At 35.8% G+C, this 72,089-nt stretch overlaps 1 protein-coding gene and 1 pseudogene across 1 annotated transcript; one reads left to right on the top strand and one right to left on the bottom strand.

Annotated features, from left to right (window-relative positions):
* The first annotated feature begins 11,425 nt into the window (after positions 1–11,425).
* LOC149198149 (plasma membrane ATPase 1-like) lies at positions 11,426–29,933 on the top strand. The gene is made up of 8 exons (XM_089408936.1): positions 11,426–11,528; positions 27,216–27,285; positions 27,843–27,969; positions 28,121–28,300; positions 28,486–28,605; positions 28,718–28,840; positions 29,634–29,684; positions 29,913–29,933. The coding sequence occupies exons 1-8, from the start codon at positions 11,426–11,428 to the stop codon at positions 29,931–29,933; spliced, it is 795 nt and encodes a 264-aa protein (XP_089265062.1).
* Positions 29,934–44,367: 14,434 nt separating this feature from the next.
* On the bottom strand, positions 44,368–59,387 carry LOC149198148 (equilibrative nucleotide transporter 3-like; annotated as a pseudogene).
* Between the last annotated feature and the right edge of the window lie 12,702 nt (positions 59,388–72,089).

The following is a 72,089-nucleotide window of genomic DNA, read 5'->3' as shown; positions in this document are numbered from 1 at the left end:
TTTTTATAGTATTTGTTGTTGATTTATTCTTCATTAAAGTTTATTTTCTTGATCCTTCGTGGTTTTTATGTATTTTATCATCCTATTAGTTCTTAACTCCTTTTAGTATTTTTGTTATTCGTTTAATGGGCCTGAGCCCCATATTTTATTGTTGACCCCGTTTTATTTATTGATTATTTTTCCTTTGGATATATATATATATATATATATATATATATATATATATATATATATATATATATATATATATATATATTTGTTTTTCTTTTTGTTTTTGTTTATATTTATATTTATTATATATATATATATATATATATATATATATATATATATATATATATATATATATATATATATATATATATATATATTATATATATATATATATATATATATATTGACTTGTGTGTATTATATATTTATTTATTTTGACTTGTGTGTATTTTTGTTTTATTTTATTTATTTTTCCATTAATTATTTTTAATTTATTTTATTTTATTTCCATTAGTTATTTTATTTATCAAATGATCTTGTCTCGATTAGGGTCTTCACACGTTTTTATTATTTTTGACTCCCCTTCTTTAAAGTTTGACTTTGATTATTTATTTATTTATTTTAAAAACTAGCTGTTTAATATAGCTGTTAAACACACATGGGAGCAAGAATAATATGAAAGATAAATCATGCAGTACAATTTTTATTGACAAGTGATATATATTTATAGTACATTATGTGACGGTTGGGTTTCACATCCCAAGGTCTCTTGGACTCTTTTTGTCCATTCGGCTTCCACACTAACCCATTGAGGATTAGGTGTCCAACATTCCCCCCCTTAATCCGAAGGGTTATGTATGAGTCCAAGAAGAGAGCTGTAATACAAAATGTGCAAAAATGCATGGCAGCACTAGGTTGAATGTGCTCTCTGAAATGTTGGTATAAAGGGCGGTGGTTTAAGGATGACCACCAACACTGGAACGCTTAGTGAAATTCCCGGAACTCTTCCAAAACTGGCAAGAAGCTGAAGTCTTCTGCTAGAGGAAGTGATCCTATTGTTTTAAAGAGGGAAACCTTCAACCATGAAAGGGAGGCCTCACCTCGCATAAAAGGGAGAACTTCAACCTGAAAAGGGAAGTCTCAGCCTGTGATGGTTTAAGGATAACCAACAACTCTGGAATGCTTAATGCAATTCCTGGAACTCTTTCAAAACTGGCAAGAAGCTAGAGTCTTCTGCTAGAGGAAGTGTCCCAGATTTCCAACTGAAGGCATGTTCACGGGCATCTTTGTTTCTGGCTACAACCCTAAAACTGGTGTGGCAGGTTGTGGCTCAGGCTCGCTTGATGTGGCTTTGAAGCTTGTAGATGACCATCATTTCCCCCCTGTCAGATACAAGGTGAGAAGATGGAGAAGACTCAACTGCAAGACTGTTCAATACTCTAGAACAAGTTCTGACATGTGCTTGGAATATCTTCTTGGCTGTTGATGCCCATTGCCAAGAAGCGATCCATCCAAGATGAATCTTTGTTCTTGCAGGGTGATTGTTGCTGAAGCATCTGTGTGAAGAATGGCTAGTTTTATGACAGTGCTTACATGGATGAAGATCAAAACAATGATCTTTTAGATGGCCAACTCGGTCACAGTGTTGGAATTTCACGATCTGTTGTTTTTGTTGTTGTTGTTGTTGCTGTGGAAGAGGGGCAGAATCTGGAACAGCTGGAAGTGAACTGTCATGAAGAGCAGGTGAACTGTCATGAATGAATCCAGCACTCTGAAACTGAATGGACTTGGAGTAGTTTGGAATATGAAAGGACAAGTCCTTGTCATATCCAAGACCAGTTCTGTGCTTGTTGTGGACAAGTTGTTCCCAAGGTCTGATGATGGGCTTGGGAAGTGTAGATTGAGTTTCTGCATCTGTATGTACAATTGCTGCTTTATTGGGCACTAGATCTGAATGAAGTTCAACAATATTGTCTCGCTGTTTATGGGAGTCTGTTTCATTGTTCTGAACAGAAACAGGTTTAGAATGATGACTCCACTGCTGTAATTCTTCCTGCTGTAGCTTTGTTTCCAGCTGCAAAAACTCAATATTATCCTGTGCATTTTGTAGACATATTTTAATATTGAATAGAGAGGTTTTTTTGATCTTAACCATCTCATCAACAGTGGAATGTATTAGAGTATTTAACAACTCTAATGCATTATCAAGTCTGGTCATTTTCTTCATTATCTTATACGTTAAAGAACTAATCACAACTTTCAACCAATGAAGAAGAAGCAAAAATCACTCACAATTCAATGTCACTGCAATATCCTTTATAAATGTCAGTAAATGATCAGTGTGCAACAAAAAAGATTACAATCATCCCACCAAACTCTTTATGCAGTAGTTGAAGCAAGGAATTAATGCACTATAATGAATTTTAAATACAAAGCCACACTGGGGCAGCAGCAACTGCAAACTTGCTTGAATCCTTCAAATAATCATGTCCAAATACTTAGTAAACTGTATAGTTCTGGTCATATATACCATAGCATTTTACCATGACCTTTCAAGAGCCTTCCAACTATGCACAGTTTCAGGAAAACCTCCAGGAGATTAGAGAATACTCGCCCCTGCTTCAGATGTATATGCAGCCAATTATTAAGGAGATTTGACTCTTTGACAGTGATAAAATCTACCCACAAAGGACAACTCGAAAACAAACTGATAGAACTTGAATTGAAGATGCTTTGATTTTAATAATATATCAGCCTGCAGTTTCCAACTTTTGTACTTTGATAACAGCGACTATCATGTACCTTTTCCATCGTTCAAGCATGCCTGCCCACTGAAGACACCCAATTTTTTATCTTTACCATGTGGCTGAAAGAGATCCCAGATGATAGGATGAACTGACTCAATGCCACAACTTCAAGTACAATATTGTTGGGCAGTTCTAAAAGAATATTAGCTATTATTATCAAGTTGTCCTAAAAGAATATGCCTACTTCCACAATTGCTCGTGTGCTGAGAAAAATCTGCAGATTTGTTGAAATTTGTTTTTCGTCAAAACCTCCACAGATTAGAAAAGAATGTAGGCGGCAAATAATAGTATGCTTTGAGAAGAGTATTTATCACCCGTGAGAAACCACAAGAGAAAAGAATTTATCACCGACAGTAAGATCTTTTACAGGATTGTCAAAGTCATTACGTGCAGTAGGGAGAACAATTTGCACTCCTTTTCAAATTTATATCATCGACATTACTGTTTCACAAACTTATACGTACAAAGTGAAACCAAATCAATCCAGAAGGGTTTTAGCATCACATGGTCTATATTCGACCTTGAACAAAACCTTAATAACAGGGAAAGTAGATAGAATAAGAAGGAATTCCCCTCACGTGCAACATTACCATTCCAGAAACTCTAAAGCTTAATGGAAACCAAACCTCGGACAAATCCGCCTACCAAGAAATACCAATATTTGAACTGCACGACACTAAAAATCCACGAACTGTAGTAAAGGAATTCCTTATCCAAACAAGAACACCCTCAATAATCAAAATCCATGACCAAAATGAACAAATCATAGCTAAATCAAATCCTTTTCTCATGAAGATACCGCATTTAGCCACAGGAACTGTTACATAAGCAGGTCGCGGGAGTCCAAGAGTTTTTAAACGGATGCTATGATCTAGAATGTCCAATACCACTCAACAATTCAAACGCTGCGTTAAAATGGGACAGCGTTACCATTTAATACCATTCAATAAAATGTTGATTCACATTCAACATATACCGTGTTCAATACTATTCAATATATACGCTGGACCATTCTATAAAACAGTGTGCATTCAACAGCGTTAAATACCATCATTCAACAGTGTTAAATACCATCATTCAACGCATTCAACGCATTCAAATTTGGACGGGTATATGTATAAACCCACAGCGCATAGCGTTAACTCCACAGCGTTACCAAACGTTATCAGGGCATTCAACATATACCATATCATATGTATTCTTTGGTCTTTCAACGAACGTTTTCTTCAGTTATACGTTACATAACCATTACATTGATCATTAAAGATCTCAACTATACAGCGTTGAGATTTCGAGCAATCAGAATGCATCGATATAATGTCTCTTCGGGTCAGAGAGACTAAAGTATACCCTTGATGTCGTTTGACAGTTAAATAAGTGAGCTGAGATAACTTTAACAAATATATTTGATACTTATAGAATGTCATGCACTGATGAAACAGACGTTTTAGAGAATTTCAAAGATGAAAACGGGCAATTCTTCTGAGAATCGATTGGCAATTGCATCAGAAAACTAATATGCACCATACACAATAAATCAAGAAGTGGGAACAGCTTCTGGAGTATCGACCTCTTTATTTATCAGCGTTTTGCGCTGGAATAAAATAATTAAACAACAGAAATCCGACCTTTGAGTGGAGGTTGTCTTTTACTTTGCCTCTGCTACCATTAGCATTCAACATATACCGATGGAACAACATTAACGGGCAGCGTAACGTACCATTCCATTCAAACGCACAGGCATATGGAATGAACGCATATACAGATTTGGAATGAACTTCTTTGAATGCTTATGGTTCGAAGTTGGTTTCAACGCATATACCATTCAGCGTTAATATGATTCAATAACGCATACCAGGAGCTGGACCTTCATAGATGGTGGCATATCTCTGCAGTGGCACCGTCAGGCCTCAGCGCTAAAACAGGAAATGACAATATGAACAGATGTGCAGTGCTGGTAGAGGTAGGTTATTTCAGGTCTGAGGGGAATAACGCAGAGTCGGAGGTCAGGTAATGTAGAACTGACATATATATAGAGACCACAAAACAAGTGGCTCAAATTGGAGCAGGACCAACAATCGCCCGCTCTGATACCATGTTAAACACACATGGGAGCAAGAACAATATGAAAGATAAATCATGCAGTACAATTTTTATTGACAAATGATATATATTTATAGTACATTATGTGACCATTGGGTTTCACATCCCAAGGTCTCTTGGACTCTTTTTGTCCATTCGGCTTCCACACTAACCCATTTAGGATTAGGTGTCCAACAATAGCGATTACTTATTAATATTTATTTTTAATAAATTAATAAACTAATATCACACTTTAAATATTATTTTTCAAAAACTCGCTGTTTAATATAGCCATTACGTATTAATATTTTAATAAATTAATAAACTAATATCATGATTTAAAAATTAATTTTCAAGAACTAGTAATATTTGGTTTTAATAAATTAATTTAAATATTATTTTTCAAAAACTAGTTGTTTAATATAGTCGTTACCTATTAATATTTTTAATAAATTAATGAAATAATATCATTATTTAAATGTTTTTTCAAAAAACTAGCCGTTTAATGATGATGATGATGATGATGATGATGGTTAACGTCCACTGAGACCAAACTTTGGTCTATCAGACCTAAAGAAACGAATTATTTAGTTTTATTTAAGATTTTATTCCTATGCTCAAAAAACTTGGAGAGAAGCCTCCCGAGCTCACTGTAATTTTGACAACATAAAAGGCTAGGAAGGTCAGTATTGAAACAAAGATTTTGAAACTGAGATCTAATGTGGTTGTACACGGGGAACTCTAAGAGGAAGTGATTGTCATCCTCGATGTTCGTATTCTCACAGAGATGGAAGAACCTTTCCATCCATGGTCTTTTAGGAACTGCCCAATGACCCATTTCACTATGGAGCTCATGAAAGTTTGTTCTAATCTTGCCTATATTAATTTTCTTCTTTGAGCTAGATAAAACAGAGAGATACTTTTGATCTTCTAGGGTGGGGTTGATGACCTCCTTATAATATCTTAATTTTCTTTTAACTGCTAAATCTTTCTCACACCACCTTTTTTCTTTGAACTTAGAAGTAACAATATTTTTAATGTTATTAATGTTTTGCAATGCAACATTTTCGTCGATCTCCCTATGGTTTAACCAGGCCCGGGTGTCTTTATACCAACCTCATTTGAGCCTTAGGTGGTTTTGGCAAGAATTTAAAGCTAGCTTAGGAAGTCTATGGTCTCCTATGTTATTGAGTTTGTGCTTGTACAACAGAAGCCTAGTCATAGCTAGGCTCTCGATAGGGGAAAGACCCACTTCTATAAGGAGAATAGGATAGGGTGTGTTGCTTTTAATTTTGAGGTTATACATTATAAAACACTTTTGGATTTGCTCAATCTTTCTCCAGGATTCTCTAGAGATGCTACAACCCCAAACCTCACATCCATATAAGATAACCGGAGTGACTAAAGTTTCAAAGAGGAACTTCTTTCTATCCCACATTACGAGGTTTTCCATTTTACAATTATTTTCAAGACCAAAATAAGCTTTCCATCCCCCATTAATCCTTTTCTCAATGCTATAGTTCCAGTTGAGCTTGTGATAAATATCAATTCCTAGGTACTTGTAGGAAGACACTTCCTCCAAGTTACTATTGTCATACATAAAATTAGCGTAAGTGTCCTTCTTGGATTTGATAATCATAACTTTTGTTTTGTGAGTGTTGACAATCATACCCATGGTAGAGCAGAAATCCTTAAGAAGTATAAGTTGCTTATCAAGATCAGATGGGAACCTCGCAAGAAGAACAATATCGTCAATGTAGAGAAGAAGGATGCTGACTATCCTAGCTAAGATCGTGCTAACACATCCTACTTCCTATAAAAAACCTTCTAGCTTGTCGATGTAAATGCCAAATAGGGTAGGGCGGAGGGGGCAACCTTGTTTAACTCTAATATTACACTTAATATCTCTTGACCACCCCTCATTTCTCTTTAACTTGGCAATTACATTCTCATATAACCTTATAACGGTAGCTCTCAACTCAAAAGGAACCTTTAGCTCTTCTAATCTGTTCCAAAGGGTGTTTCTAGGAACTGTATCGAAAGCCTTTCTAAAGTCCACAAAGCAACAGAAGAGATTGGATTTATCATTGTGGCATTCCTCCACAATGATCCTAAGCCTAATGAGGTGGTATGTTGTTGAGTGCCGCTTTCTAAAACCCACTTGGCCTTTAGCCTGCTTACCTTCACTTTCAAGCCATATGCTCAACTTCCTTTCCAAAATAATACCATATAACTTGGCTAGGAGAGGGTTGATCATAATTGTCCGATAATTAGAGGAGTTATTTTTATCCCCACTTTTAAAAATAGGGATAATGAGGCTTTGAGTCCATGGTTTAGGGAACCCTTTCTTGACCGCTTGATTGAAAATATTGTGAATGTGGGGGATGAGGACAAGACCTCCAACTTTTAAGATTTCCACTTGGTAACCTTCAACGTGCTTAGCTTTCTTATTAGCCAAGCGATTAACCCCAAAATCAATGTCTTCTAATGAGAAAACTTCTTTCGTTGTGAGCATGGTTTCAAAGTTATCCATGACATTTGGAGATTCATAAACTTTTTAAGAAAGGAATTCTAGTCGTGTAAAGCAATTTTATTATTATCTTTAGTTTTCCTAGTTAGAATCTGCCTCCAAAATTTCTTAGGAGATACCTTAGAGAGGTGTAAGAGATTCTCTTGTCTTTTACGAATATACTGCCTTTTTTTCCTTTTAGTTAGAGCTTTGTATATTTTTATCTTGCAAATTTTAAGAGATTCATCAACAACTTCCTTAATTTCTCTCCTTGCACTTTTACAATCTTTGTCATACCATGGGTTGGTTTGGTATTTCTTTTATTACTTGAAACTTCAATTGAGAACTTGTTAATAGAATATGAGAGGGTTGTAGTAAAATTATGATAGAGATCCTCTATGTTTTCTATACTAGATAAAGGAAGAAAATTAGTTTTTAATTCATTTAGGAAGAGAATTTTTTTATTTCTATCAAAGATTAACTTCTTTTGGCTATAAGGATTATCTTCTATGGGATCTATATGCATGACAAAATTGAGAGTCATAAGTAAAGGCCTATGATCATAGTCAAGCTTGTGGTCATTTAAGATTTCAAAATTTGTTATTTCGTTGTATAGAGGGAGATCAAAGATAACATAGTCTACCACGCTGCTACTAAGCCCATGGATGCAGGTCATCTAGCTAGAATTGGGCAACTTCATTAGACCGTTGCAAATTATGAGATCCTGAGCACTACAGAGCTTGACTAGGTCTGACCCAAACAAATTCTCCCCAAGGTCTTCAGAGCTCCTTTTGTACCAGCTAGCTAAAGGAAGGTCTTCGTCTAACCAAAGAGGATTGGGGTTTGAATGATTGCTTAGAATAATAGCTTGGTTGCTTGAAGTTCGAGCATTAAAGTCACCCATTAAAAGGATATTGCTTTCATTCCTTAGGCTAGAAATATCATTCTCTAAAACATTGTAAGGACTATTTTAATCTAGATTATTTTTCTTATAGAAGTTAGAATTAATGGGGGGAAATAACAGATTTCTATGTAGGTCTTTTTATCATAAATGTCAGTAATTTCTATACAACTATATTGGTGGTAAGGGTTGTTTTTATAAATCCTAGCATGGGGAGAGATGTTCTTCTTAATGTAACAAGCTATACCCCCAATGCGTCTACATGAGGATCGCTTATTCCAAGTAGACCATAATGTAAAGCCATCTATGTTAGGGATTTTAGATTTTTCGTGCTCCCAAGTTTCAACAAGCAAAATAATATCAACATCATTCGAGATCCAACTTAGCTTGGGGCCTTTGTTCCATGGAAAGCCCCGATAGTTCCAAGAAAGAATCTGGAGCATGTTGAATTGTTATTTATTATTATCTTTTTGGTTTCTATCTCGAATAACGACTTTTCTATTTCTGATTATTACCCATTTTCCTTCCTTCCTAGCTTCCTTTACCTTTTAAGCCTCCTTTCTCAATTCTGCTTGATCTTCTAGAATGAGATCTTCATTTATAAATATTCTCGTTCATTTTAGACTTGAGGTGTTACTAAGTATGTCATACTTATGGTCAGTAGAGCTCAGCCTTCCTTTATTCTCAGTTAGTTTCCCCAACCTTGTTGCTTATGTGAGACACGTTGTTTCAATTTGTAGTCTGTTATATAATTCTGTCTGGGCTATGGATAAAGTATCCTCATCCACCTCCTCTTTCAAACCGAAGATTATACAGTTCAAGGCCCTTTTGTTACGCTCATGGTCTAATTCTATCAATTTTTTCATTTCATCTTTAATTGGTTTGATATCTAATTTACCTACCACACTATTTAGGGTGAGGCGGCTATTAACTTTTTCTTCTAGCTCTTTAATCATGTCCTTCATTTTAAGACTCTCTAAAGTATCAACATCTACTTGCTGGGATGTTTGGTTCATATCTTGGTTTTGTTTTTCTATAACCTGTAACCTAGTCTCCATTGCCTCCATCTTATTCTCCAATAGTTCTATTTTATTTTCTATTTTTTTTTGGATCTTGTCTTCAAGAGATGTGAATTTATTTTCCAGCATGGCTGCTAACTCTGTTTGTAGCTTGACTTCTCTTTCTTCTCTATGTTTCTCTAAAGACTCTATATACTCATAGAGGCTCTGTAGAGTAACTGTGCTAGGTCTACCTTTGGTAATCTTTGGTAATTGTGGTGAATTATTCATACTTGAAAATATATGAGCAGATATGTATTAGAAAAATATAAGGAATGTGTGCACCTGATATCAGCAAGTCGGACCGTAGACGCACGTGCCCCAGATTGTTTTTCTATTACCGCAGAGAGATCGTGAATTATTACCGTAGAGAGATCGTAAATTATGACCGCAGAGATCATAAATTATTACCGTAGAGAGATCGTAAATTATTACTGCAGAGAGATCATAAATACATCACCCTAAATTATTACCGCAGAGAGATCGTAAATACATCACCCTAAATTATTACCGCAGAGAGATCGTAAATACATCAACCTAAATTATTACCACAGATAAATCGTAAATACATCACCGTAAATTATTACCGCAGAGAGATCGTAAATTATTACCACAGAGAGATCGTAAATACATCACCCTAAATTATTACCACAGAGAGATCGTAAATACATCACCCTAAATTATTACCGCAGAGAGATGGTAAATACATCACCCTAAATTATTACCACAGAGATATCATAAATACATCACCCTAAATTACATATTTTTTTTTTGAATAAGTTTAATCTATTAGTATACAAAAAGATTACATGGAGGCCTGGGCCTCAGAAGTTCTGGCCCGTGGTATGGGCATTCTAAAACAGCAGACATGATCAACATGTATCAGGCGATTCAACAAGAGAGTGTCGCCCTCATAGGGGAAACCGGCCATGAAGCTCCAACAGTTTATCAACCCACAGTAACTAAGAGAAGTTATGCATACAAAATTGTTCCCAGTCAAAAAACACAGCCGCCCGCAAAGGGGAAACCGACGACTTGACAAGCTGTAAATCTGAAGGTAACCAAGCTATGGCAGCGAGCGAGTAACAGTGACTAACCTAGACTATCGTCCATCCAAAAACATGCAAAAATGGAGATTAGCCATTTAAGTACCTTGAGAGGAGGGGGGAGATTCGACCACGCGACATGCATAGGCGTAAGGGTTGTCCTCGTCCTGCATATCATCTTTAGCACTAGAACAGCCTCGCTTGGTGTCATCCTCATCCTGCTTATCATCTATAGCACTAGAACAGCCTCGCTTGGTGTCGCCCGAACCGGCTTCAAATCTGAGATCCTACGAGGTGTTGCACTCGACTGCTTTCCTTTTCTGACCACCTCTGGAGGGAGAGCTAGTCCTTTCAACCTCCTTTTATGCAAAATTAGTTCTCGGAAGCTCAGTACTCATTTCAAGGGGCTCCTCTTTAAAATCGATGGTAATGGTGGCTGTTATAATCGGCATGTTGAGAAAACAGGGGAAACGGAACTGGGCAGTATGCTACTGACCGAGGATGAGACTGGAGATGCCACTTGCAGGTTGGGAAATCCTGCGACTAGCAAAGAAGCCACGACCACTTCTTGTCTCAGGGTAATGACCCGACGGGGAGTCCGAGGGAGGAGATGAGGAGCTCGGAGAGGTGGAGGGAGAGTGGCGGGGAGGACAACCATGGCTCGAGCCGCGACAACAGTGCATCCTCTAGCGCAGATGATGCATTGGATACAATTGAGAATGACTGAGCGAGACAAAGCAAGAAGCAGAGGACGGGGAATGAACGGGAAAACTAGTGCAAAGCTCAGAAGGCAAGGAAAGGGCGCACGGATTAGGGAAAGAGTCAGAGTGAAACCAGAATCCCCGAGAGCAATGGGATCTCTACGTAACATGAAAGCCTGGAATGAGGTCAATACAATAGAAAATTGAACATCTGCGCCCAGTGTTGGTTCTGGAGCTATGCTCTGAGACAGCCGAGGAGTAGAAAAAGCGCAGAGGCAACAAAGCAGGTGTGAAGCTTCCGGAAGAAGCCATATTGCTGAAGAACAAATGCGAGCATGGGCAACTGTGCTACATAAATGCAGTGGGGTGGTTGGCAGGCTCGTCGTTAATGCAGTTAATGAGGACGAGGACAAGAGGAAGGGTGGCGGTGGTAGAATCCCACGCACATGCCCAAATCCTTTGCCACATATCATTCCCTCTGATCACCCGCATCCGTGGACCCTAAATTACATATTAATATAACCGTTACATATTAATATTTTAATAAATTAATAAACTAATATCATTATTTAAATATTATTTTCAAGAACCAGTAATATTTGGTTTTAATAAATTAATTTAAATATTATTTTTCAAAAACTAGATGTTTAATATAGTCATTACCTATTAATATTTTTAATAAATTAATGAAATAATATCATTATTTAAATATTTTTTCAAAAACTAGCCGTTTAATATAGTCGTTACTTAATAATATTTATTTTTAATATATTAATAAATTAATATTATAGTTTAAACATTATTGTTCAAATATAGCCATTACTTGAAATTATGTCTCTACATTGCTCTCTATTTAAGCCTTTGCCATGGTTTGCCTCTTCATCTAGCCTTGATGATGAACCACACTTGTTGGTTTGAAACGCATCGGCCAAAAAAAAAAAAAATCTCTCATGTGATTTCTACTGAAAGACTTTGTTTAATTCATTATGGATCACAGAAGCTTGAATACAAAAGTAATATTATATTTTATTCTTAAATTTATTTTATGGTAAGTAAATTTTATAATAATTTTAATGTTTATATGAAAATAATGATATCATTATCATCATCTTCATTACATTAAATATTATTAGTCCCTGCCGGGGACTATATGCGATCGATCGATCGCTGACCCTTCGTTGACCGAGGTGATTTTCGATATATTAACAATATAACCTAAGTCGAACTAAGGTTTTGGGGGTGGAGAGGTTTTGGGGTCTTATTGCGGGCTTCACATCGTTCGAGGTGAAGGGCACGTGGTCCCGCGACTCCCATGCAGATGGCATGTACTGTGGTGGTCTTATCGGCGGACAACTGTCCCTCCTCGAGATCCTGGAAAGTTACTCGGCTTGGGTTTTACCCTGTTCACGCCCTTTGGGTTATTATTGTTACTTGGTTGTTTAGCTCTACAGTCTCTGCGATTTTTCCTTTGTATTTGTTGTATTGTCTGCGGTGAAAATAGAATGCGGTTCCTGCCTGCTCGGTTAACTGTATAGCAAACGTTTGGTTACGGTTCTGTTGTTCCAGGTCCGGCTTGTATGCCTCGACTGTCTGATGTCACTTTGGTAAGTTCGGCTACTGTATTTTTTAGATGTTTGTTCCTCTATCGTTTGGCGTTTTCCAGTGGCGTTGATGTTTGTCACAGTATTGGCATTCTAGTTAAATACTGAGGGTTTCTCTTACCTGCATGGGCTTTATGGAAATTTCCGTAAATGTCGGTTTCGACCACCATGTGAGTTCCTTATCATTTGGGCCGAGACGACTTGGGTGAGGCTGTGATTCTTGGTACAGATTGAGCGGCACGTGGTCCCGCGACTCCCAAGCGGACGACATGTACTGTGGTGGTCTCCCTGCTCGAGATCCTGGAAAGTTAGTCGGCTTGGGTTTTACCCTGTTCGCGCCCTTGCTTGGTTGTTTAGCTCTGCAGTCTCTGCGATTTTTCCTTTGTATTTGTTGTATTGTTTGCGGTGAAAACACAATGCGGTTCCTGCCTTCTCGGTTAGCTGTATAGCAAAGTTTGGTTGCGGTTCTGTTGTTCCAGGTCCGGCTTGTATGCCTCGGCTGTCTGGTGTCGCTTTGGTAAGTTCGGCTACTATATTTTTTAGATGTTTGTTCCTCTGTCGTTTGGCGTTTTCCAGTGGTGTTGATGTTTGTGACAGTATACAATTGATTTGGTAATAAATTCAGATTGATTTACAATCAACTTGGGTTACGGCGTGTACTGTGGTGGTCTTATCGGCGGACAACTGTCCCTCCTCGAGATCTTGGAAAGTTACTCGGCTTGGGTTTTACCCTGTTCGCGCCCTTTGGGTTATTATTGTTACTTGGTTGTTTAGCTCTGCAGTGTCTGCGATTTTTCCTTTGTATTTGTTGTATTGTCTGCAAAAAAACAATGCGGTTCCTGCCTGCTCGGTTAACTGTATAGCAAACGTTTGGTTGCGGTTCTGTTGTTCTAGGTCCGGCTTGTATGCCTCGACTGTTCTGTATAGGTGGTGCGCTCTAGGTGCTTGTAAGTTCGCGGCTACTGTATTGTTTATATGTTTGTTGCTCTGTCGTTTGGTGTTTTCCACTGGCGTTGATGTTTGTCACAGTATTGTCTGTTCGTTTCCCTCAAGAGTCCATGGTTATTTGAGCATTATAAGTTAACAGCATTCTGGTTAACAGGGCGGAGATAGGAAGAACGTTGGCATGGTTTCTGAGAAGGACAGAGAACGAGAGCTTACCAATTGAATTAGCTTAGTTTGTTGTTGTTTATATATTGGATGAAATGTTTCCTTTGCGAAAATTATAAGTTTTTCCGTGATACTCAGGGTTTCTCTTACCTGCATGGGTTTTATGGAAATTTCTGTAAATGTCGGTTTCGACCACCATGTGACTTCATTATCATTTGGGCCGAGACGACCTGGGTGAAGTTGTGATTCTTGGTACAGATTGAGCAGCAGTCTTTTGTAGTTTGAACTGTTTTTGCACATGAAGATCTAAATAAATTGGGGTTTTTGAATTGTTTGAACTATTTGTGCCGCATATTGGGTTTTTAATGGAATGTATTGTGGTTTGGAGAAAGAAATAAAGACCTGCAAGTATTTATGTATGTATGTGCCACATATTGCCTTTTTTTTTATTAATGGAATGTATTGTTATTAATGGAATGTGTTATGGTTTGGAGAAAGGAGCATTGTTTGCCTGGTACTCCTTTGTTAAATTCAAGGGTCTGGTTTCACGAGTTGTCAAGCTTGAGCAGACTGCTCTTCATGTCACTAGGTTTTGCTGTTCTGCTTGCCCGAAATGTTAAAATAGTTAAGATTGCAGTCTGTTTTGTAATTGCACGGTTTCCTATCTTAGGCGTGTATTCAAGGCTTTTCGCTTGTATAACTTATCTGTATGCTTACTTTGGTGCATAATGTTTTTTTAAGTTTGTAATTCTGTTATGGATGTATGAATATTCGACTCTGACATTACTCCTAGAGCGGAAGGTTGCTTTGTTAAGAACTCTGTTAAGTTCATTTAGTTACTGTTAAGTTCATTTGCTTTGTTAAGAACTGCTGAATTGAAGGTTTGCTATACTGGTACTAGATGTTCTTCGTTTGTTGTTGTTTATATATTGGATGAAATGTTTCCTTTGCGAAAATTATAAGGTTTTTCGTGATACTGAGGGTTTCTCTTAGCTGCATGGGTTTTATGGAAATTTCCGTAAATGTCAGTTTTGACCACCATGTGACTTCCTTGTCATTTGGGCCGAGACGACCTGGGTGAAGCTATGATTCTTGGTACAGATTGAGCGACAGTCTTTTGTAGTTTGAAGTGTTTTTGCACATGAAGATCTAAATAAACTGGGGTTTTTGAACTGTTTGAACTGTTTGTGGCGCATATTGGGTTTTTAATGGAATGTATTGTGGTTTGGAGAAAGAAATAAAGACCTGCAAGTATTTATGTATGTGCCGCATATTGCCTTTTTATTAATGGAATGTATTATGGTTTGGAAAGAGGAATAAAGACCTACAAGTATTTTTCCAGGGGCTTCTGGAGACTTCGTTAACCAATTTCGTCATTTGCATATTTTCTCATGGTACTCGTACAAGCTGTGTTGTGCATGAATATGGTTTAGACGAGAAGGAATTTGAACCCTTGGCTTCGTTGCAGGTACAGCGTTATTCTACTAATTGCTTTTTGTCAATTTTTCTATTAATTGCTTTTTGTCAATTTGCTAGGCTTTTAATTTTTGCATTGTGTAGGTTTATGGTGCAATTACTCTAGGTTTATAGTCGAGTTACTCCATGATTGTTTTAAAAAATATAGATATTTAAGCTGTATTGGCTCATTTATATTTTTTCTCTCATTCAATTATATTGCAATTCAAATCTGGAATCGTCTTTGTTTATTCTGTGTTTACATTAATATTAATATTAATATTATTAATTATTATAATCATAACAATAATATTATTTTAGATGATCCCAACAAGTAGAAGTTGGGTAATGCATCCAACTAGCTCCGTATAATGATGTATCAAGACATTTTGTCTATTTAAACCTTAGATTAAAATCTCATGTTAGCTAGTTATAACCAGATTGGTTCTGATATGATGTTCAACTACCTTATTCTCCTCAGAGAGAAAAAATAATTTTATTATGAAAACAAAATTACATTTATTATATATGTTTCTGCATTTCACAGATATCCTTAAGCATAGGTAGTGATAAAAGTATTGCTGACAACAAATCTTGCTTCATAAACAGTTTTCAAAAATGTCAATATGACAACCCTATCATAATCATTCTAACATATATCAGAGCTTTGAAGCCAGTTTTGTCTCATAAGAAATTAGCTCCTAGATATGTCCATAAACAGTCCCATAAAAAAATATACATATAGAGATATCCTTAAGCATAGGAAGTGATAAAAGTATGGCTGAGAAGATATCTTGCTTCATAAACAGTTTTCAAAAATGTCAATATGACAGCCCTATCATGGTCATTCTGACATATATTGCAGGTTTGAAACCAGTTTTGTCTCATAAAAAATTAGCTCCTAGATATGTTCATAAACAGTGCCATAAAAAAATATACATATAGATATTCACATTTAAACAGTCCCATGATTATATCAAAAGTGTGTCAAGACATTCCATGAGCTACCCTTCCACTTTCCCTTGAATGATCCAAGCTCGTGCTACCAAGTGTAATCTAGCTTTTGACAGTCCATCAGTTTCCATGTTCCTGTCTTTGTAGACATGTTGAAAGATAATGTGTTAAATACTCTGTTCAAGCAAGTTGAATCTGCTGAAATATAGGCTGAAATTTATAATTATCCAATGAATTTGTTCCATTCATCCAATTCACCACAATTTGTGAATCATCAAAGATCTGTAATTTTTGGGCATCTTTTTTCACGTGCCACAATTGGCAACAGTCTTGGGACAATTTGCTGAGGCAGACTGTTGCTGTGTTTGCCAAAGTTGTCCTTTGAACATATTACATGTTCATCATTTATATGAATCATACCTCCAGCATCACATAATGATGGATCTTCTTGATAAGCCTTATGGAAGTACGCTTATGCACTACTCGTATCTGGTTCTCAATGGCTTGTTTGGGTTCCTTGATCCTTGAATTCTGTTTAGATCCATATAGTATAACCATACTCTGATACCGAATAGCAGGAAACTTTTTACCTTGAAATATATTGGAGTTGCAACCTAGCACAAATTGGAGACAATACTTTTTATATTTTGACAGTTGAATTGGTGCACCACTTATGTAAAACTCATAAATAGCCTCACATTTATTTTATTTCACAAATGCAATTGACAATGATGTTAAATTTCAGAAATATTCTTAAAGTTATGCTGCATTTCTTCATTTTGTCTTTCCATTGCTTCCTTTTGTTAACTTCATTTTGTCTTTCCATTGCTTGCTTTTGTTAACTTGCACAAATATTCTTAAAATTATGCTCCTTTTTTTCATTATGTCTTTGCATTGTTTCCATTTCCAACTTCTTTGTTATTTATAAATATGGCTTCTTGCTAGAAATTTGATATTTGCTTAGCAACATAATGCAATAGCCTATTTTTTTAATATACATACATTTTGTTCAAAACAATCATGTTCAGTTTTTGCTAACTTCATCAATATTTTTTGCAAAGCTGTACAAGACAATTGCAAAAGGAAACTCTGGTAAGCAATTGCAAATGATGGAAGAAATAATAGATTTTGACAATTACAAATTCAGATTGCAATGCATTTTTCCTGAGAACATTGATATTGTATTAAAAAGAAATGGTCTTTTTAGACTAAATGCATTCTCATATACTGTAGGAGATTGTCTATTTGACTCATTCGAAATGCTTCTACATTTTCGTTATACTTCAAATGAATTGCGAAATGGGTTAATAGACCACTTTCTTTTTTGCTTAAAGAACAATGATGTTGAAGCAATACAGTCATATCAGTATGAACTAGCACCTGACTTCCTATATGAGTTACATGGTGTTAATGATATTGGTACATATCTTCATAAAATGCGTTATTCTGCATCTACAACTATAAAGGAGTCTGACCGATGTTTATGGGGTGATACCTTTTGCATACGTTGGTTAGCTAAATGGCTAGATATATCAATTGTAGTTTGGTCATTGACAAGAAAAACGAGATATTTGCTCTTTAATCAACATGAAAATGCAATTCCATATTGCATTCTCTTTCATGATGCAAATCCTGTTAGTGGTCATTATGAACCATTGGTTTACCAAAAGTTTCCAATTTGCATTTGCAACCAGTCTAATATCTACCTGTCACCTATTTGCAAAGATATTGAAAGCCATTGGATGCACATTGCAAATAATATGCTTTTAAATGGACTAACAATTGCAAAGCAAGTGACATCTCATTGTGGTGACAGTCTCTTTAATGCAATTTGCTATTTAGTAGCAACAGAATTCAATGCAGAGTGTTTGCGACTTTACATTGTGCAATCTTTTTGCAATGCACTTATGCATAAGAATCAAGAGGCATTGCATTGTTTAGAGCAATACCTAGTAGTTGATGCGATACACTATACAATGAATAGCAACTGGCAACAATATCTGATAAATATGGCAATGCCATATGAAAAAGGACAAGTGGAAGGCGGACCATTTTGTCTACAATGGATATCTGTGATATTCAAAGTCAATATCCAAGTATGGTCCTCTGTTGCTAATAACTTTGTCAATTACAGTTCCGCTTATTCGAGATGCAATGATATTGTTAACATCTTGTCATTCATGACAAATACATCACATATTCACTACCACGCAATGATACAAGAATATGTTTACAATTCTCAAGAACTACACATGGAAGCAAATGACGTTTGTAATCAATTGCGTCATAAGCATATAGTAGAAAAAGAGCAATGTATATCTCAAGTACATTTTAGCAATAATATTGCATTTGAGATAGCATGTCATTTAGATCAAATGCAACCAACTAAGGATTGTAGGCTGAATTATCACAAGCTAAAGCAATTCATACGTACAAAACGCAAATGCAATGACAAATACAAAAAACCATTTTCTAATAAGAACTCAAGAATTACAAGCAAGAAAAATTCAATACAAATTTATATGGAAAAAGTCGAAGACACGCCTAGGAATACATGTGCAGTTTGCAACAAATTGCATTTTGCAAAAAATATTAGATTCTTCACTATAGATTTGCAAGAAAAGCATACGAATTTGACGTTGAACAATAGGACCTTTAGCAATGAAAACATATGTGTTTCTTGCAAGAAAGCGCTCGAGAATGGAAAGCTACCACAATTTGCAACACTTGAACAAATAAGACGTAACATTTCATTGCCAACTGTAAATATACTTTCAAACCTAGAAGAAAGACTTGTGTCATTGAGAATTGCATTTGCACAAATCAGACAATGGGGACATAGACGATCACAAATTGGCTTAACAAGATCAATTATCAATGTACCAGTTCATATGGACATTGTGCAAAAAGCATTGCCACAATATCTAAATGATATAATGACAATTGCAGTTGCATTGAAAAGACGATTGCAATACAAAAATGCATACCAAACAGGTAAAGTACGTCCAATTATTGTCATGAAAGCATTGAACGAACTATGTTCTAGAAGTCTTTATAAAGCTAGCAACATTTGTATAAATGAGAATTGGGCCCATGTTTTACAAGAGAATAATGAATACATTGTACAAAATTCAAACAGTGACAATGAAAGTGATACAGATAGTGATGCAAATAATGAAACACCTACTGAAACATTGGTGCATGGATTAATAGAATCACAACGCAACTACGATTTGTAAGACACGATTATTGAATTGGCACCTGCTGAAGGACAATGACCATTAGGCATTTTCAAGGACAAATATGTAGAAGAAATGAACTTTCCAACATTATTTTATGGCAATGCACGTGATCATGACATCACAAATAGGTTTAGTTACCAAAAAATTGTGCAATGGGAATTGTTACAAGCAAGTGGTGACTTCCAATATCATACAACAAAAAAAATTTTCAAGACAATGCAAATAATAATTGATAAAGTGCTTTCTTGCATATGGGTACGAATAAGAAAAGGACAACTAAAAGGCAGGAAAATATTAGAAAAAGATGTCAAGTATCGAGCAAATTTGGAAAATTTATTGAAGTCTGACATTGGATACATAGATTTCGAAAACATTCACATATCTTCTGGCCATTTGGAACAAATTAGGAAAAACATATTTGCAATGATACGACAACTGGGGCCTCCAACTTTCTTCGTGACATTCACAAGTGCAGAACATCGATGGAAACCATTAGTAGATACACTCGTCACATTGTTTAGAAATAAAGCAAATAAAAATGCTATTGATATATTAGAAGATGATGACATTGACTACCTTATAAGAAAATATCCAGTCACATGTAGCCAATACTATAGACATAGAATTAATGCTATAAAGCAATTGATATCTCAAGATACTACATTCTTTGGAAAAATATCTGATTACTATTTCGTAACAGAATTCCAAAATAGAGGAACTGAACATGAACATGGACTGTTATGGATAGAGAATGCTCCAATATATGGAAAAGAAAGCAATTCAGAAATTGAGAAGTTTCTTGACAATTACATCACTTGTAATACAGATCATTTGGAGCCAGATGTTGCTAAATTGCATAAACATCGCCATACAAAAAGTTGTAAGAAGCGAAAAAATTCAAATTGCAGATACAACTTCCCCATGCCACCAATGAAATCAACAATGATAATTGAACCAACCAATGCAGAAAATAAAAAAATCGTAGAGAAATCAATATCTTTTTTTGCATTCTTGGAGCAAACAAACTACAATGATTCAATAACACATGACAATTTCCTCCTAAAAATAGGGCTACTAGAAAATGGGTACATATAACTATTACAACATACAATAAAGCAACCAACAATTTTCCTGAGACGAAAACCTTCTCACATTTGGAATAACAGTTTTGCAAAGGCTATACCTACTTTATGGAATGCAAATACAGATGCACAATTTGTGCTAAATGCATATGCTGCAGCGTCATATTGTAGTTCATATATGACCAAAATTGACAAGTCTATGACAAATGCATTTAGAAGAATACGCAAAGAGCATTAGAAAGATGAAATTGATGCTATGCAAATGATTTGTAAACTTGGAAATACATTACTCAATCTACAGCAAATGTCAGCTCAACAAGCAGTGCATATAGCACTTTCATTTCCATTGAGTTGTAGTTCAAGGGAATGTATATTTGTAAACACGTCTCCAGTTGATGAACGCACATTTATGCTTAAACCGCCTATTCTTTTGAAACAAGAACCTGATGATTCAGAAGATGTTATGTGCCATTCGATTGTTGACTACTACATTGGACGACCAAGTTCCATTAGCAAAATCTGCCTTGCAGAATTTGTATCAAATTACAAGAAAGATGGCAAACCCATATCTAGAAGGAAAAAACCAAATGTTATACGATTTGTCAAATATAACAAACACAATGATATTGAAAACTTTTGTCGAGAGAAATTATTGTTATATATGCCATTTGAAAATTGTGAAGATACATTGAAACAAGAATTGCCTACATGGCTCTCTGCATATACATTACATGAAAAAACAATTCAAGTCAATGAAGCCAAATTTACATATAACATCAATCCAACATGGGGTGATTTAGAGACTGCAACAAATGAGCAAATTAGTTCTTTGAATAGTAATCAAATGAATATGCAAAACCAAGAGAACAATTCCCATTATGAGGAATATGATTTGCAATCGGACTTGCAATTTCCAAAACAATTTGAAATGAAGAAAAAAATCAATCTTGGATTTCAAATTACTGCCCATCCATTTTTAATGGAGAACAATGAATATTACAAACTTAGAAGAATCTTGAACAAAGAGCAACAAGCAATTGTAAAAGACATTGCAATTAAAAAAAAAAAAAAACCCAAGGAACCAATTTACCTTTTTATTACAGGTGGAGCAGGTGTAGGTAAAACGCTCACAGCAAAAGCGATTTTCCAAATGCTTATACGAATTTATGATTCACAAAACACAACTGATCCTATGAAACCAAAAGGTCTAATATTAGCATACACAGGAAAAGTTGCATATAATGCAGGTGGAACAACAATCCATTCTGCATTGCTAATTCCTTTTAACAAGTCTCAACTGTTCTCACTGAGCAAAGAAGTATTGGACAACTTATCAAAGCTATATCAAGAATTGCAAGTAGCTTTCATAGATGAGATCTCGATGATTGGAAGTCGGTTCTTATATTCTATTGACAATAGACTCAGAAACATAAAACATGTCCAAACAAAATACTTTGGGAACATTGACATCATATTTTGTGGTGATTTCTATCAAGCACAACCTATTCAAGACTCTCTTATTTTTGAACAACCAACAATCAACAATCAAACAATAACACATGATTTCTGGAAGGATAATGTCAAGTGCTTTCAATTGCATATGACGACGCGACAAACAAATAAGAGATTCATATCAGTGTTAAATAGAATGCGAACAAATTGTCAAACATCTGACGATATAACATACATGAATACAAGTTGCATGCACCCTGTACCAAATGATCCAACATTTCCCTATTTATTTTACAAAAACAAAGATGTTGCAATGCATAACAAGAAAATGTTGATGCTGATGCCTGGCAAAGAAATTTTAATTAATGCAATTGACGAAAATGAGAAGAATAACGACAATTTCCCAACTCATCAACATACGGCTATTTTGCCTCCGCACCTTTTGATAAAGTTGAACATGTTAGTTGAAATGTATGCTTGCAATTATGATGCACCAGATGGGCTAGTGAATGGTGCAGATGGAATAGTTAAAGCATATACCCATACAGATAAGGTTGATTTTCTATGGATTAAGTTCCATGACCCTAATATTGGTCATTGACAATCTAGAAAACTAGCTCATTTGTATACTTCAGAGATAGCACATGATTGGACACCAATATTGCGAATATCAAAAGCAATGCCTATGACATCAAAGATGGCGCCATTGAAAATACGAAAACAATTTCCAATTCAACTTGCATGTGCACGCACAATACATAGATCACAAGGCTTAACCTTGGATAGGCTTGCATTCGACCCTACTGGAGTACAAGTGCATGGCCTAGTATACACAGCACTATCACGTGTCAGAAACATAGAATCATTGTATTTGCTTAATCCTCTTAAACATAATAATTTCAAGGTCAAGCAAAAAGTAAATTGTGAAATGCAACGTTTGCAAACCACTGCAAAATGGCAATTAGAATATGACTCTTCATCAATACAATCATTGCGATCCATCTTTATTCTTTCAATGAACACTCTCAATCTTCATGTGCATATTGCTAACATATGCAATGACTATGACACAATGCAATCTGATATCTTGTGCTTACAAGAAACACATATGTTGTTGTGTATGGAAAATGAATACTTCAAAATTTTCAATTGCATCTCAAGTTGCATTAAGCATGGAGTAATGATATTGATAAAGAAAAATATCATTATCCTTGAACATACCCATTTTGAAGACTGCTTTGTAGAAGCATTGCTCGCAAAAATAAAAGTTCACACATTACAAATTGCAATATTCAATATATATGCATCGCCACATGCAAACCTAAACAATATCCTCAATGTCATTGCAAAATCTTTATACAACTTAGATCTAGACAATATCATAGTTATATTAGGGGACTTCAATATTGATATGGTACATTGCAATCAAAAAACAAAGCAGCTAGAAACCTACATGCAAAACTACAATCTTCATTTCCTAGTTGACAAAACTAATAACATGCACAAATCATTGATTGACCATGTTTGGGAAAATCTAGCTAATATAAAATATAGAATTTTCGTATTGGATACATATTGGTCTGACCATTATACAATATCTCTTGTCCTTCAGCTATGATATACACATGAAACAGTTTACAAAACTCCAAATTTTGACATTTTTGCAATACCTCATTGGTTTTACCATATCTATTTTACTAAAGCATACTACAATATCCTTTTTGTACTAAACGAAGTGATAACAACATACATACTATGCATTCTATTGTACATTTACATATATGGCGTTCTGTATTGATCAATGCAAGTTATGCCAAAGACAGCCTTTTCAATTAACCAACACAAGTATCCTATCATAAATTTGCAGATATGACCTCATCTATTTATGGATGCAGATTCTTCTAGTAAAACCCTTTTCAATTGAACAGAACGACCAAGAAAAAAGAACAACAACATGCAACATAAACAAACAGAGTATATTCTTTTTGCCTTTCCTTTCCTATGGATCTTCTGTTCTTGTTCAAGTTTTACTTTTATATGTTCTTTTGACTTGCACTAAATATGTCTTACTATTCTATAACATAGCATAAATCTTGAAAAAGGAAATGAAACAATTGAAGAAATAGAATGCATAAGCCAATTAGAAAGCGCAACCCAACCACTTGTTTTGCAAAGGTATGTCTATGAGAACTACACAAATATGCTAATTTGTATTTAGAATATTAATGTTTACTATATATGCATTCTATTTTTATTTTTACATATGTATGGTTCTATGGTTTTAATGTTCTTGTTCACTTTTTACTTCTAATTTGCACTAAATATATGTCACTATTCTATAACATAGCCTAAATCTTCAAAGAAGAAAAGAAACAATTGAAGAAATAGAATGCATAACCCAATTAGAAAGGGCAAGCCAACCACTTGTTTTGCAAAGGTATGTCTATGACAACTATACAAATATGCTAATTTGTATTTAGAATAATAATGTTCACTAAGGTATGTCTATGACAACTATACAAATATGCCAATTTGTATTTAGAATATTAATGTTTACTATATATGCATTCTATCTTTACATATGTATGGTTCTATGGTTTTAATGTTCATTGTTAACTGTTTACTTCTATATGCTCTTTCAAATTGAACTAAATATATGTTGCTATTCTATAACATAGCATAAATCCTGAAAAAGGAAAACAAAAAACTGAAGAAATAGAGCGCATAACTCAATTAGAAAAGGCAAACCAACCACTTGCTTTGAAAAGGTATGTATGACAACTATACAAATATGCAATTTTCTATTTAAAATATTAATGTTTACTATATATATCTTCTCTTTTTACATATCTATATTTAAATGTATATATATCAGATTAATGTTTACTATATATATCTTCTCTTTTTACATATCTATATTTAAATGTATATAAATTAGAAAATCTTGGACGAGTGAAGAAAGCACTAGTAGTAAGTCCCCCCAAACAATGCAGCAAGAAGACATGTACAGGTTACATATCAAAATTTCTTTATTGATTGCTTATCACAAAATACACGTGATAATATCCACATCATATTGAACCATGCCTTTGCCTGTGTTAGTCCAACTGAAACAATCGCAGCCAAACTTCATTCAACAAATGTACAAAATGATACATCAAAAAGGTATGCATATGAAACACAACACTCTAATCTATTTCTACTTATTCAGTCTTTAGGAGAAACATACTATTCTACAAATGTTTATAGCAATTTCTAACTAAGCAATTTTAATAGGCAAAAACAGACACTGCCAATTAAAGTATCAATTGAAGATCTCAATAGTCGTAAAATTGGGCAGCTATTTGTTGGAGACATAATGGTTGTCTATACTGCATTCCTTGATAAAGCAAACAAATCACGTCAAGTGTTGCGAGCTGATTTGACAGATGCTCAAGGAATGATGACTATAACGTTGAGTGTACCTGCACATTTGGTGGAGCGACATGAACACAAAATTTTGCAAGGCAACAGCATCTCAATTACAAATTTCAGGATATTGCCTAAAACTGTTTATGATCGCGGTGACTGTGACAAAATAATATTGCTTAATGAATCAAGTATCATAGAAACTGTACCTGAAGTTTGCAAAGAATATTGCTTCATTCCCAATACAACCATTAGGCAATTTGCAAACAAAAAAGAAATGTACCCAATTGGCACAATCGTTGCCGCCGTTACACTTGCCAAACGAGTTGGATTGCATTACATACTTCATATCAAAGATGGAGATTCTGAAAACGACAATGCAACTGTATGTATTGAGATGTTACTTATTCCTAATTTTCAGTAGATAACATGCATCACTTCAATACATAGTTGTTGTAATTTGTCTATAGTTTTTGTAATTTGTCTAGTGAAATTGCAATTTTTCAATGCATACGAACAATGTATTTGCATATTACTTTTTGTATTTTTCAATACATAACAATTTCTGTTTTGCAGTTGCAACTCTTTGACACATATGAACAATTTTTCCTTTCAATGGAAAAACAATTGCAAAAAGGACACTTTCCGCTCATCCTTTTCAAAAATTTAACAAAAAAGGTAAACACAAAAGAAACAATATTCAGAGCATCGAAGTCAACGTTCATGACTGAACTTAACACAGATGCACTCAACAATCTCGAAAAACTAACTACATCTACCTATGTTGTAAGTATAGCAATAATAATGTTTTTGCTGCCTTTGCATTTGCCATGTAATAATGTAAATTAACGCTTGAATGTTTTATAAACAGGTCGAAGGTATTCTGATCGCAACAAATCCATATTCAACTCCTTTCGAACCTGTTTGTGCAATTTGTAACTCCCCGGTGAATTCATCCATAGCAATAGCCAATGCAACAATTTTTTGTTCACAATGCAATGATAATTTCCCTTTCCTCTACAAGCATTGTATAAATGCTGTAATAGAATCCATTATAAATAACTTTGTCCAGTGCATTATCAGGGAGCCCTTATTACATGACTTGCTTCCTGATTTAAAATCAATGTCATATGAAACATATTTGCAACAGAAAGCTACCACTGTTTACATCTTACGTGACTTCAAAATTCAGAGCAAGTTCACACTCAATGAAGATAGTGAGCTATTACATGTCAACTAACAAATGGAAGGTACATGAACATATGCCTTAACATGTTTTCTCTCAAATATGTCCTCTCTTCAATTTACAATGTTATCATTTTGCTCTAACTAACCATTTGTTATACAGATTACAAAATCCAGGAACATGGCAGCCTTCACATCCACAACAAATGCAAAAGTAATATGAATATGTTTCTTCATATTATGCTCTTACTATAATACAAGTATTTGACTTGCAATTTTGACTCATTTACAAAGAATATGTAACGCAACGGTTGATGAAAAAAGGCTAGAAAGTCTTTATGCATTTGTGTTTGTATTGTTTCTGTTTCTGTTCTCTATCTCGAATGGAACGCATTCTGCATCATGCTTTATATCATTGAATACAGCAAATGCAACATCAGATCAGCAATAATTTTGTATCTACAGCTGCTGAATGCAAACACCAAAGATTCCATAGATTGATTAAACATGGCACTTATTATCTACTCAAGTTAAATGACAAATTGTATATTGAATCGGCTAGTCATTTCTGTCTCTTCCTATGTTATGGCTGAATGCTACGTTAGTTTTTGTTTCTTGCATACTGTAGGTAACGATTCAGGAAACAAGGCTAGAAAGTCTTTATACATGTCTGTTTGTATTGTTTCTGTTTCTGTCCTGTATTTGAGATCGAATGCATTCTACAACATGCTTGAAGCTAGACTTTATAAATAGCACCAAACTATATGGACTTTAAAATGAATATATGTTGTTTGAAAATGGAATTATGGCATAATGCATTTGGTATTATTAGTCCTTCCCTGGGACTATATGCAATTGATCAATTGCTGACCGTTGGTTGACCGACATGATTTTTCATTATAATAGCATTATAACCTAAGTCGAACAAAAGTTTTGGGCTCGAAAGTTTTTGTTTTATTTTACCTATGTTTCTGTTTCCTGTACAAGGAATGAAAATCTCATCTAAACATAAGTTTCATAGAGGAAAACAAAGCTGGCAATGTTGCTGCAGCACTGATGACCTGGCTGGCTCCAAAGAGCAAGGTCTGTTCACTATCTTTTTTATGAGTGGCAGCCCCAATATTTTCAGTTTTCTATCCTGGTTTTTTAGGGGAAGCATGCAATTGGATGTTCAGAATCCTCTTAAGATCATGGGTGCTGCAGTTTTGAATTCCTTGGTCAATGACTTAAGACTTTGAACTTAACAAGTTCTTAGAGATGGACAATGGAATCAAGAAGATGCAGCAATGCTTGTTCTTGGTGACATAATCAGCATCAAACTTAGAGATATTGTTCCTGCGGATGCACGTCTTCTTGAAGAAGATCCTTTAAAGATTGATCAGGTCTTAATCCAATCCTTTTCTTTACTTCTTATTTCTGATTACAAGTGCTCGAATTTTCGGTATGCTTTTATATCGTTTCTGGGATTAACTTCGACTATTTTGGTACTTTTCCTGAGCCACGCTTTATGACAATATTTTTGAATGTGTGTAGTCTGCCCTCAGTGGTCAGTCATTACCAGTAACAAAGCGTCCTGGCAATGGGATTTACTTTGGCTCTACTTGCAAACAGGGTGAACTTGAATGTGTTGTCATTGCTACTGGGATCCATACCTTTTTTGGTAAACCAGCACATATTGTCAACAGTACAAACCAAGTTGGCCACTTCCAAAAGGTTGGTATTTATTCTGGACTTCTGATTCTTTTTTTTGTGCTTTCTCTTATTTCATAAATACATAATTTTTGGTGATACTGCAGTTGTACCAAATTGGCTAGTTAGGGTTCGTGGTAATATTGGATGATCCAGTACTGTTAGCTTCCTTCAAACAAGTATCAATTACTAATTGTTGTCATGAATAGGTTTTCACGAAAGGATATGACAAGGATGTTGTTGTCTTGATGGTTGCAAGAGCATCCAGAACAGAGAATCAAGATGCCATTGATGCAGCAATTGTTGTGATGCTTACAGATCCTAAGGAGGCAAGTATTTTTTTTATGTCATCATATTAAATTTTAGTTGATAAGCAGGCCTATGCTTATTTTACTGATTTGTATCTTTTGTTGTGGCTTTTAACATCCATGCATCTAAAAGGCACGGGCAACCATTCAAGAGGTCCATTTTCTTCCTTTTAATCCAATTGACAAAAGGACAGCTCTCACTTATATTGACAATGAAGGGAAAATGCATCAAGTTACTAAACATGCTCCAGAGCAGGTATTGTTCTTTGGAAGTTTGACCTTCTTCATTAGACCTCTTACATATATGGATCATTTTCTGGATCTTTAAATGAATCAAAAGAATAAACAACAAAAGGTCAACAACATCTCAAGTACAACGTATTGATATTTTCCAATATACACATATTTTCCAATTTTAAAATGATAGAATTGATATTTTATGCCCTAATATAGATGTCCTTTACCAGATATCCTTTATCAAGTATAGAAGCGTTCATTTAACATTATCTTTCAATGATTGTTACCCAGAAATGCTTAAATTCTCTCAGTTATTATTATACACAAATACTTACGAAACTTCAGCCATTATTATACATAAATACTTAGATAACAGCGCTGCTAATTTGAAATTTTGTTATCTAATTAGCAGCGCTGTTGCAGTGACTTATGAAATTATGCACACAACAGCTGCCAATATTAGAATATTACCAAGAGAAGACCTTCCTCGTTGTGCTTTCGAAACTGATCAGTTGGTTGAGGTATATACAATACTCAGTTTCTAATAAATTGTTTTTGCAAATTAAAAGAGATCTCGTCAAGATTGGAAAGTTGCAACAAGCCATGTTAGAGATCTGTTTTACTCTTATACAGCTTTAGTCAATCAAATACTCTTTTTAATGTTAAACAAGCCTTTGACACATTGTACATGATATAAGGATTGCACAAGAAGCTTTAGTTCACATAACTCCTTAAGATGTTTTGTCTCAAATATGTCCTCTCTTCAATTTACAATGTTATCATTTTATTCTAACTAACTATTTGTTATACAGATTACAAAATGCAGGAACATGCTGGCCTTCACATCCAGACCAAATGCAAAAGTAATATGAATATGTTTCTTCATATTATGCTCTTACTGCAATACAAGTATTATGACTTTGTAGCCTCACGGTTTTGATCTCTCCTTCTGCATTGTCATGTTCAGCTAGTTAGCGTGAATCTGAAGTTTGATGACAGATACAGTTCTGTAACCAGTAATAGGATTGCATATGATAAAGTACCTTTCAGCAACTTGATCTTATTTTGAAATTGTGTCGTCTAATTGGCAGGGCTGCTGCAGTGACTTCTGATATGAGGCACACAACAGCTGCCAATATTAGAATATTACAAAGAGAAGACCTTCCTCGGTGTGCTTTCGAAACTGATCAGTTGGTTGACGTATATACAATACTCACTTTCTAATAAATTGTTTTTGCAAATCAAAAGAGATCTCGTCAACATTGCAAAGCAATGCGAAACCCGCAATAAGACCCCAAAACCTTTCCACCCCAAAACTTTGGTTCGACTTAGGTTATAATCGCTTGGTTCAATGTATCATGTTTCAATTTCAGAATTTTAGCAAATCACAGTTTCTGTCATTTTCAGAATTTTGCAGTGGATCAATTTTTGACAAGACCTGTTTTGTATATTTAAAACTGTTGCCACATACTGGCTCCTGTATACCTTATGAGTTTTCTATTTTGAATATTCTTTTGCCCCAATGAAATAACATGGCAGCAGTATCGGATTAGCGATAAATTTGGCTTCAATGCTAGAGCAAATAACAATGTGTTAAATGGCTAGTGATTGAAGCTCGATTGTTGATACCTTGCTATGAAGATCCTTTATTGATCAATCCCATTCATCATCAAGCTATCCAACTATGCAGTCTTCACCAGCCCCATGGTCATCAAAGGTCAGCTTTGTTTAAACATTTTTATTTATTTTCATCCACTGTTAATTAAAACAAGGTTTTTTGTCTTTGACGACTCTTATCAACTATTCGAAATTATTTCTGCTCTGGTATTTGTATTGGATCAATTTTTGACGGGACCTGTTCTGTATATTTAAAATTGTTGCCACATTTCGCCGCAATGAGATAACATGGCACCAGTATGAGATTAACCATAAATTTAGCTTCAATGCTAGAAGAAATAACAATGTGTTAAATCGCTAGTGATTCAAGCTCAATTGTTCATACCTTGCTATGCAGACCCTTTATTTACTGATCATGTTTTCTTTGTATGGTCAGATTTCTCATGCCAAAGTTAATCTTCTTGAAGTTACACCAGGAACATCTGAAGCACTGGTTGAAATTTCAGGCACTCCACAGCAAACAAGTGCACCCATTTTGTATGCAGTTCTTGATTTCCCTCCGACATTTTCCAGCATTTGCCAACAATTCCTCTACTGTCCCTCTGTTACTACTTTTTGATTTTGATTTCTTAGAATAAAAGCAGATTCCTTGGTGCAATTAAATTTCTATTTAAGATAATTAAGCATAAATCTGTCTGCAAACACCAACCCCTGTAGTACTAACTATATGCTTTGTTTCAAAATTCATTCAAATCGCGATATAAACAGTATTGGCAATTTCTCTGAGTTTGAGGAGCCAATTCTTCGTCAAGGGAGTTCTGCCAGATTTGGAAGGTGCACAAGATTTACAAAACTTTGTCAATTGCTGCTATCATGGGGGTTTTGTTGATCACCATTTCTGTACTAATGTCCCTGGCATTGTATATCACCTTTGGCAGTGTCACAGCAGCTGGTGAGCTTATCACAAAAACTACAGTTGAAGTTGTAATATCTGAACGCACAGTTGCAGCCATTCTAGGAATGTCTGGAAATGATGTTGTTAAAATTCAGCAGCTAAGCTTGTATAAAGAAGCATAAATTTTTGCAAATTCCATGGGATCCCCTTCAACTGAAATTTTTGAAACATGGAGACTTGGAATGAAGTGCTGTCATTGCTGACAAAATGACATTGTACTGACAGAATGACAAAATGTTACAGCACAAAATTTGACATTGTACTGACACAATACTTCTTTATCCAGCCTATAAAGTGCCATTTCTTTGACTTGACATAAATGTATTTTGCAACAAAAATGACAGAACGATTTTGATAAACATGAACTGCATTATATTTTGAATTTGGATTCTACTGCCACTGCTTACGCTCCAAAACCAATGTTCTCTATGTAAAAAATATATATTTTTATATATATTCAATATATTATTACACAATGTATTAGCTTATCAGTTTAAATTATAAATTATATTTTTTAATTCGAATACTATGATATTGCAGAAAGCAAGAGTATAGAACACCAAAAGATAATAGATTTTTTCTTGGAGATCATGATCAATTTACATTTCAACTCGTCAAGTTTAAATGTTTTTTTAATTTTAATTTGTTTATTTTAATTTTTAATTTATAAAATAAACTTATCAAAATTATTTTATTATTGTACTTAGATGCTATATTTACTAACCCAAAACTATAAAAAAGGCCAAAAGTCATGTCCTTTTGCATCACAACAAATTATTAATTAAATGCAACAAATTACTAATTAGAAATTAGATGCAGGGTTTATTTTCTTTGCTAATTAGTAATTGGACAAATTTAAAGTTCACACTAAAGTTATGATAAACAATATTTTTAAATAAATATATCTTTTGTTCTTTTGACCATGGAATAATTCCTCAATCATTGAGATTAACCTGAATGGTATCATTTATCTCCAAACATGTTACTAGATATGTAATCTTTCAATCATGGGTTCAAGACTCCATAACTATAATTTTTAAATGCTTAAGTTCTTCTTTGACCTTCGAGAATGATCTATGTAAATATTGAACACTCTCCACCACGAATTTAATTAACAAATTTATATTCATAATAATGTTTATTTGGTCATTATCATTTTATGAATATTTCCATAATATTCAAATGTAAAAAAATAAGAAAATTCTATGTTTTGTGCACCATGCTTATTAAAATACATAACTTACTTTAACACCTTCCTATTATTTTAATATGTTTTGTGCACCATGGTTATTACAATACATAACTCACTTTAACACTTTCCAATTCTTCGTACATTATAATTCATTATTATGCATTTCAACATATTTTATACCCCGTGCTTATTAAAATACATAACTTACTTTAACACTCTCTAATTATTCATACATTATAATGCATTATTATTACCTTTTATAGTTTTTTTCCCTCAAGTTTTCTATGATTAACTGTTAAATTTTATTATATTTTAATTATTAATCTAAGCAATTTTTAAATCATGAGACATTGGAAAATTATATCTAAAACTAATCTTATTTTATGAAATACAAACTCAACATTATAAGAAGATATATGACAAGTGTCTTTTGAAAATTATTTTTAATCATAATAAGAAAATATAGGACCAATGTCTTTTAAAAATTACTTTATAATTGAAAATAATAAGACAAGTGATAAGGTAATTTTACTTTATACTTTTAAAAGATATTTTAAATATATATGTTAATGTATTAAGATACAAATTAAATTATTATTTTAAATAGATGGATAGATTTGTAATATGAAACAAAAAATTTGAGATATAGTAAAATTGTAACAAGCATTTATCATTCAATGACATTTATGACAATTCTTACTTAACAAAGGCAAAGTTCATTATATTTCACTCTTCGCATAAAGTCAAAAAGTTCTTACAACAATTGGCCATCCAATTCATTAAATCTTAATACAAGTAAGCATGCCTACAACACACTACTAATGGAAACCAGCTCTCGTGATAATGTAAATTAAATCTCATAATAATAACTCACCAAACTGTTCTGTTAACCGGCAGGGACTAGCGCCACAACAGTGGCTCCTTGTTAATATTAATATTAATTTTTATATAACATTATTAGAAATATTTTTCAAAAAATTTATGAGTAATATTTAATCATTTTAATAATAATGATAGGTTTTATAATAATATTATATTTTATTCATAAATATAATTATGATAAGTAAGTTTTATAATAAATTTAATGTTTATATGAAAATAATGGTTAATAACAACAACAAAAAAAAACAACATTATTATTATTATTATTTAACACTAATATTATTTAATAATAATAATAATAATCTATGTTACAATTTATCTTTATATTAATATTAATCTTATTAATAACATTATTAGTAAAATTTAATAATATTAACATATATCATTATTAATAATGATGATGATGATGGTTACCATCCACTAAGACCAATATGGTCTATCAGACCTTAAGAAATTAAGTAATTAACTGAGACTCTTTATTATTTTATTTTTATGATCAAAAGAGTGAGAGAAAAACATTTCAAGGGCACTATAGTTTTGCTAACTTAACAAGTAAAGAAGGTTGGTAGTGTGGAAAATATTTTAAAGATAAGAATGAATGTGAATAAGGGCTAGACAATCCCAAAGAAAGTAATTTTCATATTCAATTCTCTTAGTATCACAAAAGGGGAAAATTCTTTTGTCCCAAGGTATTTTGGGAATAGACCAATGTCAGGTTTCAGTATGAAGCTCATGAGAATCAGTTCTTATCTTTGCAATGTTTATTTTTTTCTCACCACTGATCAAGGAAGAAAGGTAATTTTGGTTAGCAAGTGTGGGGTTGATTACTTCCTTATAATACCTTAGCTACATTTTTCCCTCTAACTCCTTATCATCCCATAACTTATCCTTAAATTTTGAAGCAAAAATATTCTTAATATTATCCTTATTCTCTAATATGATCTCCTCCTTTATCCCCCAATGGTCGAGCCAAGACTAGGCATCCTTATGCTAACATCGTTTAAGCTAGAGGTGGGAGTTTTGGCTAGAGTTAAAAGCAACTTTTGGGAGCCTATTGGTTTCCATGTTGTACAATTGATTCTTGTACATTAGATACCTAAATGTCATGCTTTTAATGGGATAAATGTTAGATTCAATCAAGAGAATGGGGTAGGGGTTATTTCCTTTAATATCGAGGTTCTGAGTTATACATTTATTTTGGATCATCTCAATATTTCTCCATAATTCTCTAGATATACTCAAGCCCCAAACCTCACATCCATATAAAATAGGGCGAGGAGAGTCTCAAAGAGGAACCTTTTTTTTACTCCAAACCCAACGATTTCTAAACTTACAATTGTTTTCAAGCTCATAATAAGCTTTCCAACCTCATATAATTATTTTTCAATGTTATAGTTCCAATTGAGCTACTAGTGAATTCAATACCTAAATATTTGTATGAGGAAACCTTCTCAAGTAATTGTTATCATACATAAAATTATCATAGTTGATCCATTTGGATTTAATTATCATGACTTTAGTCTTGTCAGTATTAACGGTTATACCCATCTTGGAGCAATAATCATGGAGGATTATATGATGTTTTTTTATATCATTAGGGATTTTTGCAAGAATAAATATATGTTCCACATAAAGGAGAAGAGGAATGACTATGCGAGCGACATTGGATCCATCACATTCTGCAACTTCTAAACATTCTTCGAGCTTATGAATGTCAATTCCAAAAAGGGTAGGGGATACCGGGTTGTTTATGGGTTGGAATATACCAACAATAGCTAGGGGGTCTCCACATTATGAAGTACTAATTAGACTTCACACCGTTTGGGATAGGTACCCCATCCAGTATGTAGGCCTGATCGCAATCATGTTGGTTTCGCTCGTGGTTTTCAAATGAGGAGATGTTAGAGAAAGAACAAGAATGAAATGCCAGATAATGGGAACAAGTTCAACCCAAGATTGATAAATTGAATAACGAAATATAGGAAAGTAACAACAACAACAACAAGAAGCACGACATGATAAGAATCAATAAGCTAAAATCATCTTAGACATACTTGAAAAGGAACATACCATAGGTTAATTTCAAATCAGTTCACAACAAGTTACCAGTATGGCGTGGAATAAGTAAGCAAACGTTAAAAATAGACATGAAAGCCATAAGCTAAGAATGAGTTCATTAAAATGTGCTCACATAAAAGCACACATACAAATGTGATGGAAACAAAATAAAAGCAATAAAACCATCGTAAAGATGCACGAGAATCCATACTAAAATTAGATGACTTATTATTATTGTCGCTATAAATACATGTACATGTCTTGCAATCCATCATAGCCCAACATTGGAAAATGGGTTGTGTAGACCATTATCCAATGCAAAACCCTTTCCTCACCACAACGCATCCTACTAGTTTCCAAGATTTGAGTGCCTCTATCTCTTCAAACATAGATCAACTGTGTATTTCTAGTCCTACCTCAAGTGCTAAAAGTCCTCTACAAATTAGGCATGAGGGTACACTTATAGAGGTGAGGAGGGTGACCTTTGGCCTTCTCGTGTGACCTTTAATCTACTCTCATGACCCTTGATCTTCCTCACTATTATCTTATGTTCAATGACTATTACATGCCCAATTAATCTCTTCATAATTGTGGGAATTATGATGAGAGATATGTACATTTTTATAGAAGAGAATTTACGAGGAGAATAAAGAAGGTTCTTGGATACCCCACACTACTTGTTCCAATGCAGTTTCTAGGTTATGAAACAAGATTGTGTTGTTCACTTGCAGAATTGAATGGCCATTTTCTTGCTACTGCTTCTGCCATCAAGGTTGATACAGTGCTTTCGGTCATTGCGAGCCAATTCACCTATTTGTCCAAAACACTATTTTTGTAACCTTTGTAGGAAACCCTAGCTTCCTCCACATAGGTTAAAATTCTCCTTCCCCTTTCCTACCTACAAACAAACCACAATAGGTCACATATTTTACATACAAGGAATATTATTAGAGACTTAACAAATTGATTGAAAGCGAGATATTAATTTAAACCATTATATAGTCATTTTCTATATTGCAATATCATGAAGGTATTATGTCCTCCTTTCGATGAAACACCAACTAGGTCCTTGAGACAATTCTCATGATATTTTTTAGCGCTTTGCGGTTTGTATTTTTCACTAGCATCCCATACCAATGCAAATTGCTTCAACATATTCTTGTGGAATCGATCATGAAAAACAAATTCAACAACTTATGGTTTAGATGGAGCAACAAGGCCTTTGTTAGGTCCCTATAATACTAGTGATTCCTCCATTACTATTATCATTGTAGCCTCGTATTTTTATTGTTGTGCCCCTGTTGTCCCCACATTTTTATTATTGTGCCCCATTTTTATTGTTGTGCCCTTATATTATTATTGTTATCTCGGCTTTGATTATATTATGACCCCTTAGACTCCTATATATAGAAAGGAGGTTTTTTCATTTGAATCATCCAAGAATTGTTCATTTGTATAATGTAAAGGAGATTTCCCCCTTGAAGAGGCTTATTTTGAAGTCGTTGATCTATCTGTTCTTCTAATTTGTGAGGTGGTTGCATAACATTTGGTATCAAAGGTTTGGATTCTAGGGTTTCACTGCTCCAAATAGGTCATCATGGAATGTTCACTCTAACGTTTTCTCTATGTAGTGTCAGACGCTAAAAAACAAACCCATTTGAGCGGAAATCATTCTGAACCTTGGGTCCGAATTTCAGAGCTTGTCTCGCTATATGTTTGGAGATATGATCTGAGGAAGTTAGGGTTTTTGCAAGCTCCCGAATTGAATCTCAAACATGTCATCGTGGAATTTTCACTATAATTAGTTTTCTACGAAGATTCAAACTATGAAATTAACACCCATTTGATATAAAATCTTTGTGAAGCTTGGGCCCGAATTTCAGATCTTGCTTTCCTATAGTGTCCAAGATACAGTCCAAGAAATTTAGGGTTTTTGCAGGCTCTCGAATTACATCCCAAACAGGTGACCTGAGGAAAATCGTCATAACGTTCTCTCTGAGCATCTGATTGAAATTTCGTAAACCATTTCCAAAAGAGGATGGCCTTTAGTTTTTTGTGTATTAGTTTTGGGTCCTAAGTTTGCAACAGTGACATGTGGATCTTCATACAAGTTCACTCTATTGAAAAAGTGAATAATTAGGTCATATTTGGAGATTCGTCATAACTCTTTCTTGGAGAAATTTTGATCAGATTAGTGGTGTTGGAAAGAGTACTCATAGTGCTACCACAGTTTTCAATTTTAGACCTTGGAGGTCTGACATTTCATACATACATCAAATTCAATATCAAGCTCCTACAAATAAAGAAAATGTGTGTAGTATTTTTCAAAATTAGCATAAGTTTTGTTTAAAATATTACTTTGAAGTGATTAAAAGGGAATAGTGAATAAAATTATCATTAGTTGATGCCCCAAATAAAGAGAATGGAAACAACTAGTAAAAAACTGGAAATATCTACTATGACACATGAAGAAGAGGAAGAAATGCAACATGATATATCAAAATTACGAGACCAAGTGCAACAAATTTCTCTCTCAAAAAAAGCAACAGAAACTAAGATGGATGGTTTGAAGAATGGCATCAATTGTATGAAAGACAACATTGAAGATTGGAAGAAAGACATGGAAGGGTGGAAGGAAGGTTTGACAAAGTTGCTACAAGAAAGGTTTCCTAATGGCGAAAAGGTAGTAGAGAAAACTCATAATGAGAACAAAAGAAATGTTAATCATGATCTGAAGAATGGAAACATTGAAGATTTGAAGAAATACATGGAAGGTTTGAAGGAAGGTTTGACAAAGTTTCTACAAGAAAGGCTTCCTAATGATGAAAATGTAGTAGAGAAAACTCATAATGAGAAAAAAAGAAATGCTAATCATGATTCGAAGAATGAAAACATTGAAGACTTGAAGAAATACGTGGAAGGTTTGAAGGGAGGTTTGACAAAGTTGCTATAAGAAAGGCTTCCTAATGGCGAAAAGGTAGTAGAGGAAACTCGTGATGAGAACAAAAAAAATGTTAGTCATGATTTCATAGACTCTAACATTGGAATAAAGACCCACCACGTTCTGAATATCGATATGAGGAATTTTGATGGAAAGGATCCTATAACATGGATACTACAGATGGAACAATATTTCGATCTCCATAATGTGAAAACACACAAAAGGTACACATTACAACTTTATATTTGGAACCTAGTCAATTTGTATGGTATCGATTCCTTTGCTCTCATAAACAAATTGTCACTTGGTCAATTTTTGTGGATGAAATGATAGCACATTATGATGATACAAAGAGAAACACCTTCTTTAGCGAATTGATAAATCTCAAACAAAAGGGTTCAATGGTGGAGCACATTGAGGACTTCCAAAAGTTGAATATAAGGATAAATGATATTCCAGAGGATCATAGCATTGATGTTTTCATACAGACTTTAAAGGATAACATCCAACATGAGATTCGCCTTTGGGAACCTAATTCATTGGAGAAGGCATTCAAGTCGGCACGAAAAATTGAAAGAAAAATTATGGAAAAAAGGAGGCCTACCACTCACAACTATAAAGATGGAAGAATTGTTGCCCCTAGCTTTCCACAACCTAGAATGTTGACACCAAAACAAGTCGAAGAAAAAAGAGCAAAGGGGCTTTGTTACAGTTGTGATAAAATTACACTCAAGGTCATAGGTGTGCTGAAAAGAAATTATTTTACATAGATTGTGAAGAGGAGGAAGAAAAGGAACAAGAAACATCAAGAGGTTATACATTAGGAATCAACCCTAGAGAAAGAAGAAATGAATCCAACCATATCTTGTAATGCATTGGCAAGAATTACTACTCAAACTCTCAAGATGGAAGGACATATCAAGAAGAAAAAGGTAATAGTGTTGATTGATTCAGGTAGTTCCCATCATTTTATTCATTGTAAGATAGCCAAGGAATTGCATTGATTCTTATATCCAACACCAGAGTGTCAAGTGATGGCTGCAAATGGAGGAACCATAAATTTCTCTGGAAAGTGCCATAATATCAAGCTATCCATGGGAGAATATGTATTGAATAGTCCTATTCTTTCTATTCCAATGGGTGGTGCTGATATTGTACTAGGAGTCCAATGGCTAAAATCTTTGGGTATGATAGCTTTTAATTTTCAAGAACTTTTCATGAAATTTTGTTGGGAAGGAAAGGAAGTTGAATTAAGGGGTATCACAGGGAAACCGGGAAAGATAATCAGCTCAAATGGCATGACAAAGGTTCTGAAGAAAGAACAACGAGGGGTAATATCACAATTATGTTCAATAGAAGTTCCCACAATGAAATCATCTATTTCTCTAGATCTCCAAAAAGTCTTGGATGATCATTCCAAGGTGTTTGAGACTCCCAAAGGCCTCCCACCTATTCGTGGTCATGATCGTGATACTCATTTGATTCCAGGAAGTGTTTCTCCAAACATTAAGCCTTATAGATATCCATATGCCCAAAAGAGTGAAATTGAACGTATGGTTGTAGAAATGCTAGAGGATGGGATAATTCAACCTAGTCAAAGTTCTTTATCCACTCCAGTAATATTGGTTCATAAGAAGGATGGATCATGGCACATGTGTCTGTATTATAAGGAGCTGAACAAGCTCACTATTAAATATAAATTTCCCATTCCTGTCATTGATGAATTATTGGATGAATTACATGGAGCAATTTACTTCACCAAGTCGGATCTTCGTTTAGGATATCATCAAATCAGAATGAAGACTGAAGACATTCTAAAAACAACGTTTAGAACTCATGAGGGTCATTATGAATTTTTGGTCATGCCTTTTGGCCTTACGAATGCACCTTCTACATTTCAAGGTTTGATGAATTCCATTTTCAAACCCTTCCTTAGAAAATTTGTGTTAGTATTTTTTGATGATATACTAATCTACAACAAGTCTTGGAAGGATCATGTTCAACATGTTGACAGGGTGCTCAAACTGTTGGAGGAGAAACAATTATATGCAAAAATCTCCAAATGTTTCTTTGGAGTATAGGAGGTGAAATATCTAGGTCATATTATATTTCATGAAGGTGTTAAGGTAGACCCTAGAAAAATTAAAGCTATTAAGGAATGGAAAATCCCCACATCCATAAAGCACCTGCGAGGATTTCTCAGGTTGAAAGGGTATTATCGCGAATTCGTTAAGAATTATGGGAAAATAGCAGCACTTCTAACAACATTACTGAAGAAAGATGAATTTTCTTGGACTCCAGAAGCAACGAAGGCCTTTGAATATCTTAAAGATTCAATGTGCCAAGCACTGGTCTTAGCTACGCCAGACTTCAAAAAAACATTTATTGTGGAATGTGATGCCTCACGAAATGGAATTAGCGTTGTATAAATGCAAGAAGGAAGACCCGTTTCTTTTGAAATTCGTCCAATCAAAGGAAAGTATTTACACAAAGCTATTTATGAGAAGGAAATGTTGGCAATACTACATGCACTTAAGAAATGGCAACCTTACCTAATGGGAACACACTTCAAGGTAAAACCAGATCATGATAGTCTTAAATACCTTTTAGAACAAAGATTATCTTCAGAAGAGCAGCAAAATTGGGTCACAAAGAGGTTGGGTTATGACTTTGAAATCATCTAAAAAAAAGGGAAGCAAAATATTGCTCTAGATGCACTCTCAAGAAAGGATGAGGATGCCAAAGCATTGCTTTGTGCCATCTCTATCATCCAACCAGATTGGATAAATGAAGAAAGGGATGAATGGAAGAAAGACGAAGAAGTGTGAGCACTCATTCAAAAGTTGCAGCAAGATCCCAGTACATCATATACATTTAGCTGGAAATATGATTCGTTATGGTACAAATATCACTTATATCTTTGTAATAATTCCCTACTCAAACAAAAGATTCTTCTGGAATTGCATACCTCTCCCTCAGGAGGGCACTCAAGATTTTTCAAAACTTACCATGGGGTTAAGAAGGATTTTTTTGGGATGGCCTTAAATCTGATATTCAAAGGTTTGTGGCAGAATGTTTGGTTTTCCAAAAAAATAAAGTTGAGACAATTAAGACCTCGTGTGTGTTACAACCTTTATCCATTGCAAGTCAACATTGGGAGGAGGTTTCAATGGAGTTTATCACAAGTTTACCCAAATCCATAGGAAAGAGTGTCATCATGCTGGTAATTGACAGACTTAACAAGTATGCACACTTTTTTGCATTATCTCATCCATTTAAAGCCCGTACAATTTCTACTGCATTTATGGAAACAATTCAAAAGCTACATGGAAACCCAAAGATTATTGTAAGTGACAAAGATCCCATTTTCACTGGAAATTTTTGGACTGAATTATTTTCTTGTCTGGGTACTCAGTTAGCTCATCGTTCATCTTATCATCCTCAATCTGATGGGAAAACTAACATAGTGAACAAATGTTTGGAAGGATATCTTCGTTGCTTTACATCTGATGAACAAACACAATGAGTCAAGTGGTTGGCTCTGGCTGAATGGTGGTATAACACTTTCTTCCATACTACAGCAAAAATGACCCCATTTATGGCACTTTATGGATATCATCCATCGTCCATCACAACATATTTAAGAGAAAAATATAAGGTTGAAGCAGTGGAAGATCACATCGAGCATCAACAATAGGTTCTCCAACTCTTAAAGGATAACCTCACTTTGGCACAGAATAGAATGAAACAATAGGCATATCAACATCACAGTGAAAGAAGTTTTGATGTAGGTGACTGGGTATTTCTACGGCTACAACCATACAAACAAATGTCCCTCAAGCAATCTAAGAAGGATAATAAATTATCACCAAATTATTATGGTCCATACAAGGTGTTGCAAAAGATTGGTTCTATGGCGTACAAATTGGAGCTTCCTACACCTTCCTGAGTGCACCCAGTTTTCCATGTTTCATGCTTAAATAAGGTTATAGGTGACAAGCTCCCAGTTCAAACAATATTGCCAGAACTTGATGACGAAGAAAAAATCATATTGGAACCTAAAGTAGTCACAGAAACAAGAACTTGGAAGCTACGAAATCGATCAGTTTCAGAGTATTTCATCAAGTGGAAGAACTTACCTGCTGAAGATTCCACATGGGAGGATGAAAATTTTATACAGAAGCATGCAGAACTACTCAAGCATTGAGGACAACACCTTTTTGAATGAGAGGGGAATGTTAGGTCCCTATAATACTAGTGATTCCCCCATTACTATTGTCATTGTATCCCCTTATTGTTATTGTTGTGCCCTTTTTGTCCCCACATTATTATTATTGTGTCCCATAGAAGCCCACTATTGTTATTGTTGTGCCCTTATATTATTATTGTTATGTCATCTTTGATTATATTGTGACCCCTTAGAATCTTATGTATAGAAAGGAGGTTTTGTCATTTGAATCATCCAAGAATTGTTCATTTGTGTAATGTAAAGGAGGTTGCCCCCTCGAAGAGGTTCATTTTGAAGCCGTTGATCTATCTGTTCTTCTATTTTGTGAGTTGGTTGCATAACAACCTTTATAGTCCATATTCACTCCCTTTTCCATCATTCATACCTATGATGATTCCATGTGGGGTTTGTAACTATAGCTTTTCACCTCCACAACCAATAACACAAATAATGAATGTTACAACGGTGAATTCATGTAATATACCCTTCTTGATAGAATATCATCATGAAAGTGTTGAATCATGATGACCATATATCAATAAATCTACAACTTCCTCGGAATACATTTTTTAACTAAAATATTTGTCCCACAAGTTTTATAGGCGGTTCTTAAAATTTATATGACAGTGTGGAGGTCCCCTCATAAAGGTCTAGAATCATTTTTCACCACCAAGATAAGGATTTAATTCTATATCATTTGTGACATGCCAAATAATGGCAGCCTCTTTACCCATCACTAATGACTGAACTCTTCTCAAAGGAAAATGTTGATAGCCACATTTTGAATCACACTTGTTGGTTCGAAACAAGTCGACCAAAAATTTCTATTATGTGATTTCTACCGAAATACTTTTATTAACCCACATTTTGTATTTGGCTGGTATGATTTATACGAGATCCTTTAATGCCACCTTACTAATATTCCATCAAACATGGATTTCACTTCAAGGATGGTCAGTGTTGTGATTGAACGCAATTATTCTACTAGGCATGGGAATTTATCCATTTAACAAAATAATTAAGGATCTTGAGAACAACAATAATCAAGAGTGTCCCTTCGAGCCTCTTAACTCCAATCCTTATTAGCATAATGGTATGACATGAAGCAAACAAGGTAAGGAGATCTTTATCACTAATGACAATTGCAATTCAAAAAAGTTGTGTGGCCTCCAGGTGGTACCATCATATGCCCCTTTTGAGATGCAATGAATGTAACACACCATCGAAATTACAATTTCCACCATTTTTTATAGATTTCTTTATCACACTCTTTGATATACAAACCATTTCCTTTGACGCAGCCTTGGTCATGGAGTGCATCGATTGCAATTTCAAGTTGCATTTTTTAATTTTGGATCGCATTTCAAGTTCCAATTGAAGGTAGCATGGAGTATCCTGGTCACAATGAAACAGTTCACATAGCGCAAATATAAAGAATGAATGGTAGAGAGTGGATGTCCAAAAGTGTGACATGCAATTTGAGGATTGTCGCATAGTCACATTGTAGCATAGGTCACATCCTCTGGATGCATGGCTGAGACTCTAAAATGTGATTTTTCGAGTTGGAGATAAGTCGAATGTCACATCTTGAGGTTGCCATGACTTGACCCTACAATATGGGGCTATGACTTACAACTAGTCTCATTCCATAGTGCAATTTTCCAGTTTCATTTTCACATTGCAACCTGGAGACTGGTCACATTTCCATATTGCGACTTAAAAACTGGTCGTAATTTTTCTTGATAGTGTTGATCACATTTTAAAAGGGTAGGAAACGTCACAATTTTCAATTCAGAGAATGGATATGCAAATTGCAACATTGTCCAAGTCGCATTCTATTCATGTCCCTTATATCCCTTCGGTGGAACAGTGAACACTCAAACTGTTAGGTCTCCATTGGACACACCAACCATAATACATAGGGACAACATCCAACCTTTGGTACCATATTTTGCAGTAAAATAGAAATAAGGAATCACTCCTAATTGAGAAACTATTGCAATGGTTAACCACGACCTGCGTTCCAACATTATAGTGTCAATTAAGGGAAGGTATTCCCCAATAAGCTCTCCAACATTAAACATTACTATCAAAACAATAGAATACCATGAACCAGACTAATGTTTTCCTGTATCTTGCAATAGGAAACCTAGGAAGATGGATAATGTATGCACATGAATAATGAATATATGGAACACACAGTCCAAGTTTGGCCTTGACAACTCCTTATTATTTGTGGATATCCTATGTCTGCAATTTATTGATAATGTGATGCCTCCTGCTGCCAAGTCTGTGGTAACAGTGTTTGATCCCTTAGCTAATGCCTTATAAGGTACAATTTAGTACATAGAAAACAACATCTAGTGCATAGAAAACAAAAAATAGAAGAACATAGATGATTTATTTTAAATAATAACAAAGCTCCTTTGCAAAGTCCATCTTTTGAGCTTTCAAATACTAGTTTTATGATAAGTCTCAATCATGGGGCTTTACTCAGTGAACTTCTTATGTATCACGTGTTAGTGACATATAAAACAATATCCTTAATTTGGCTACATATTGGAAAATACCCCTAAAAATCACATTATTTAACCCCCAACTAATAAGAACTCAATACATTTTTCCAATTTAAAAAATCCCTACTTCCACCAGATATTGTGGGTATCCATTTTTCATTAACATTCCCCCCTGTTGTGCTCTACAACAACCCCCCATTTCATACATATTTTTATTTTTCAAAACTATAATATGAAATGGGTCCCTTTTCATTTAAATTGGTATCAACTTATCATTATTCAAAAAGGTCCGAAAAGAAATAAAACATTATAAAACCTTTTTGATAAATCACTTAATCGGTCTTATAATAAAGAATGAGTAATCTTTTATTATTGTGATAAAGCGATCGCAAGATCGCATATCGCAATGACAAAGGATGCATGGCTTAAAAGACCTATTGATTTTCCCCGACACGACAATGCACAAATGGCTATCGGATATCGGGAAGGCAAGCGATCATAACAAAAGGCCCCTCCTCGCTCCGATGCGATATCGCTATCTGTGATCGGGGATGTACCATGCATACATCTAAAGCCTTTGTTTAAAACTCCTGATGCGAATTGGCGATATCGCTATCAGCAATCGGGGATTCTGAAAGGACACCAATATAACAACTTAAGTTTTCCCCTGATCACCGATTGCGATAAAGCTAAAGCGCAGATTTCAAAAAAGATTGATAAAGCCAGGGTATATTATGGTTATTTAGTATTAAAGGCCTTTCTCTTCTCGATAGCGATTCACTTACGCTCAACCGCCAAAACATCAAAGCCACGCTTAAATGAATCATTCGGCCAATAAACGATATGATGAGCATTTAAAGGATTGACATGTTTAAACGGCCATTTAATGAAACAGTAAGGCTAAAATCCCTTCAGAGATTGTATCCACGGCCACCTTAAGTTAAATCCTCCATTATTCATTGATTAATATATCTCGTTCATATTTGGTTTGCGCTACCAATTCTACGCATTACGTTCATTTTCTCTCCTGTGCAGAGCTCTTTCGAAGCAGCAAATTCAAGCCAAATGGGGAAGAAATCTAAGAAAACTGCAACAGCTTCCGCTTCGCCAGTTACAGGACAACGCATTGCTGATCCAGGATCAAGCAAAAAGGGACTGATATCCGACACCACATGTCTAGGACTCAGTAAAACTACTTGGCTGAGCATCTACAATCTAATTGAGGCCGAAGAGCCTGAGGTGACAACGGTGCAAGCCACAGTAGACACGACTCAGAAGTCTGATGCTACTCTAAAGGATTTAGCCGACTCTTACCTTCATCAGATAGCAGCCCGAGAACAAATTCTCCCATATATAGATGTGGTGAGATGGGTAATTGAAGAAATCCCAATCACAAACACGACATTTTGCACCATGGACGGGAGAGTCTTCGGCTCGTTTCAACCTGATGATTTGAGGCAAATGTACCATTTGTCTGCACCGGAGAAGAAGTACAACAAGGCATTCTTGGAGAAATTCAGAAATGAAAATGACATTGAATCAGAACCCATACGGGATTGGAGGCAAAACCCAGCAAAACACAAGCATGAGCCTTCGGGTTAGTACTCTATCGATTCCTTGTGTTCTCCTTATTGTTATGTCGGAGTAATGATGAGTAGATTGTGGGGGGTTACATGATTCTGCAAATTTCACTATAGAGATGGTGCCTTTGATGGAGGTAGCATGCAATAGTGAAATAATGGATTGGGGAATATACTGTCTGATAAGTTAGCAACCACAGTTCTTGAATTTAGAAACAAATCCCGCATTACTGAAAGGTTCATTCCCCCATTTTACTATAGTGCCTACATCTTGGACACCCTGTGTTTTAATTCTGAATTTCCTGCGTTGGGGTGGAGATGGACTCCACAAGACCCCATGCCCATTCATATATATCACCAGAAGTTATGGAAAGCCCACTATAAACACCATTTATATCAAGTTTGCAATGGTTTTATGTTACCCATTCACTATGCCATTTTTGACAAACCTGCTCCTAAGATTTCCCACCAAGCGAAGATTGACTTGACAGCCATAGGGAGATGGTTCGGAGAAGAAAATTCACCTATGTAAGAGTTTTCGGTAGCCAGGCCAAGCCTCATGTCCTCCCTTTGTATATACCCGATAAACTGTTAGCCCGAGAGGTAGCATATCAGATTACATCCGAAGGAGTTACACAGACTCTAAGGAATAAAAAGAAGCAGGTTTGGCCTTCTTTTCCTCTAAGATGTGGTGTCTACGCTCTGCATGACTTTAAACATGTAGAGAAAGAAGCAGATAAGATTAAGGCACTGAATCTCGCCACTCTTCCTAATAGGCGATTTGATCCAAAAAAAGTCGCCTACAATGCACTTGAATAGGAAAAATTAACTAAATTTGACCATAAAGATGATGATTTTGATGACCTGTTCTCCTCAGCCGAGTCGCTATTCCAGGTTAAATCACTAGCTAGAATGAAATATCAGGATGACGGGTTAGTTGAATTTAACAGACTTAGAGAACAGAGGTTGCAAACTCTGTCTCTAGATCTGTTAGCAATGACCCTGATGACACAATCAAGCGAGCCTGAGCAGCGACTCACTAATGAACCTCCTGCTACATCAGAAATTGCTGGAGAAATCCAAACAAAAGAGCAGGAGGAAGTGTAGAGAAGAGAGCAGGAGGAAGTGCAGAGAAGAGAGCAAGAGGAAACACAGAGGAAAGAGCAGGAGAAGAGCAGCACAGACGTGAATGCAGATGCCCAGATTGACACGAAATTGCTCTAGGAATGGCAGCAATTTGACTCAATCATAAGCAATCTTGAGAGCTCAAAGGAAGCCGATACATCAAAAGTGGCTGACACACAGGATACAACATCTAAAGAGGTTCCAAGTGGAACCAGCGGCCTACCCCTTTCTACAGGAATAGAGATAATTCCCAAGGATCCTTCCGATCAGATCGTTTTACAAGTGGAGGAGATACCTCCATTGGATGTCTTTTACAGCCCAAAGCACAGGGTTGTAGTAAAACGACAGCGGAAAAGGAGAAGGACTGATCAACCTTCCCTATTCCCTGAACAAACAGTGACAGCCAATGTGGTCTGGAAAGAGGAGTTTGATCCTTCTGATGACCTCACTAAATTGTCCCAATATGCTGGAGCCTATTCGGCGGCCACCATGGACAAAGCATCAGAAGTGACTAATTTGTTAAGATAAAAGGACCAAGCAATCGCCTCGCTACAATTACAGTTATCGGAGGCACAACAGAAGGCAGAGCAACTTAAACAGCAATTGTCTACACAGCAACAAATAAACAATCAACTGAATAAACAATTGCAGGAAGAAAAACAAAGAATTGATTCAAGTGCCATTCAAAAGCAGAAGGAGCTGTCGGAAGTGCTGGCAAAATTGAAAGCAGTGCATGAACAGATGGGGAAATCTAAAGATGAGCAAATTGCTCAATTATCAGCCCAAATAGAAAAGTCCAAGAATATTCCACAGCCTGCTGAGTTCAGAGCTGAAGCATTACAGATTAACAAAGCATTGGTAACACAAATAAGGCTATTATGTCAACAAATCGCTCAAGCAGAACCCTTATGTGACTTAACAACATCAATAAGTGATAAATCGATTGATGCTAGAACAGACTTGGAGCAAGCCGATGAGACCTTGACCAATTTTCTTGAGTGGCAAGACATTGATGAGGGACAGGCAGCTAATTTGCCAAAAATCTTAGAATCCCATAAAGAGATCCTATTTATGGAATGGAATTCCCATTTAATGAAGGCAGAGAGAGCAGTTTCCAGATGCAAGTTAACCACAAGTAATTTGGTTGAATTGATTAATGATACTCTCTATTTATCTAACATGATCTCTCAATGTACCCTAGGTAAATTGCTATCGGCTAAAACATTGGAGCAATCATGTTATCAAGAGCTGGAGAAGAATGGGAGATTGATCGCAGGTATTAACAGTTTGACTTGGGACACCTATTGGTTGTTCCTAGTCAAACCATATAGCCAGAGAGCCACCCTCAAGTGCCTGACAGATGCAATCTGGTGTATCATTCCCGATATACAAGATGCCACCTATGATACCCAACTCAATTCTTGTCTCAACCGACCACCAGAAGTGGAACCAATGCTTGCAATATGCCAACTCAGGTCGAAAGGCAAACAGCCTAAGTGATGAATCATGCTGCCCACTGCCAGATTGCTATAAGGAAGATACTCCAAATCAAGTTGTACCAATTAAGTAGGATTTTAATTTCATAGTTAGTTAGTTTTAGTCAAGTATTTATAGACCCTTTCAATGCATTGGAAAGGGTCGTAAGTTTTTGTTTATGACTTAAACCTAGAGTTGCACTACTGTACTTTAGGCATATTTTTTTATAAAGACTGGGCCAATTATTCCAATTTTGATAACGAAGCTTTTATGTGGATGTGCACTATTGCCTTTGTTTAAAAGTATTTCTGCGTCGGAAGAAGGAATTTAAATAGCGATTGATGTTGGGAATGATTTGCAGCTCATATGGTACTACTATCTATGTCTGAGTTCATTTTGTTTATGTGAATTGTTGTTCGATCGCTCTTGCTATTATCGGATATATGTGTGTGTTTTTAACAGTATTTTTTACAATTTCTACTATTGGATGTTTACAGCATGCTTTTCTTTTATCATACATGTATCGGTAATATAAAAGGATAAGTGTAACAATGTTTTGTTAATCACTTTGTTCAACTACTTGAACAAAGCAATCATTAAGTAAATGAATGTCTATGTTTATTGTGTAGAGTCATCTATATGCCTATCAATGAACAGAGATCATCAAGCGTTGCACTTAAAAGAATAGAAACCTCCCGGGATAGAATAGTCATTTATGTTTTTGCTGTTAGATTAAGTCATCCATTCATTATCATTTATTAGGAACCAATCACTCATCCATCCCCTTTTATTCATTACTAGGAAACTGGTCCCATTATATTCAGTCGGAGCCACCTTCCCAAACGGAAAAGGAGCTATATTAAGGTCCAGACCGGGTGGTTATCCCCCAATGTTGATACAACGATTTTCGGTGCATCAACATTTTTGGCACTAGGAGGGCCTTAACTATGAATGGCGAGCAAATCCAAATCTACAGACCATTCTAAGAGTAAATCTCCCTCCACATCACCTCGTACTTCCCAATTTCATGATGGTTCTCCAGTATCTAAGCAAGAAGAAGAGGAATTAACTACCACTGCTCAAATCCATAACACTCCAGAACGATTAAGTCCTGAGTCCCCTGAAGTTCAGTTACTCATCCATAAACTTCAAGGCTTCTCGATATCACCACAGAAATCTAAAGTATCTCAAAGCAGTGAGACTTTGCAATTCAATCTACCTCATCTCCTCACTAGACTTCAAAGCGGAAAGCTCGGTATTGAACCCACTAAGCTGCCCTTACCTAAAAGGAAAAGTGCAAAGAAGAACATTGAAGGATCTGACAGTGAGGCACTTGCATCCACATCCTTCATCTCATCTTCCCCTGCGCGAAGTCAACCATCCACTCCCTCATTACACATTGTTGTTCATCAGGGATTAGGAACTTCAACATCCCAACCTGCTCAATCCTCAATATCAAGTCCTTCTCAAACGTCTGCAATTTCATCAGCCATCTCATCCCCTACTGGGGTTTCAATGGCAAACCCATGGAATAGACCTGGTGCAGTCAATATGCCTTCACCATTACATGCATTACCTGATGCTCCTGAAAAATGGCTACCCAAGTTCAACCCAGATGATGGAATACAAGCTGAGGAACATATTAATAACTTCATGTTATCAGTTAATTTGAAAGGAGTGATGGAGGAAGATGTTTTCGTTAGGCTTTTCCCTTACACTTTGCAAGGATCAGCAGGATCCTGGTATTTTTCCTTGCCTTCTGGATCCATTACCAGTTGGACCACTTGCCAAGAGCAGTTTCTCACTAAGTATGGTGATGATAGATCTTTAGCCACATTATTAAATGATCTCTCCAATCTTAGGATAGAGCATAGGGAGCCGATTAAAGAATTCAATGCGTGATTCAATAAACTCTTAAATAAAATCCCAACGGCCTCCAAACCAAGTGAGCAAATCAGAAGCGAGTGGTATATAACTGCCCTACCTACCAATATAGCTATTTTCGTAGACAGGGCCGGAAAACCAACTTTAGCTGAAAACATGAAAGAAGCACTTGCTGTGGAGAAACGTATTAATGCTCTAGAAAAGAAAGCTACTCTTGAAGATAGAAAATCCAAAAAAGTTTCTTTTAAAGATGATTCAAAGAATAAAACCCCTAAAGATCCCTATGATATGGAAGGTCTACAAAAATTCCTTAAGACTTTGTCAAATGAAATGGTTGAAATAAAAAAACAAGTAGGAGAAACCTCAACTAAAAGACCCTTTAGAAATTTCAAGAAAACCGAATCAAAACCACCAAATGTTATATCTAATGCAGATTCAGACCCTGAGGAAGAAGAAGAGGAAACAATTTCACCAACTGATGAACAAGAGGAAGTTGTTGAATGCCATGGAATGTGGGATTTCATACTGCATAACTCCGATACAGAAAATGACCAAGAAGCCTTTCCTGTCACCACTAGGAGTAAAGGTGCCCCTGAACCCGTCGAGCCAAATTCAAAGAAAAGAAGTGCAGGTGCTACTACTACAAAGGAAAAGGTATCCATAAAGAAGCCAGCTACAACGGTTCCCCAAAACCAACCTTCAACTTCAAATATACCTTCAACATCTAAAACGTTGGTAGTATCTGATTCAATGGATTACAATATTGTTGATGATATGAAGAAAACTAAGGAAAACATTACTATGTTTGAACTTAGTAAACTAAAACATCAGCAAAAATTGCTTCTCAAAGAATTGAATGTTGTTCCTTCTTCACCTCTTCCCAATGCTAAAGCTGCAAATGATTCAGGACAACCACCTTCTAGCAGGATTGAAGCTACTGATAAAATTCTGATTGGAGACAGATACAATTCCCATACTCCTCCTTTCCTATTAACCTATGAGATTTATAATCGAAATCTGCACAATTGTTTGATAGACTCAAGGGCATCCTCAAATATAATGCCAGTTTCGGTTTGTTCCAAACAGAACATTGAGCCCCAAAAATCTGCAATTCACATTGTACAGTTAGATAGAACCAAGGTACAGGGTCTAAGAGAAATTAACTCTGTAACTATCAGGTTATCGGCCGATCCACGAGTAGTTCAAAGAATTGATATCTTAATCGCCGATATACCTGAATTTTATGGTTTAATCTTGAGTAGGGATTGGTCTGAGAAGCTCCATGGGTATATTTCAACCGATTGGTCACACATGTGGCTACCCTACAAGGGAAAGCCAAATCAAATAAAAATCAATCGGGAAAAACACATGACCCATACTGTTACAGAATTTGAACAGGAGAATCAACCAATAGCATTTAATAACAATATCTTGGGGAATTATTCATCTGAATCATTCTTTGGCAATTTCACAGCCCAACCATCTCCTTTCTCAGTAAACAATTTTACATCTCAGATCGAAAATTATTCACAAACAGATAGGTCAAGATGTTTTAATGATACTGAGAAAACTGTAAATAAAATTGTTGATAATTCTTTATTTTGGTCACTATATTTTGATGGCTCTAAGTCTAGCGAAGGCTCGGGAGTAGGATGTATCTTGGTTAGCCCTCAGGGAGAAAAAATGATGTTGTCCTGTAGATTGGAATTTGAATGCACAAACAATACAACTGAGTATGAAGCCTTAGTCCAAGGACTATACAAGGTGATTGGCCTTAAGGTTCAATATTTGAAAGTGTTTGGCGATTCAGAAATTATTATTAAACAGGTGAGAAATACGATTCATTGTCTTTCAAACCACCTCAAACATTATCAGTCACTGATACAAGAACTCACCTCTCACTTTTCAGCATTCAATATTTCTTCCATCCCTAGGTCTCAAAATTCAGCAACCGACTTGCTAGCCAATGTTGCTTCCAAACTCCTACCTTCCGAAGATTATAGCCCAGATAGATTTTTAGTAGAGTTGCTTTTTAGACCATCAATTCCTGACAATGTCACTAATTGGACAGTATTCAATCACGATGAAGACATTTTACAATTTTTGACTTCCGAAAAGTCCTGCGATGATCAGATCATAGAGGAAAGCGAGCATGATCTTAAGATGAGAGAAAAGCACGAGGAAAACTCAATACCGAAGCCTGTGGTGAAGCTTGAGGATCTTTATGATATTAAAGACAGGTTTAAACTTGTGACCAATACTAAGCTCCAAAGTTCCACCTTAAGGTTTGAATTGATAAATCTTGGCACTGAGCAAAATCCTCAAAACATTAATCTAGGATTAGGACTTTCTGTGGAAGAAAAGACAGCATTCATTAAACTGTTAAGGAAAAATAAACATGTCTTCGCTTGGAAATATGATGATTTAAAGACATATGATACATCTATTATCCAGCATACCATTCCAATGCTTGCAGAACAAAAACCAGTTCAACAAAAGCTCAGGAAAATACATCCGAACTTAGAGAGTCAAATAAAATCAGAACTCAATAAACTCTTGAAAGCTAAGATTATTTTTCCCATTCAGCACTCAAACTGGGTCTCCAATATGGTGCCTGTTAGGAAGAAAAATGGCGATATCAGGATTTGTATAGATTTCAAAAATCTGAATAAGGCAAGCCTAAAGATAATTTCCCATTACCTACTATGGAGCAGATACTCCATTCAGTAGCAGGCCCTGAGTTAATGTCCTTTTTAGATGGTTTTTCAGGATATAACCAAGTTTTGGTCCATCCTGATGACAGACTCAAAACTACATTCAGAACAAAATGGGGAACTTATGCTTATCAGAAAATGCCTTTCGGACTTATTAATGCAGGAGCCACGTTCCAAAGAGCGATGGATATAGCTTTCAAAGGATTGATCAACAAAACAGTAGTTGTCTACTTAGATGATATTACTGTATTTTCTAAGAAGAGATCCAATCATTTGCATGATTTAAACCAAATCTTTGAACGCTGCAGAAGGTACGGTATTTCACTCAATCCCAAAAAATCCTTCTTCGCTCTTAATCAAGGAAAGCTCTTGGCCTTTATTGTTTCCAAAGATGGCATTTATATTGATCCGGATAGGATTAAAGAAATCTCTTAAATCCATTTTCCTCATAATAAAAAATCCATGCAGTCATTTTTAGGCCAAATCAATTTTGTCAAAAGATTTGTTCCAGACTTTTCTCACATCATTTTGCCACTACAAACTATGATTAAGAAAAATTCAGTGTTTAGATGGGGATCAGGAGAAAAGGAATCAATTGATTCAATCAAACAATCAATAATCAATGCCTCCGCTTTGAACACTCCTAATTTTTCTAATCATTTCACATTGTATACTATCGCATCCGATTCATCTTATGCAGCAGTACTCACTCAGATTAATGATCACAACTTGGAAGCACTTATTTCATTTTATAGTTCAAACCTGCAGGGTGCTGAACTGAATTATTTCGAAGTAGAAAAACAAGCCTTTGCTGTGTATAAAGCTGTCAAACATTACAGACCCTTCCTTTTAAAAGCCCATACAAAAGTTATAGTTCCTTTTCCTGCAGTAAGGCAACTATTAATCCAAAAGGAATTAGGTGAAAAAAGGCAAACTGGGTTACAGCACTTCAATAATATGACTTGGAAATCAAGCCAGCAAATATTGTTAGAGGCCAAGGTTTTTGCAGGTTATTGGCAGGAGCATCCAACATTCAACAACCAGGTGATACAGAACATATCGAAGAAATCAACCAGATAAGTATTACTGATTCTGAATCACAATATGCAGACTTGATCTTTTATTTGAAAAATGGATATGCACCTCCTAACCTGTCTTATAAAAACAAAAGGGCCATTAGATTAAAAGCAAGAAACTTCACAATTATTGATGATGTACTTTTTAGGCAAAATTATGATTCAATTTTATTAAGATGCCTAGAAAAACCTGAAGCACAAAAGGTTTTGTAGGAATTACATGATGGACCAACAGGAGGAAATTTTGGAGCTGACACAACAGCCCACAAAATCATTCATGATGGATACTATTGGCCCACCCTGTTCAGAGATGCTCATGAATATGTAAGGAAATGCCGAAGTTGTCAAACTTCTAGTGGAAGACAAAGAAAGCCAGCTTTCCCTTTGCAGCCAGTCAACATTGAACAACCATTTGAGCAATGGGGATTGGACATCATTAGAGAAATCACTCCACATTCTTCCAAACAGCATAAGTATATCCTTACTGCCACTGGTTATTTTACTAAGTGGGTTGAAGCGATTCCTTTAAAGACAACAAATTCTGAAGCAATTATGGAATTCATAGATCAATTCATCATTACCAGGTTTCGTGTCCCAAATGCTCTTGTTTTTGATAATGCATCTTATTTCTCTGGGAATGCTATGTTTGATTTCACTATTAAAAGAGGGTTTAAATTGAAATATTCTGCTAATTACTATCCCCAGGGTAACGGTTTAGCAGAATCTACCAATAAAAATCTAGTTAAGATTATTAAGCGAACTGTCGAACAGAATCATAAAAACTGGCACAAATCTTTAATATTCGCACTATGGGCTGATAGGATAATACAAAAGGCTTCCATAGGTTCTTCTCCATTCAATCTTGTATATCGGAAAGAAGCAGTGCTACCAACAAATCTTGTCCTTCCTTCTCTAGCCCTAGTTTAGTTTATTGAAAAAAGCCCTTCTTCTTCTATTCAACTTAGACATGATCGAATCTTAAAATTAGAAGAGGAAAGAGAGAGGGCCAAAATTACTCATGCAAAACATCAGCAAATTATCAAGTCATCGTTTGATTCAACTTCATCCAATTCAAAACAGTTGCAAGTCGGTGTTCTAGTTCTGAAATGGGATAAAGCCCACGAGGATAAAGGAAAACACACCAAGTTCCAGAAAATGTGGCTTAGACCATTTCAGATCTGCGAGAAGATAGGCCATTCGACATTCATATTACAAGATTTATCAGGTAAGAGAGATTATCTTCCTGTTAATGGCCTCATCTTAAAGAAATTCTTCAATTGAGGAGGTAACCCCTTCTCCCTTTTTTAGTTTAGTGGAATTTGTAGTTTGTAGGACTATTAGGAAATAAAGTTGTAAGGTATCTTCCATTGACCTTTGTTGTATTTAAAAGTTGCTCAAAGAAGTAGTGTTGATATTTACTTTTAAATAATAGAAGCCTTAAACAAAAGGGACAATTTCTAAGAAACTAGGTATAATTGCATTCTGAAACCACATTTCAATTTTTGTGAACTCTTCTCAAGTTTTAGAAGTATTGTAAATCATTTTATGTTTTCAAATTGGTCACAAAAAAGGTTATCAATATCAAAACAGAAACCAATCCAACTTCAGCATCTTCAACTCTTACCCTGTCATCCATTCTCTCTTAAGGAGAAAATTGTCCATCCCATTCATCAAAGTTTGTGATTACTCAGAGTGTAATTCTAAAATATTTGATATAAAAGATAAGGGCTCTTATTACAAGCCTGCTTACCATGACCATCGGGAAATAGTTTAACCGACATTACCAACACTGCATATCAAAACAGGGTAATGGCTTAAAATCATAAGACAAGGGGTCTCATCACGAGCCAGCTTGTTCGGTTAGATTACTACCAGTGAATGGCATTGTCAAAAAGCTGGCCACCAAACCAGGACAATGGCTTTTTATCTTAAAAAATATTAGAAAAGCAAAAAGAGATACAAAATATGAAAGCATGTTTTGAATTCATTCTTTTAATCATACTCTGAAATGGATGGAATAATGGACAATAACGTGGTTAAAAGGTATCCCTGTCGAAACTATGAACGTTTGCTGGCAACAGAGGCTCTACCTATGACAAAGGAGTCAATTTAAAAGGCTGATTTGGAAAGGTTTTCTATTTTATCATTATCAACCAATAGAGGCCAATTTAAAACTTAGAATGTATCTAATTTTAACAAGAGAAGAAATTAGCAAAGATAGTTTTTATTTTATACGGAATACATATATACCTAGTTATATTAGAATTTTCCTCTTTGATGAGATTCCTATTTAAAGAAAGTTTAAGTATTTCAGTACTTCTCAGAGATAACTGTTTCTCCCAGGGAATCGCCAATTGTTGTGCTCCACAACAACCCCCCATTTCATACATATTTTTATTTTTCAAAACTATAATATGAAATGGGTCCCTTTTCATTTAAATTGGTATCAACTTATCATTATTCAAAAAGGTCCGAAAAGAAATAAAACATTATAAAACCTTTTTGATAAATCACTTAATCAGTCTTATAATAAAGAATGAGTAATCTTTTATTATTGCGATAAAGCGATCGCAAGATCGCATATCGCAATGACAAAGGATGCATGGCTTAAAAGACCCATTGATTTTCCCCGACACGACAATGCACAAATGGCTATCGAATATTGAGAAGGCAAGCGATCATAACAAAAGGCCCCTCCTCGCTCCGATGCGATATCGCTATCGGCGATCGGGGATGTACCATGCATACATCTAAAGCCCTCGTTTAAAACTCCCGATGCGAATTGGCAATATCGCTATCGGCAATCGGGGATTCTGAAAGGACACCAATATAACAACTTAAGCTTTCCCCCGATCGCCGATTGCGATAAAGCTAAAGCGCAGATTTCAAAAAAGGTTGATAAAGCCGGGGTATATTATGGTTATTTAGTATTAAAGGCCTTTCTCTTCCCAATAGCGATTCACTTACGCTCAACTGCCAAAACATCAAAGCCACGCTTAAATGAATCATTCGGCCAATAAATGATATGATGAGCATTTAAAGGATTGACAGGTTTAAACGGCCATTTAATGAAACAGTAAGGCTAAAATCTCTTCAGAGATTTTATCCGCGGCCACCTTAAGTTAAGTCCTCCATTATTCATTGATTAATATATCTCGTTCATCTTTGGTTTGTGCTACCAATTCTCCGCATTGCGTTCATTTTCTCTCCTGTGCAGAGCTCTTCCAAAGCAGCAAATTCAAGCCAAATGGGGAAGAAATCTAAGAAAACTGCAACAGCTTCTGCTTCGGCAGTTACAGGACAACACATTGCCGATCCAGGATCAAGCAAAAAGGGACTGATATCCGACACCACATGTCTAGGACTTGGTAAAACTACTTGGCTGAGCATCTACAATCTGATTGAGGCCGAAGAGCCTGAGGTAACAACGGTGCAAGCCACAACAGACACGACTCGGAAGTCTGATCCTACTCTAAAGTATTTAGCCGACTCTTACCTTCATCGGATAGTAGCCCGAGAACAAATTCTCCCATATACAGATGTGGTGAGATGGGAAATTGAAGAAATCCCAATCAGAAACAGGACATTTTGCACCATGGACGGGAGAGTCTTCAGCTCGTTTCAACCTGATGATTTGAGGCAAATGTACCATTTGCCTGCACCGGAGAAGAAGTACAACCATGCATTCTTGGAGAAATTCAGAAATAAAAATGACATTGAATCAGAACCAATACGGGATTAGAGGCAAAACCCAAAAAAACACAAGCATGAGTCTTCGGGTAAGTACTCTGTCGATTCCTTGTGTTCTCCTTATTGTTATGCTGGAGTAATGATGTGTAGATTGTGGGGGGTTACATGATTCTGCAAATTTCACTATAGAGATGGTGCCTTTGATGGAGGCAGCATGCAATAGTGAAATAATGGATTGGGGAAATATACTGTCTGATAAGTTAGCAACCGCAGTTCTTGAATTTAGAAACAAATCCCGCATTACTGAAAGGTTCATTCCCCCATTTTACTATAGTGCCTACATCTTGGACACCCTGTGTTTTAATTCCGAATTTCCTGTGTTGGGGTGGAGATGGACTCCACAAGACCCCATGCCCATTCATATATATCACCAGAAGTTATGGAAAGCCCACTATAAACACCATTTATATCAAGTTTGTAATGGTTTTATGTTACCCATTCACTATGCCATTTTTGACAAACCTGCTACTAAGATTTCCCACCAAGCGGAGATTGACTTGACAACCATAGGGAGATGGTTCGGAGAAGAAAATTCCTATGTAAGAGTTTTCAGCAGCCACGCCAAGCCTCATGTCCTCCCTTTGTATATACCCGATAAACTGTTAGCCCGAGAGGTAGCATATCAAATTACATCCGAAGGAGTTACACAGGCTCTAAGGAATAAAAAGAAGCAGGTTTGGCCTTCTTTTCCTCTAAGATGTGGTGTCTACGCTCTGCATGACTTTAAACATGCAGAGAAAGAAGCAGATAATATTAAGGCACTGAATCTCGCCACTCTTCCTAATAGGCGATTTGATCCAAACAAAGTCGCCTACAATGCACTTGAACAGGAAAAATTAACTAAATTTGACCATAAAGATGATGATTTTGATGACCTGTTCTCCTCAGCCGAGTCGCTATTCCAAGTTAAATCACTAGCCAGAATGAAATATCAGGATGACGGTTAGTTGAATTTAACAGACTTAGAGAACAGAGGTTGCAAACTCTGCCTCTAGATCTGTTAGCAACAACCCCGATGACACAATCAAGCGAGCCTGAGCAGCGACTCACTAATGAACCTCCTGCTACATCAGAAATTTCTGGAGAAATCCAAACAAAAGAGCAGGAGGAAGTGCAGAGAAGAGAGCAAGAGGAAACACAGAGGAAAGAGCAGGAGCAGAGCAGCACGGACGTGAATGTAGATGCCCAGATTAACCCGAAATTTCTCCAGGAATGGCAGCAATTCGACTCAATCATAAGCAATCTTGAGAGTTCAAAGGAAGCCGATACATCAAAAGCGGCTGAGACACAGGATACAACATCTAAAGAGGTTCCAAGTGGAACCAGCGGCCTACCCATTTCTACAGGAATAGAGATAATTTCCAAGGATCCTTCCGATCAGATCATTTTACAAGTGGAGGAGATACCTCCATTGGATGTCTTTTACAGCCCAAAGCACAGGGCTGTAGTAAAATGACAGCGGAAAAGGAGAAGGACGGATCAACCTTCCCTATTCTCTGAACAAACAGTGACAGCCAATGTGGTCTGGAAAGAGGAGTTTGATCCTTCTGATGACCTCACTAAATTGTCCCAATATGCTGGAGCCTATTCGGCGGCCACCATGGACAAAGCATCAGAAGTGACTAATCTTTTAAGAGAAAAGGACCAAGCAATCGCCTCACTACAAGTACAGTTATCGGAGGCACAGCAGAAGGCAAAGCAACTTGAACAGCAGTTGTCTACACAGCAACAAATAAACAATCAACTGAATAAACAATTGCAGGAAGAAAAAAAAAGAATTGATTCAAGTGCCATTCAAAAGCAGAAGGAGCTGTCGGAAGCGCTGGCAAAATTGAAAGCAGTGCATGAACAGATGGGGAAATCTAAAGATGAGCAAATTGCTCAATTATCAGCCCAAATAGAAAAGTCCAAGAATCTTCCACAGCCTGCTGAGTTCATAGCTGAAGCATTACAGATTAACAAAGCATTGGTAACACAAATAAGGCTGTTATGTCAAAAAATCGCTCAAGCAGAACCCTTATGTGACTTAACAGCATCAATAAGTGATAAATCGGTTGATGCTAGAACATACTTGGAGCAAGCCGATGACACCTTGACCAATTTTCTTGAGTGGCAAGACACTGATGAGGGACAGGCAGCTAATTTGCCAAAAATCTTAGAATCCCATAAAGAGATCCTATTTATGGAATGGAAATCCCAGTTAATGAAGGCAGAGAGAGCAGTTTCCAGATGCAAGTTAACCACAAGTAATTTGGTTGAATTGATTAATGATACTCTCTACTTATCTAACATGATCTCTCAATGTACCCCAGGTATTGGAGCAATCATGTTATCAAGAGCTGGAGAAGAATGGGAGATTGATCGCAGGTATTAACAGTTTGACTTAGGACACCTATTGGTTGTTCCTAGTCAAACCATATAGCCAGAGAGCCGCCCTCAAGTTCCTGACAGATGCAATCGGGTGTATCATTCCCGATATACAAGATGCCACCTATGCTGCCCAACTCAATTCGCGTCTCAACTGACCACCAGAAGTGGAACCAATGCTTGCAATATGCCAACTCAGGTCGAAAGGCAAACAGCCTAAGTGATGAATCATGCTGCCCACTGCCAGATTTCTATAAGGAAGATACTCCAAATTAAGTTGTACCAATTAAGTAGGATTTTAATTTCATAGTTAGTTAGTTTTAGTCAAGTATTTATTGACACTTTCAATGCATTGGAAAGGGTCGTAAGTTTTTGTATATGACTTAAACCTGGAGTTGCACTACTGTACTTCAAGCATATTTTTTTATAAAAACTGGGCCAATTATTCCAATTTTGATAACGAAGCTTTTATGTGGATGTGCACTATTGCCTTTGTTTAAAAGTATTTCTGCGTCGGAAGAAGGAATTCAAATAGTGATTGAGGTTGGGAATGATTTGCAGCTCATACAGTACTACTATCTATGTCTGAGTTCATTTTGTTTATGTGAATTGTTGTTTGATCGCTCTTGCTATTATCGGATATATGTGTGTGTTTTTAAGAACATTTTTTACAATTTCCACTATTGGATGTTTACATCATGCTTTTCTTTTATCATACATGTATCGGTAATATAAAAGGATAATTGTAACAATGTTTTGTTAATCACTTTGTTCAACTACTTGAACAAAGCAATCATTAAGTAAATGAATGTCTATGTTTATTGTGTAGAGTCATCTATATGCCTATCAATGAACAGAGATCATCAAGCGTTGCACTTAAAAGAATAGAAGCCTCCCGGGATAGAATAGTCATTTATGTTTTTGCTGTTAGATTAAGTCATCCATTCATTATCATTTATTAGAAACCAATCACTCATCCATCCCCTTTTATTCATTACTGGGAAACTGGTCCCATTATATCCAGTCAGAGCCACCATCCCAAACGGAAAAGGAGTTGTATTAAGGTCCGGACTGGGTGGTTATCCCCCAATGTTGATACAATGATTTTCGGGGCATCAACACCCCCCCCCCATATGTCCGGAAATATAAAAACTCTTTTCCCCCTATATATCCCCAATATATTATGCCATATTTTTCCCAATATATATCCCCCAATATGAACCCACCTAGTATGGTATTTCTCCCCAATGAAGACACCATGGTCTCAATGCATGCGTAGCATCTCTCACGCTCCCAATCCTGCTAAGAAAGGCTAAATAAAGTTGAGATGCATATACAAGAAATATCCAACCATTTTTCCCTAAACATGAACATTGGAAACATCAAAAGCTACTTTTGTTATACATTCACCAAAGAAAGGTTCAAGTCCTCTCCTTCTCGATGTTGCAAGGTCCAAAATGAGAACAATGTGTGTGATTATACTGAAAGTACATATCTCAATAAAATTTGGCATCTTTTATTGAGAGTAGCTTCATAATGCAATAGTATTCCCATGGATGTCAGCATGAAAGGCTTGCATACAAGATTCAACACTCTTGAAGAGTTGTGTTGCTCAAATATCACATCTATTCACTTTGCATGATTGACATGTCCAATGATAGCATGTGAATTTGTAATCTACTCTTGTGCAGATGGCACTATGTGTTCCTTTGCATCATGACTCCAACACATGGCTTCATCATGTGTTACCTCCTTCCCTTTACTACACGGCTTATATTGCAATGCATTTTCACATGTTTATCATTGGTTTCCAATTGTATGCACACAATCTCATAACCTTTAAGTGTTCCTTTGCATAAGCTTTTAAGATATATGATCACATCCCCAATGTAGTCAGTTTACATGTAGATCCCACACATACTTTTTGCTTTACTGCTTCTACAAAAGAGCGCTACCTTGGCATGCACTTGATTATATACAAATAAGACTTTTATTTAATGCTAATGTCGATTTGTGGTCCTAAGTGCATCTTTGCAATGCACTAGCATTCATATCCATGATTTAAAAAGGTCGCTTGTTGTATGTTGCATTTCATATATATAGGAGGATATTGAGCTTTTCCATGCATGGTGCAATGTAGGAATAGGTTAATTAAATTATGCTACCTAATAATGTCTTACAATTTTAAAACTAGAAGCTAGGATTGGCAAAAGCACACATAAGCGCTAAGAAATTTAATCTTACATGCACCATGGGCTTGATACTAAGCATGTCAATAACATTGAGGATTATGTAATGTGCTTATTGGCATATAATATAAGAGCCATGTAACGTCTATTGAAGTGTATCCTAAAGGTTGTGATTAGATTGAACATGATCAAAACTTTGATTATGATTGTCTAGGGTTTCAAGGGTGCATGAGCAAGGTGACAATTTTACAAACCCCTATGAATTTGAAAAAGGATGACAACCATGGTGAGGTGAGGTTATTACCATAAGATACTCCCACAAACCCTAATGTGGTAGTGTGATCAAGATCTGAGATAAGTCAAGAAGAACGAATATAAGATGCACCATGTAAGTGTGAGCATCAATAGGGTTTGATATAAATGGGTCATTGGGAGTTTGGCCACTCCAAAACATGAGTATAACCACTAGGACCTTAACAAGCATAGGGGGATCCAAAAATTTGATAATAGTAAAATTTTTGGGTGGACTTATAGTGGCTACAACAATTGACGAACCATTGATAGAATCCAACATCTCTCTCTACATCCCTATAATAGATCCAGTTTCATTAAGGAAAAAAGGAAGTATTGAAAAGATACTATGTGTCCCTCTCACATTATTTGAACTTTTACAGATATCCCTACCTCTACCCCCTTATCTAGGTCCTATCAGCCAATACACATTAAACCAAGAGCTCACATGTGTTAATCTTCATTGATCATGAAAAGAACATGGAAAAGGGGTTATTGTATTCAGACATTTAAAGCAAGTTTATGGTGTAGCTCCACTGCCAGCAAGCATGTTTAGTACCCCAGTGGAGTCATTTAAGGAATAACAAATGTTTCTTCTCTACTAGCATTCTTTTTCAGTACCCTAGCGGAGTTACTAAAGGAATAAAAAACGTTGCTTTGCTACTAGTTACCTTTACAGTACCCCTTCGAAGTCACTTGCATCACCTCCCTACACATGAAGCATTTCTTAATCCTTTACCCTTTTATTTGATTATTTTCTCTTTCATGCACATTGGCATCATTTATCAGGCATTCATTTCACTACGGAGGATGGCAGATCCTAAATTATTTACAAGAAATAGATATTGTTGCTTATTTTTAGAAACCAAAGGATTTATCTAACTTAGGTTTGCCCTCATGCCACCCTTCTACATCTCATATTCGATTGACAAGTGAATAGTGATTATATACAAATGCCACATTTATGTCAGTTAATTAAATTATGCTACCTAATAATGTCTTACAATTTCAAAACTAAAAGCTAGGATGCGCAAAAGCACAGATAAGCACCAAGAGATTTAATCTTACATGCACTATGGGCTTGATACTAAAGCATGTCAATAACATTGAGGATTATGTAATGTGCTTCTTGGCATATAATATAAGAGCCATGTAACGTCTATTGAAGCGCATCCTAAAGGTTGTGATTAGATTGAACATGATCAAAACTTTGATTATGATTATCTTGGGTTTCAAGGGTGCATGAGCAAGGTGACAGTTTTACAAACCCCTGTGAATTTGAAAAAGGATGAAAACCATGATGAGGTGAGGTTATTGCCATAAGATACTCCCACAAACCCTAATATGGTAGTGTGATCAAGATCTGAGATAAGTCAAGAAGAAAGAATACAAGCTGCACCATGTAAGTGTGAGCATCGATAGGATTTGATATAAATGGGTCATGGGGAGTTTGGCCACTCCAAAACATGAGTATAACCACTAGGAACTTGACAAGCATAGGGGGATCCAAAAATTTGATGATAGTAAAAATTTTGGGTGGACTTGTAGTGGCTACAACAATTGGCGAACCATTGGTAGAATCCAACATCTCTCTCTACATCCCTATAAAAAATCCAGTTTCATTAAGGAAAAAAGGAAGTATTGAAAAGATACTATGTGTCCCTCTCACATTATTAGAACTTTTATAGATATCCCTACCTCTATCCCCTTAGCTAGGTCCTATCAGCCAATACACATTAAACCAAGAGCTCATATGTGTTAATCTTCATTGATCGTGAAAAGAACATAGAAAAGGGTTTATTGTATTCAGCAATTTAAAGAAAGGTTATGGTGGTGCTCCACTACCAGCAAGCATGATTAGTACCCCAGTGGAGTCATTTAAGGAATAACAAATGTTTCTTCTCTACTAGCATGCTTTTTCAGTACCCTAGCAGAGTTACTGAAGGAATCAAAAACGTTGCTTTGCTGCTAGTAGACCTTTTCAGTACCCCTTCGAAGTCACTTGCTTCACCTCCCTACACATGAAGCATTTCTAATCCTTTACCCTTTTATTTGATTATTTTCTCTTTCATGCACATTGGCATCATTTATCAGGCATTCATTTCGCTACAGAGGATGGGGGATCCTAAATTATTTACAAAAAATAGAGATTGTTGCTTATTTTTAGAAACCAAAGGATTTCTCTTACTTAGGTTTACCCTCATGCCACCCTTCTACATCTCATATTTGATTGGCAAGTGAATAATGAAACAATACCTTTGAAACATTCAGAACCAAGTCATACACGGTGTTTAGGTTACAAATATAGATCATCTGAAATGATTAGGGTCCCACACACGTACTTGTTCATATTTTCCTTGGTCCCGAATCAAAATCATAGGAAATATTCACGACGCAGTTTTGATAACTGGTTCAATGAGAAGCTACCTCTTGGAGTAGCCATGACAACCACACACAATCATTAGGGTTAGGTTTTCAGGCTTCCGAATTAGGGAAAATTAACCAAAGGAGCTATATTTTGGTTTTTGTATGTGCAAATAAGAACAAAAAATATCATTATGGCATCAAAAATTTGCAAGGAGCATGCATGGAACCACGATTGTGAAGATTGATGCAACATAGAGAAAAATGCAAAGTTAGGTCCATGGAAAGAAAGTGTAATGCAAGGATAAAATAGTGCAAATCTCAATATTAATGCATACTGTAATGCAATATCCAAGCTATAGGAAAATTAATGCAATGCGAATGCAATTTAATGCAAGGAAAAATTAGCTAATTGCAATAAGAGAGCCATACAATTCTTATGCAGATATCAAAACTGAGGATACAATGTAGTGAAGAGAAATGCAAAAAATGCATGATAAATGCATAATGCCATGCAAGACATTGAATTATATGCAATAAGGAATACACAAACCTTAATTAATAAATTGTAACAAATAAACCCTAATTACCAAATGGTAACAAGTAAACCCTAATTAGAAAATTGTAACTTAATCTAAGCCTAAAGCCCTAATTCAACTAGAGAGGAGGTTGAGTTATGTGAATTCAAACTTCTAATGCAGCCATCAAAGTAGTTCTTGACTTGTAAGAAAAAATATGTCAACAATTAGAGCTAGTATAAACAATTGTGCAAAAACTAAAATGCTTACCAGTAAAACATCCACAAGAGCAAGAAGGTCACACTTAATGGCAGGAAAACAAGCTAGAAATGTCTCTTCTAGCCAAGTTGCAACTCTATCCTGGTAAACAGAATGATCAAATTGAAAACCCAGAGCATTTGTCGATGATATGCATCTATTCATGTTCAACCCTAAATCATGCACAAGAGGGGAAAGATGGTGTCTGCTTGCAGAGGAACTTTCCAAATAAGACTCTTCAATCTAGTAAGTAATCTTATCTTGAAATTCAATATGATCAACTTGAAGAACGTCAAAATTTTCCAAAGATGGACATCCATCAAGTCCAATTAAGATATCAAAGGATTCCAATGCAAAAACTGTTAGGGTCCAACCCTAACCCCCTTATTTATGTAATAGGGTCAAGTCATAGTTATAGTTAGTTAAAGAGTCAATAAATCCCATATTAATAATTGTAAGTGGTTGACCCGCATTTAAAGAAGGGACCACAGTTAGTTGCAAATGGGCCATGGTATTAGATAGATGGTATTAATAAGAACCATGGTACTGACCCATGGTATTGCATGTACGAATCCTATATAAAGGATAGAGACTCCCCTTCAGGAGCGTCGTGTCTTATTTTGTAATTGAACCCAACTCTATTGGAGGTTGCCCCCTCGAAGAGGCAAGTGAATATTGCTTTCCTTTCAGAATAATAAAATACATGCTGTTATTTCTTATTGTTTTGTGTTCTAGGTATATTTCTTCATATATTTGGTATTCTGGTATCTTCTCGCAAGTCAAAAGCATAACAGAAACCCTTATTTAAAAACCCTAATTTGAGAATTTTCATGGGTATTTTCAAGAGCGTAAGGACCTAACATAAACTTCAGAAAAAGCTGAAGTGCCTCACCATCTTGACAAGCTTCTAAACCTTAAAATGGTATATCATAAAATATTAGTAGTTTCATAAGATCAACGGATGAATGTAGATGCCCATGATTTTTTTTGAAAGCACAATCATCATTGTACACATCATTGGTTTGACCAGATGTTTTACTACTTGACATACTGGAAATTAAAAATATCATATTCTTTTAATTTCCAAAATGAATATGAATCAACTAGATGAGTCTCGTGAAAGATAGGTATCAAGTGCCTTGGTCCCTCACATGTAGTGAACTGTAATACAACACCGGCTTGTACCTAGTCACAATATGCACTATCTAAGTGAGAATCAAAAGGACTTAAAACAAGAGGTTGGTATACTCTCTTCAAAAAAACAAGTTAGATTACAGATGATCTAGATCTTGGGGGGAGGCCCCCAAGATCTAGAAGATTGAAATTGATTTTGGGGTAGAGGCCCCCAAGATCTAAAAAATTGAAATGCCAAAAGAAAAAAAGGAGAATGCTCAATCAATAAAACCACAATTTTTTTTTATTAAAATGGAGAATAAATGTAAAAGCTACATTGTGGTGAAAAAATTGTCCTTTTACAAAATGTGACTTGTTACTTATAGTATTTTTCAGTTACAATACCACGGGTAAATTCCATGGGTGAATGAATACCATGGGTGGATTTCACAATACCATGGGTGAACGAATAACATGGGTGGATGTCACTTACAATACCATGGGTGGATGTCACCTGCAATACCATGGGTAAATTCCACTAGTGCATGAATAACATGGGTGGATGAATACCATGGGTTGATGCCATTTTCCATTCAGATCATTCCTCCCTCCTTAAGAAGCAATGCTCCCCATTACATGAAGTTACCTCTTGCAAAGCCTTTGTTGAGTATGAAGAGCGATTGAAGAGAAGTGTTTTATGTGGTTAACCCATAACAATGATGAATGAAGATTCGAGGACAGAGATACCCTCTAATTCTTGTGACCAACTATGATACTCAGAGTGTGTGGCCTAACAAGTGGACTTCGATGAAGTGTGAGTTTGTGGATGACCCATAACCATGATGAACGAAGATCCGAGGATAGAGATACCCTGTAATGCTTATGACCAATTGTGATACTGACAATGTGCGACCCAGAAAATGGACTTCGACAAAGTGTGGGTTTGTGGATAACCCATAACCATGACAAACGAAGATCTGAGGATAGAGATACCATGTAATGCTTATGACCAACTATGATACTAACATTGTGTGGCCTAGCAAATGGACTTCGATGACAAGGATTTTTTGCAGCTGACACATAACCGTGATGTTGGTTGTTGATGAAGTAGCGGGTGCCTACATATCCTGGGGTGGGAGGGAAAATCTCCAAAGAACCAAAGATGAATGCTGTTATGCTGAAACTGATGAATGTGAAGCATGTGCCTACTAAGGCGGGGTGGGAGGGCACGTCTCCAAAGGGAACCCGCTCTGAATGTTGCTCCGTCATCAAAATGGACATAACTCAATCAATATAACTTAGAATATTTATTATACCTATTTTTGGAAACAGAAGGAAAATTTTTCATCTTCCTGTGTGTTTGAAATCCTTATCTAGACACTCTAGAATCTCATATTCGCACTGCAACTTTTTTGCCATCACAAAAGTTCTAAAAAAAATAACTGATTTTAAATCAACGAAATCTCCCACATCAGAACTCTGATTCGACCCATTTGTTTTTTGAAATTGAGATATTTCTTTAGAGGAACTCAAATATACAATCCCTTTTCTGAAATTTGGCACCAAAATTGCAAAAAAAAAAAGATAGGAGAGTCGTCGTCCACAAATTGCTCTCAGAAACATTTCTGCAACATAGCTGATTTTAAATCAGCGATATCTCCCTCTTTTGGACTCTGATTCGGCCGATTTTTTTTTAGTTTGGGCATTTTTTTGCAAGGAATATAGATATGTTTTTTTTGTAAATTTTTCATGAAAAATTTTAGATATGATCTACAAACTCCCCACCCAAAAACATTCCTACAAAAAAATGAAAAAAGGATTTTTTTCCTTCTTGCCCCAAGAAAATGCTCTGTGGAATACATAGAACATGCCTAAAGTTTGTTGAATATTGCTACAAAAATTTAAAATTAAATATGCATCAAACCCTCATTCCCATGGAATCATAACCTGCTCTGATACCACTGATCCATATCTTGGGGGGAGGCCCCCAAGATCTAGAAGATTGAAATAGATTTTGGGGAAGAGACCCCCAAGATCTGAGAAATTGAAATTCCAGAAGAAAAAGAGGAGAATTCTCGATAAACAAAACCACAAAGAATTTTTTTATAAAACGAAGAATAAATTTAAAAGCTACATTGTGGTGGACAAACTATCCTTTTACAAAATGCGACTTGTTACTTATAGTATTTTTCGGTTACAATACCATGGGTAAATTCCATGGGTGAATGAATCCCATGGGTGGATTTCACAATACCATGGAAAAATACCATGGGTGAGTGAATACCATGGGTGAATGTCACTTACAATACCATGGGTGGATGCCACTTACAATACCATGGGTAAATTCCATGGGTGGCTGAATACCATGGGTTGATGCCATTTTCCATTCGGATCAATAGAGAGTTATGCATCACAAAATCTTTCAAAATTAAGATTTCATCGGGTGAGATGACGTTGAGAGGGGAATCACATGAGGAAACCCTAATTTTCAAAACCCTAACTTGAATCGGTTTAGGGGTCTCATCAGGATTGTGAGGCCCTGTTGTGATATTCAACAACCTAGTTGGGAATAATACTGATGGGGGGGTGGGGGGTGAATCAGTACTTATCAAATCAATAAATTTTTCCTTTCATACTCAAATTTATATACGCTATTTCAATGAAGGTAACTCGTGTGTACACACAACTGTCTTTAAGGCAACCAACGTATATCTAGAAAACTTATGATTATGTTAAATCATCATATGTTGATCTTTAATTAGTGCATCAGTAGTTCATTACTCATATAAACAGTAATCATGTGTAGTAATAACAGAATAAACCATCACACATAGCAACACACATGAACACCAAGATTAAAGGTGGAAACCCAATGCGGGACAAAAACCACCTGCTACTGTCTTCTTTTAATATAAGAAAACCTGTTTACAATCTTGTATTGGTGCAGACTCATGCCAGTATGCAGGCACCCACCTACATAAGGCTACAACCTTCTCTATTTATCTAGCTTCTACTGGAAGGGAGCTACAACCCCCTAGCTCTTGTACTATCCGATCCATTTACGAGTACTTAGGCGCTGGCATACAGAAGGCTCCAACATTCACTCGTTTTCTAGTTGCTACTGGAAAGGGAGCTCCAACCCCCTGGCTCTTGTACTAGCTAATCCATTTACTAGTGCGTAGGCGTCGGCCTACAAAAGGCTCCAACCCTCAGCATCCTCTACGGACCACGTTTCATAAATTTCCAAACTGGATACTCCTGGAACACAACACCACAATCTGAAAGCCTTGTTTTATCCAATTTTCATACTGGACACAACAGCAACATTGAAGCTCAAAATCAGTTACCACTGAAATACAACCAATCATAGAAAACCCATCATCACTGAAGCAAATCACATTCAATCAATCTGAAGATTCAGAACATTGTCACCAGAACACAGTCACCATATCACAAAGTAGAACCCAGAACTCTGCATCAACAACCAGAACCAACTGCAACTTCAAACATCATATTTCATAATGTATATGCTACTTTGATTTGTCGAACCAACATGTATACGCATTTTTACCAAAGCGAACCAGCGTACATATTTGCAAATACTAACTTAAAACAGCACAATTATTCCAGACTTCAGTCATACCCAGATCAGAACATTTACAGTGTAAATCACACGTTAGTATTCAGATCTACACTATCCATGATCAGACAACATAATGATAATTCATTTCAGGTCTTATGATCTTGATCCATCATTAGATATCATCCCTCATCAAGCACTAAGGTTAATCCTTAGTTCAGATCAAGCAAAGCATCAGAAACCCATGACATGCATATTTTCTTTTTATCTCACTCTTCATAAGATATTCATTCCTTGCACACGTTGGCTTAGTGATCTTCTCCTCCTTATATATTTTTAGGTCTTTCTCAATACCTCGGACCAAAACCACTTAGGACCAATACCTCGGTCCAAATACCTCGGACCAATACCTTTGACCAAATACCTCGGACCAATACCTTGGACCAATACCTCAGACCAAATACCTCGTACCAAATACCTCAGACCAATACCTTGGACCAAAATGATATTCATTCCTTGCACACGTTGGCTTAGTGATCTTCTCCTCCTTATATATTTTTAGGTCTTTCTCAATACCTCGGACCAAAACCACTT

The sequence above is a fragment of the Pinus tabuliformis genome, chromosome 2_2 (genome assembly GCF_031772625.1).
Source record: "Pinus tabuliformis cultivar Carrire ecotype Pingquan chromosome 2_2, CPIR1, whole genome shotgun sequence".
NCBI classification, from domain to species: domain Eukaryota; kingdom Viridiplantae; phylum Streptophyta; class Pinopsida; order Pinales; family Pinaceae; genus Pinus; species Pinus tabuliformis.
Note: the sequence above shows the minus strand (reverse complement) of the source record. Positions and strands in the feature narration are given on the sequence as shown.

Bases quoted from the DNA above. Each gene is read 5' to 3' on its own strand.
- LOC149198149 (XM_089408936.1), top strand. From the start codon at position 11,426: ATGCGAGCATGGGCAACTGTGCTACATAAATGCAGTGGGGTGGTTGGC. The intron at 27,286-27,842 runs GTATTTGAGATC...ACAAGTTCTTAG, and splicing joins ATTGTTTCTGTTTCTGTCCT to AGATGGACAATGGAATCAAG. The intron at 28,841-29,633 runs GTATTGTTCTTT...TTTGTTATACAG, and splicing joins CTAAACATGCTCCAGAGCAG to ATTACAAAATGCAGGAACAT.